This window comes from Somniosus microcephalus, chromosome 9, assembly GCF_052327205.1.
Source record: "Somniosus microcephalus isolate GS21.2 chromosome 9, FLI_Smic_1.0, whole genome shotgun sequence".
Taxonomy (NCBI): Eukaryota; Metazoa; Chordata; class Chondrichthyes; order Squaliformes; family Somniosidae; genus Somniosus; species Somniosus microcephalus.
The window spans coordinates 129,387,872-129,459,724 of NC_140995.1; the positions used below are offsets into that span (position 1 = coordinate 129,387,872).

At 44.3% G+C, this 71,853-nt stretch overlaps 2 protein-coding genes across 11 annotated transcripts; one reads left to right on the forward strand and one right to left on the reverse strand.

The window, feature by feature from the left end:
* The first annotated feature begins 6,732 nt into the window (after positions 1–6,732).
* echdc1 (enoyl CoA hydratase domain containing 1) lies at positions 6,733–32,664 on the forward strand. Of its 3 annotated transcripts, none has more exons than XM_085997181.1 (6): positions 6,733–6,776; positions 15,918–16,152; positions 20,536–20,678; positions 21,223–21,275; positions 22,701–22,781; positions 31,774–32,664. In XM_085997181.1, the coding sequence occupies exons 2-6, from the start codon at positions 15,930–15,932 to the stop codon at positions 32,177–32,179; spliced, it is 906 nt and encodes a 301-aa protein (XP_085853307.1). In that variant the 5' UTR covers positions 6,733–6,776; positions 15,918–15,929; the 3' UTR covers positions 32,180–32,664. The 3 variants fall into 3 exon arrangements, with proteins under 3 accessions (XP_085853307.1, XP_085853306.1, XP_085853305.1); XM_085997180.1 differs by lacking the exon at positions 6,733–6,776 and adding an exon at positions 8,863–8,963; XM_085997179.1 differs by lacking the exon at positions 6,733–6,776 and adding an exon at positions 13,332–13,502.
* An 8,442-nt stretch (positions 32,665–41,106) lies between these two features.
* rnf146 (ring finger protein 146) lies at positions 41,107–61,933 on the reverse strand. Of its 8 annotated transcripts, XM_085997184.1 has the most exons (5): positions 61,739–61,852; positions 48,101–48,185; positions 46,883–47,015; positions 46,085–46,188; positions 41,107–43,104 (listed from the first exon to the last, which is right to left on the reverse strand). In XM_085997184.1, exon 5 carries the CDS (start codon positions 43,101–43,103, stop codon positions 42,003–42,005), a length of 1,101 nt encoding a protein of 366 aa, XP_085853310.1. In that variant the 5' UTR covers position 43,104; positions 46,085–46,188; positions 46,883–47,015; positions 48,101–48,185; positions 61,739–61,852; the 3' UTR covers positions 41,107–42,002. The 8 variants fall into 8 exon arrangements, with proteins under 8 accessions (XP_085853310.1, XP_085853311.1, XP_085853312.1 ...); XM_085997185.1 differs by lacking the exon at positions 48,101–48,185; XM_085997186.1 differs by lacking the exon at positions 46,883–47,015.
* Positions 61,934–71,853: the final 9,920 nt, after the last annotated feature.

Below are 71,853 nucleotides of genomic sequence, written 5' to 3' on the forward strand. Positions count from 1 at the left end.
AACACTGGTTGTCCTATTTCGAAACTCCGAGTGGTCTTGTTATTTATATGCTGGAACTGTTTGTTTTCAACTTCCCTCCGCACATTTGGTTTTAACAAGTCCAACCTGGACCGCAACCTCCTGTTATAGAACATCATGGCAGGACTTTGGTTTGTCACTGCATGAGTGGCGTTTCGATATGCCAGTAGGAATTTGTCCACCTTGTGTTGTAGTGGGATCTGATCTCCGCTCATGGCCTTTATTGCTTTTTTGAACGTTTGTACAAATCTCTCGGCCAACCCGTTTGTAGCCGGATGATATGGGGCAGAGGTATGATGTTTCACCCCATCCTTCTTCATGAATTTCTGGAATTCTTCTGACACGAACTGCGGTCCGTTGTCTGAACATATTTGTTCTGGCAATCCATTTCTTGCAAATATCGTTCTTAGCACCGCGATCGTCTTTTCCGAGGTAGTGGTAGCCATCTTAATCACTTCTGGCCATTTAGAATGTGCGTCCACCGCAATTAAAAACATGGAGTCCATGAATGGACCAGCAAAGTCAATATGTACACGTTGCCATGGGGTTGAAGGCCATTCCCATGGATGCAGCGGTGCAATCGGAGGTGCATTTTGCACTTTTTGGCACCCTGAGCAGTTTTTCGTCAGATCCTCTATCTGTTGGTCGATACCCGGCCACCACACATAAGCCCTAGCAAGGCTTTTCATCTTGACTCCCCCCGCAGATGACCTTCATGCAGTTCCTTTAGAACTCTCTCTCTTAACTTAGGAGGAATAATCACCCTTGTTCCATACATCAATGTTCCTTGACAGACAGACAGCTGGTCTCGTCTTGCTGAGAATGCCGGTAACAGTGGATCACCATGTGCTGGCCATCCCTTCACTGTCACTTCGTAGACCTGGGACAGTGTCGGGTCGTTCCTGGTTTCTCTTTCAATACTTGCATTGGTGACTGGTAAACATTCGATGATGGTCGAGTGAAATAACTCAACAGGGTCAACCGTCGGTGCCTCCTCCTCTGTAGGTAGTGGCAGGCGCGACAGCCCATCAGCATTACCATGCTGCTTTGTACCTTTGAATTCAATCTGATATTGATGTGCCCCTAGGAAAAGGGACCATCTCTGGAGTCTCTGTGCTGTCATCACCGAAACACCCTTCTTAGGGTTAAAAATGGATACCAACGGCTGGTGGTCTGTCAGAAGCGTAAACTTTTGGCCCTGCAGGTAATGATTAAACTTCTTTACTCCCCACACAAGGCTGAGAGCCTCCCTATCTATCTGAGCATAGTTGCGCTCAGCGGAGGTCAATGGTCTGGATGCGAACGCGACTGGCCTCTCCAGGCCATTTGGCAACTTGTGTGATAGTACTGCCCCAATACCATATGGAGAAGCATAACAAGCCAAACGAATAGGCAGCGTTGGGTTGAAGTGAGCCAACACTTCCTCTGAGGTGATCAATGCCTTGCTTTTGCGAAAGGCCCTCTTACAGTCCTCGCTCCACTTCCATGGTACTCCCTTCTGCAAAAGAGCGTTCAGCGGGTGCAGCACCGTGGATAAATTTGGCAGAAACTTATGGTAATAGTTAATCAACCCTAGGAACGACCTCAACTGGGATACATTATCCGGAGCGGGAGCCTTCACAACAGCTTCGATCTTGTCAGGAGACTTATGAAGCCCCTCCTGGCCAATGACATGACCACAGTACGAGATCCGCTTCTGAAAGAACTCACATTTCTGGCGATTAACTCGAAGTCCATATTCTTTCAATCTGGTGAGCACCAGTTCCAAATTTGCAAGGTGTTCCTCGTCATCATCTCCTGTAATCAAAATATCGTCCAGGTAACATTGTGTGCCTGGAATTCCCTGTAATACCTGCTCCATGGCCCTCTGCCAAATTGCTGGAGCCGATGCCACTCCAAAAACCAGTCTATTATACCGGTACAAGCCTCTATGCGTGTTGATCGTGAGATACTGGCGTGACTCTTCCTCAACTTCCATCTGTAAGTACGCCTGCGCCAGGTCTATCTTGGTGAAGTGTTTCCCGCCAGACAACGAAGCGAAGACATCCTCAATCCGCGGAAGCGGATACTGCACCGTGTGAAGCACCGGATTAACAGTGATCTTGAAATCTCCACAGATGCGAACCTTCCCCGGTTCCCCTGGCTTGTTGCTCGATGAACGCTTCATGACGGGAAGAATGGGCGTGGCCCACTCACTCCAGTCTACCTTAGACAGTACTCCTGAACGTTCTAGCCCTTCCAGCTCAGCTTCCACAGCAGGCCGTATCGCATAAGGTACCGGTCTGGCTTTGAAAAATTTCGGGTTTGCATGTTCTTCAACCTTGATGTTTGCCGTAATTCCTCTCAGTGTTCCCAGTCCCTGTTGGAACACCTCTTTAGCATCGTCCAATATTCTGGACAATCGTTTAGGTTTGACATCTTTTTTACCGGAATCTACCGTTAGTGCTTTTAAGGAATTCCAGTCCATATTTATTTTCCTAATCCACTCCCGTCCCAGTAGTGGTGGACCTCCCTCAGGTAGCACATATAAGTCCATTCCTCGGCTTTCTTTGCCCTTGTGGACCACCTTTACCTCTATCTTCCCGATGGGGTATACTCTTTGTCCCGTGTATGTTTTCAATACAATCTCCGTATCCCGTAGGGGAATATGTGGGAATAACCTTTTGTAATCTTGCTTATTCATGACCGTCAATGCCGATCCAGTGTCCAATTCCATCTTCACTTGGACTCCTGTTATCTGAAGTGTGACCCAAATTGTTCGGAGGTCTGCTTCCTTACCAACATTGTGTACTCTTAGACTACCCAGTTCATTACTGCTGGAGTCTGAATCTGACTTCTGTTTGTTCGAACTGTTCTCTGTCACCTTGTGTACCTTTCTGTACTTTTCCTGCGGTGACTTTTTGTTGCTGGTCTTCTTTCCTGATCGGCATACTTTAGCTATGTGACCAAGCCTGCCACATTTTCTGCATTCCTGATTTTTGAACCAGCACTGATTCTGATCGTGTGTTGTCTTTCCACAACGATAACATTTTACTGTACCCAAGACCATTTGATTGGTGCTGAGTTCCGGTGACTGTAGCTGCATTTCCGCCGTGCCTCTCGCTGTGGCTTCGTGCGATGCTGCAATAGTGACAGCTTTATCAAGCGTAAGATCATTCTCCTCAAGCAGTCGCTTTTGTGTTCCTTCTTTTAACAATCCACACACAAATTTATCTCTCAGCGCATCTGCTAGTCCTGTTCCAAACTGACAGTGCTTTGATAGCTTACGCAGTTCAATTAAAAATTCAGCGTTGCTTTCGTCTTTCAGCTGCGTTCTTCTGTAAAATTTAAATCATTCCGCTATCATCAGTGGCGTGGGGTTTAAATGATTTTTCAAGACAGTAACAATATTCGCGAAAGTCTGATCCGCCGGTTTATTTGGTGATAGAAGGTGCTTCAATAGCCCGTATGTTTTCGCACCCATTGAGCTTAATAAGGTTAGTGCTTTCTCATCATCTGGTACCTTATTTGCTTTACAATAAACTTCCATGCGTTCTACATACGTGGTCCAATCTTCGATATCGCTATCAAAGGTATTAATGTTCCCATGTTTAGGCATCCTTGCAAGTTTAAAATTTTTTTCTTTTTCTCAAAATGGCGGCTTCCCGCGCTTGTCTTCTTCCCCCGCCTACTAAAATGGCGGCTTCCCACGCTTGGCAGTCTTTCCCGTGCTCGTCTTCTTCCCCCGCCGACTACAATGGCGGATTCCCGCGTTTGCCTTCTTCCCCCGCTGGCTGCAATGGCGATTGCCGTGCTGCTGCCGTTCTCGCCTCCTCAGCGGTTCTCAATTCCCCGATGCTGCTTTGCCTCGCAGCCCCGCTTGCAGTCCGGTCCTTTACACCGGCTGCGTTTGAGTTCTCCGCAGCTCTCGTGCCTTAAGCTGCCCCAGTCGCTGCGCCTCTCGGCCTCGATTGCAGCCCGGCCCTTTTTACCGGCCGTGGTCGAGTTCTCCGCCCTTTTTCCTCCGTTTTCCCTCCCCCACTCCACAGTCAACGCGGCCGACTTTCTGCTCGTGTCGCTGATCGGCTTACCCACCACCGTGGTAGAAGGGATGATCACTGCCTGTCGCTGATGGAGGGCTTCGTGGTCAGAATTTTTCTTTTTAACCCGGGTTCTCGATGCCTCCCGTGCGATGGTGCTCAGCAGGATGATGAGGGCGGATGCCTCTTCTCGACGCCCGTTCTGAGGACGAAGCTGCCTTGGATGTAAAACTGCCGCAGGCTAAGATCGGACTCGTCGCCACTGTTAAGTCTGTGTGTCCCAGTTAAGCTTATTATAAATCACTGGACACAGACCACAAGAATAACTTTAACAGGTCTTTACTATTCGGAGGTTAGGGCCAGCATATCCCTACACAACACTTATATACCGGTGTGGTCACCACCGGTATTACAGTATACAGCAGCCAAGAGAAAGTAGTACATCTCTTAAGGTAGTTCTCTTAAGGTGGAACAGGTTACATACACCACACAAGTAAATCGCTGTTTCACCTGGAAGGGGTGTTTGGGGCCCTGGACAGTGGGAAGGGGGGAGGTATAAGGGCAGGTGTTGCATCTCCTGCGCTTGCACGGGAAGGTGCCGGGCGAAGGGGAAGGGGTGCTGGGCGTGATAGAGGAGTGGACTAGGGTGTCTCGGAGGGAGCGGTCCCTACGGAATGCTGAAAGGGAAGGGGAGGGGAAGATGCATTTGGTGGTGGGAACACTTTGGAGGTGGCGGAAATGGCGGAGGATGATCCGTTGAATGTGAAGGCTGGTGGGGTGAAAGGTGAGGACAAGGGGAACACTATCGTGGTTCCGGGAGGGAGGGGCAGGGGTGAGAGCAGAAGTACGGGAAATAGAACGGACACGGTCGAGGGCTGTGTCAACCACAGTAGAGGGGAATCCACGGTTGCAGAAAAAGGAAGACATGTCGGAAGCACTGGTGTGGAAGGTGGCATCGTCGGAGCAGATGCGGCGGAGACGGAGAAACTGGGAGAATGGAATAGAGTCCTTACAGGAGGCGGGGTGGGAGGAAGTGTAGTCCAGGTAGCTGTGGGAGTCAGTGGGCTTGTAGTGAATGTTGGTCAATAACCTATCCCCAGAGATGGAGACGGAGAAGTCGAGGAAGGGGAGGGAAGAGTCGGAGATGGACCATGTGAAGGTGAGGGAAGGGTGGAAATTGGAGGCAAAGTGAATGAAATTGTCTAGTTCAGGGGGAGAGCAGGAAACGGCACCGATACAGTCATCAATGTACCGGAAGAAGAGGTGAGGGAGGTGTTAAGTCTGTGGGTTGTATTGCAAATAATACACAGACTCCAAGATTAACAAATAAAACAGGTCTTTACTATTCAGAGGTTCGGGCGAATCTGCCCTAGTTAACGTATCACAACCCTTATATACTGGTGTGGTCACTATCGGTATTACAGTATACATGAGCCAACAAATAGTGCCACACCTAAAATAGTGCTCTTAAAGGCGAACGGTTACATTCAATAGTTCCCTTAAAGGTAAACGGGTACATACACTACAGGAGGGGACCCGAGTAGGACTGGAACAAAGAGTGTTCAACATATCCCACGAAAAGGCAGACATAGCTAGGGCCCATGCGGGTACCCATAGCAGCACCTTTGATTTGGAGGAAATGAGTGGAGTCAAAGGAGAAGTTGTTCAATGTGGGAACAAGTTCAGCCAGGCGGAGGAGGGTGGTGGTGGATGGGGACTGGTCGGGCCTCTGTTCAAGGAAGAAGCGGAGTGCCTTCAGGCCATCCTGGTGGGGGATGGAGGTGTAGAGAGATTGTACGTCCATAGTGAAAAGGAGGCGGTTGGGGCCAGGAAACTGGAAACTGTTAAAATGGCGGAGGGCATCTGAAGAGTCGCGGATGTAGGTGGGAAGAGACTGGACAAGGGGAGAAAAGATAGAGTCGAGATAGGAAGAGATAAGTTTGGTGGGACAAGAACAGGCTGAAACGATGGGTCTACCAGGGCAGTCCTGTTTGTGGATCTTGGGAAGGAGGTAGAAGCGGGCTGTGCGGGGTTGGGGAACTATGAGGTTGGTGGCCACGGGGGGAAGATCGCCAGAGGAGATGAGGTCAGTGACAGTCTTGGAAATGGTAGTTTGATGTTCGGTAGTGGGGTCATGGTCCAGGTGGAGGTGTCGGAGAGTTGGCGTACAGCTTCCGCTAGGTAGAGGTCGGTGCGCCAAACAACAACAGCACCACCCTTGCCAGCAGGTTTAATGACAATGTCAGGGTTGGATCTAAGAGAATGGAGTGCTGCAAGTTCAGAGGGAGGTAGGTTGGAGTGAGTGAGGGGAGCAGAGAAATTGAGACGGCCGATGTCACGGCGGCAGTTAGCGATGAAAAGATCTAGAGAGGGTAAGAGGCCAGGGGGAGGGGTCCAGGTAGAACAGGAATTCTGAAAGCGGGAGAAAGGGTCAGCTGTGCGGGGGGAAGACTCCTGGCCAGAGAAGTGGGCACGGAGACAAAGGTGGTGGAAAAAGAGCTCAACATCGTGCTGAGCTCGAAATTCATTGAGGTGGGGGCGTAAGGGGATGAAGCTCAGGCCTTTGCTGAGGACTGATCGTTCAGGGTCAGAGAGGGGAAGGTCAGAGGGGATAGTGAAGATGCGGCAGGGGGTGAGATTGGGAGAAGGGGGGTCAGAGGAAAGTGAAGGAGAAGAAGGTTCCGGAGGGGCGTTGGTGTTCAAGAGTTGCTGAAGCTTGCGATCCTTGACATCGGAAAGGTATCCAGCTTTCCCTGACTGCAGCTGAGGATCCCTTTATCAGATGTTCGGATAAAGGAGAATTTCGGATTTCGGAAGGGGGGTCGTGCGCACGACTTACGCTGACGCTCAGCGTAAGTCAGTCGGGGTCGGCGGGGGTCGGGGCCGGCGGGGTCCGCGGGGGGGGTCGGCGGTTGTCGGGGCTGGCGGGGTCGGCGGTTGTCGGGGCTGGCGGGGTCCGCGGGGGGGATCGGCGGTTGTCGGGGCCGGCGGTTGGCGGGGGGGTCGGCGGTTGTCGGGGCCGGCGGGGTCGGCGGTTGTCGGGGCTGGCGGGGGGGTCGGCGGTTGTCGGGGCCGGCGGGGTCGGCGGTTGTCGGGGCCGGCGGGGGGGTCGGCGGTTGTCGGGGCTGGCGGGGTCGGCGGTTGTCGGGGTCCGCGGGGGGGTCGGCGGTTGTCGGGGTCCGCGGGGGGGTCGGCGGTTGTCGGGGCCGGCGGGGTCCGCGGGGGGGTCGGCGGTTGTCGGGGCTGGCGGGGTCGGCGGTTGTCGGGGCCGGCGGGGGGGTCGGCGGGGGGTCGTGCGCACGACTTACCCTTTATCCGAACTTCCGAAACCGGAACCCTCTAAAAACCGAAGGTTTTTTCGTTCGTACGCACGACTTACGCTGAACGAAAAAACCGTCGGTTTTTAGAGGGTTTCGGTTTTCGGAAGTCCGGATAAAGGGTAGTCTACCTGTACTGAATTTTTCCAGATTTCAAGTAAATGAAAACTAGAATCATCTCCGATTAGGTGATATTTTTTATGATTCTTTATGTTCTGAAGCTATTGCTTTTTCTATGTGGATTACTCCCTCTAGTGTTCATGTTAACTTTCCCAGATGACACTGCTTCACAACAATAACGCAACAAGCTAAATTTACAAAGGGACATAAACATGCGGTAAAAAGCCAGATTACTTCAAACTTACTCTTTATCGCTCTCTGTCCCCAGTGTTTCTCACCTCTCAAAGATATGTACAGCAACCACAGGTATCGATTACAGCAATAACTTCACCTCACAGGAGATGTCTCGAAGTGTTTTAAATTGCGGAGGAAGAAAAGTGGCTGTTAAGCAGTAGGGAAAATAAGAAAACGTAGAGAATTGGAGTGATGGCCAAAGAGAGGATTTTGAGGTCTTTGAAAGCAGGGAGGCAAACGACAAGGCAGAGGATTCTAGGGAGAAGACAGAAACTTAGTGGCAGAATAAGCAGCTTCCAATGGTGAATGGAGGGACTGGGGAAGAAGAAGACTGAAGGTAGAACAAAATGAAGCCATGGAGAGATAGGAAAGCAAAGACATGAAAGAGATATGAAATTGACTGGAAAGGGTACATGGAACTTAGAGGTGATGTGAGCGTGAGATTGTGGGTAAAAATATGGGTTCAACAGCGCATTTGTCTCTCCTATCTTGGTATTCCTTTCCAACTATCTTTTTCTCAATTTACACTCGAGGCTCTATTTCCTATTCTCCTGCTCGACCTGAAAGAGTCATGATCAAATGGAATGATCTTACCGGTAAGGTAACAGAAGCAAAAACACAGGAATCATTTAATAAATAGTTGGATGTTGTGATGGGGATTTACATAGAAATAAATAAGCCTCGATTTTAACTTGGGGCATGAGCGTAGTGTGGGGGGAAGCAGGGCAAGCGTCAAGCTACATGGCTGTACCATGCGAGGCCTGGGCCATTTTAACTCCTGGGCCTCATTTTCATGTTCTAGGTCAGACTCCCACCTGAACCTGGTGGGAATCACTAGGTGGCCAGCGGACGGGAGTGGGATTTCGGATGACAGGAGGCCACCGGGGGGACTTGAGGGAATGGTCCATGGCAGAATTTTAAGGGGTTAAGGAATGGGCCCCGGAGGAGCTCTCTTGTTCCTCCTAGTCAACAAGGAACCATAATTACTGTTTTAAAACTTACCTTCATGGGCCCATTCTAGTCCCACTCCTGCTTACCACCAGGTTTCTTTGGTGGGTCTGCACTCAGAGCGACTCATGCGACCTGGGATTAAAATCATGTTGGGGTTCTAATTGTGTAATAGGGCCCCAACATTTGCATATTTATGAGACCCTAACCTGCCTGCCTCCATGCGAGTAAATAGTCCTAATCACATTTACCCACCCTATTCTCATATCCCTTCATCCCCTTTTCAATCTGTAGATTTGTTCTAAATGTATCCTTTTTTCATCTGAATCTTTCTTGTGATCTTGCGAAGTGATAGTGTGATGCATTTTGTTCACTAGTTTTATTGATAATGTTGTATGGCATGGTTATCAATGGCACAGTCAGTAGCAAATTTATTGAACTTATTCCCAGTCGAAGTAAATGCGCTTTAAATGAAGAAATACCATTATTGACAGCATTTGTCGTGACTGAATTTGTAATATCCCAGCAATTTGATACAGTCCAAATAGGTAATTTGTGTGGATAAATTGAACCATCTGTGTAGTGTTTCCTCCTTATCTGCCCTCTGACTACTGCGAACTACAACAACTTGCATTTATATAGCGCCTTTATTGTAGTAAAATGTGCCAAGGCATTTCACAGGAATGTAATCAGACAGAAAATTGATCCCGAGCCAAAGAAGGAGACATTAGGACAGGTGACCAAAAGCTTGGTTAAAGAGGTAGGTTTTAAGGAATGTCTTAATGGAGGAGAGATGGTGAGGTTTAGGAAGGGAAGTCCGGAGCTTAGGGCCTAGATGGCTGAAGGCACAGCCTCCAAAGGTGGGGCGAAAGAAGTAGGGGATATGCATGAGGCCATAATTGGAAGAACACAGAGATCTTGGAGGCTTGTATGGCTGGAGAAGGTTACAGAGATAGACAGGGGCGAGGCTATGGAGGGATTTGAACACAATGATGAGAATTTTTATATGTAGGCGTTGGTGGTCCAAAAGCCAATGTAGGGCGGCAATCACTGGGTTGATGGGCCAACGGGACTTGATTCGAATTAGGATACGGGCAGCAGAGTTTTGGAGTAGCTGAAGTGGAAGATGGGAGGCCAGCCAGGAGAACATTGGAATAGTTGAGTCTGGAGGTAACAAAAGCCTGGATAATGGTTTCAGCAGCAGATAAGCTGAGGTGGGGAAGAGACGGGTGATATTATGGAAGTGGAAGTAGGCAGTCTTTGTGATAGAGAGGATATGGGGCCGGATGCTCAGCTCAGAATGAAATAGGACACCAAGGTTGCGAACAGTCTGGTTCAGCCTGACACAGTGGCCAGGGAGGGGGATAGAATTGATGGCTTGGGAATGGAGTTTGTGGTGGAGGCTGAAGGCAATGGCTTCAGTCTTCCCAATGTGTAATTGAAGGAAATTTAGGTTCATCCAGATATTTACAAGCAGTCTGACAACACAGATGAAGTGGAGGGGTCGAGAGAAGTGGTGGTGAGGTAGAACTGGATGTTGTCTGTGTACATGTGGAGCCTGACGTTGTGTTTTCGGATAATGTCACTGAGGAGCAGAATGCAGATGAGAAATAGGAGGGGGCTAAGGATAGGTCACTGGGGGACTCCAGAGGTAACGGTGCACGGGTGAGAAGAGAAGCCATTGCAGGAGATTCTCTGGCTATGACTGAATAGGTAAAAGTGGAACCAGCGAGGGCAGTCCAACTCAGCTGGACAACGGAGGAGACTTTACCCTATAACTCCAACTCAGCTTTGGAGTAACAGGCATCATGGCTTTTAATATTGCACCCAATTGGAAAAGGCATCATTTATCATTAGTGGTGCCTAGTAAGCCTTTAATTGAACTGATGAGCAGTAGATGATAAACTAATGTCAGAACATTAGTATTAATAATTTCTGTTTTCACAGGGTAAGAAATAGTACCAAAGTTGCCAGCAATCACTGGTTTCCCTTCTAACACCAAACTTAATTGGCTTTAGCAGTGGAAATTGGACCCATGTAGGACAGAACAGGCTGCAGGAACATCTTAGGCAAGGATTGCTGTAGTTCTTTAATAAGCTGTGAAAGCAATTTATGGCACTGCATGAATTAATCCTTGAACACCCACTCTTGGCTTTTAGCTCTTGTGGCAGTGAAGCTACACTTTCTGGGTGTGAATGTCACATTGTTGTGTGGGTATACTGCTGAAATGAGTCAGACTTCAGTACTTGTGTCTGTCTTTCATCGTTCTTGTATCCTGTGAGTTTTTGATACTTCATGAGAGATCTAAGTTGCATTTGAGTTTAAAGTTGAGGGCACCTTAACACACACACTCTTACTTTTAGATAACTGAGCTTATTCTATTATTTTGATATTATTTCCAGTTTCCCCAAACTAGTGAAAATAAAATGACATTACAGACATGTGAAAATAGTAACTATTTCAGTTATGTTCCAGTAACTTTAGAGAACAACTTCTGGCAAATGGCAGTTCAGCGTTTAAGTTGTATCATCCATGGGAACTGCAAATGTAAGCTTGCAAGAAGAAAATAATTTTTGTGCCTTTGAAAACAAAGTTCCTAATTAAATACAATGGCCCAGAAATTCGGGTCTCCACGGGTGAGTACGCACAGGGTACTCACCCGTAAGCCCAATGGAAGTGCCGGTTTCGTGCATGCACTGCGCATGCGCGGGAAACCGGCACTTCCATTCCCCTGAAAGAAGGGGTTCAGAGGTGGAACGCGTGCGCAGGAGAGGCAGCGCGTGCGCATTGAACTTACTTTTTTTTGCAGGTTTTCCCGGGAGGGTAAGTCTCCAGGAGTTACACTTTTAAAAAGCAGGCACAAGGTCTGCTTTTTACAAGGTATGTGGTGAATTAATTAAAATTAAAACATTTTTTCCACAGGTTTATTATTTTTAAATACTTTAAAGAAAGGTAAGTTTATTTTTAGCCCCATTAGAAAATGTAATTAATTTTTTCAAAAATTTAAATTATTATTTAAAATAGTTATTTCATGTAATTTATAGTTTATTTAAAAAATGTGACTTTAAAAAAAAATTATTTGACGATTTAGTGATGTTTGGGGGCTTATAGTATTTATAGGTTTGACAGGTCTTGAAGCATTCCCTGCTACCATTGGCTCTCCATGGCCCATGTGATCCCAGGGGACGCATCGAACTAACTGCGCCCCGGGATACGCAAGCAATGCGCGCCGGCAGTTGGAGGAGGCCCAGGATTGGAATCCCACGCAGGCCCACAGCTCAACGGCCGGCGCGGTAGGTAAGTGCAGGTCGGGGGCTTGCACCCGCGGGAAGCCCCCGACCCGAATTTCTGGGCCAATATTGCAGAGTATTACTGGGTTAATTTCTATCCCAATATAATGCTCATGTGTCTTTAATGACTTGTAATACTAACTATTATTTTACATTTCTGGCACAATAGTCTGTGTTGTTCAACCCATAATATACACTCATCATAAAGTATTTTCACACAGCAGGGTAGTTTTTTTCCTTGAAAAAGTTTCTATCCACTGTAGATTTAAGGCATTGCATGTGTTCCCTGAGGTAGCTTGAAAAGGAGTTGTGTACATAAATGTTTAGGGCTGTGGTCACCTTTACAGCCACTGGCAATAAGGTATTTGTTAATTCTACATGTCGTTTTTTTAAACAGGACTCATGACCAGTACTTGACTAAAAATCAGAGACGTACAGCATGACTGTCATATAATCTGTTTAACAGTAATTTTTTTAATTGAAAGCAAAATACTGCAGATACTGGAAATCTGAAATAGAAACAGAAAATGATGGAAACACTCAGCAGGTGTGGAGAGAAACGGTTAATGTTTCAGTTCAATGACTTTTCATCAGAACTGGAAGAAGTTAGAGATTTAACTGTTTTTAAGCAAGTACAGAACCAGGGGGAAAACAGTGTGTGTGTGGGGGGCAGGGGGGGGGGGGGGAATCAAGAGGAAGGGGGACAGAACAAAAGGGAAGGCCTGTGATAGGGTGAAGAGCAGGAGTGATTAAATGACAAAAGGGATGATGGTGCAAGGCAAAAAGGCCAGGGTGGTGGTGGGACAATAAAGAAACCAAAGCTGGGTCGAGAGGAGGTGTAACTGGTTGCAGCAGAACCATTACCAGCACCTGCTGTCCAAGAAAGTGGGAGTGGTGGTTATGATCTGAAATTATTAAAATTAGTGTTGAGGCCGGAAAGCTGTAAAGTGCCGAATCAAAAGATGAAATAAAAACAGAAAATGCTGGAAATACTCAGCAGGCCAGGCAGCATCTGTGGAGAGAGAAACAGAGTTAACGTTTCAGGTCAATGTCCTTTCCTCAGAACCCGAAAGGTAATTGAACTGAAACATTAACTGTTTCTCTCTCCACAGATGGCCTGCTGAGTATTTCCAGCATTTTCTGTTTTTATTTCAGATTTCCAGCATCCGCAGTATTTTGCTTTTGAATCAAAAGATGAGATGCTCTTCCTCGATAACTAAATGTTTTTACAATCATATTGCCTTCCTGCAGTGTTCAGTGGCTGTCCAAATCGCTGCCACTTTCTCGACTGTTATTGACAATGGCAGAGGGAAGCGGGACGGAGCTGCTATTGTGGCGTCACAATGCTGCACTGTCCCCGGGCTTCCAGAGCGCGGAACCTTAGCGCACGGAACGTTCCATTACTCCGCTTGCTGCTGCCGGGTTGCATGGGAGCGCGGAGCGGAGGTTAAATATTAAAATTAGCAAAACAAAGCGAGATTTTATTATTAAATGACGGAGAGATTTCAGTAAAGTCTTATTGGGTTTGTGTAAAGTCTGGCAGCTACAGGAAGAAGGTGATGTTTATATTTAGTTACATTTGAACAACCTAGTTTAAATCTATCCTTATGCTCTGCCATTACAATTAAGCACCGGGTCCGAGTGCCTGTGGTAAAGCGGGCCGGTCGCTGATGTGCGACTTTGAATCTATTATGACCATATACCGTAACGGTGCGCACTGCACTTTCAAGGATTGTTTTTTATTTTATGGGCGCAGAAACCTTCCCATACTGACTAGAGGTTCATGACCTATTTGGATTTAATGTTGGATTCACACTCCAATCTCGGAACAGCCTGTTTACATTGTTTGGCTGGATCTCCAATTCTTCATGCCAAGAAAGAGTTCTGCAACTGTGCAACTATATAGCTCCTCTCCCAGCAGTTACATCTTGAATGTTTGCAGAATGCAAGTGGCAGTGTCTGTATTCTCTTAAGCATTATATTCAATTAGGTTTATAAAAATACCTCGGAGTTTTTTTAAAACTTGGTTTGACAACAACAACTTGTATTTATATAGCGTTTTCAACGTAGTAAAACGTCCCACGGTGCTGCACTATTAAGACCATAAATTTGACACCGATCCACATAAGGATAAATTAGGGTAGAAGACCAAAAGCTCGGTCAAAGAGGTAGGTTTTAAGGAGCGTCTTAAAGGAGGAAAGAGAGGTAGCGAAGCGGACAGGTTTAGGCAGGGAATTCCAGAGCTTAGGACCTAAGGCAACAGAAGGCACGGCCACCAATGGTTGAGCGATTTATGATCAGGGCTGCTCAAGAGGGCAGAATTAGAGGAGCGCAGATATCTCGGGGGGGGCAGGTTGTGGGGCTGAAGAAGATTACAGAGATAGGAAGGGGCGAGGCCATGGAGGGATTTGAAAACAAGGATGAGAATTTTTAAATCGAGGCGCTGCTTAACCGGGAGCCAATGTAGGTCAGCGAGCAAAGGGGTGATGGCGAACGGGACTTGGTGCGAGTTAGGACACGGGCAGCCGAGTTTTGGATCACCTCAAGTTTACGTCGGGTGGAATGTGGGAGACCAGCCAGGAGTGCGTTGGAATAGTCAAGTCTAGAGTTAACAGGCATGGATGTGGTATTGACACCACAATACAGACCTGTTCCTGAACTGAACTGGTGTGAATCTGACCCATTGTGGCATTCTCCTAGTGCTTATCTCTGGAGTCTGGTCGAGTTACAGTAGCATTGCTTTAGTGCTAAAGTTGTAGTATAAGTGCAGCCTAACATAAACAGATTTAGATCTGCACTTCTTTAAATGCAAGTAGAAAATTGTCAAATTACACCAAAATCTTTTGTATTTGTATTTATTTCATACAAGAAGATATGTTTGTACTATGTTTGTACTATGTTTTAGTGTTTTATATTGGGTTGAGGGAATTGCAGCCAAGTCCAACAGTGTCCTTGCCCAACATGTACACTTTTTCAGAAGGAGTCCTCAATAGCAGCCAAGAATACGAATTATCTCCTGGGGGCGTCCAGGCAAATTGCTATGTCTGTTCTCTGCAACAAAAACTCAGTACACATTAAACCATAGTATGTACTCTTGAAATACCTCTTCTGTATATCTAACACAAAAACTAGCCTTACTTAAAAGAGAAACTGGAGGGAAATAGTGTGCTTTCATTGCAAAGCTCGATGTTGTTGCTTAACAAGGTCACCCTTGTAATTTATGAAGTTGTTGCATGTCTTTGCCCAGCATTTTACAAGAAAATTTTGAGCCCTGATTAATGAAGTCTTTATACACAAAATTTTCCAGACTGTTTCAAGTGGCTTCCCTTGTTTCCTTCTCCAAATTACAGAAGCTTCCCTCTGATCCCACTTTTGACAGAATCAGGCCCAGTGTCTGTTCAGTGATCACTAGAGTCAGTCGCAGGTGCAAATACCTCTTTGGAGGCATGGGTTGCCCAACAGTTTTATTTTTTTATTCCCCTTGATGGCAGGCGTGACATCGTGTAGGCAATCCTGGGTGTGAAGCTGGGTTGTATCCAGTCTGCAGTGCAGCATGTTGGAGCTGCATTGTTTTTGTAACACCATGACACGATAGTCCCAAAATGTTAACAGATATTGGCACCCTTCAACTTAGATTTTATATGTGTTCAGTTTGAAAAGCATTGTAAACCATTTTGAGAGTTAAGCTGCAAAAACTTTCCTTAAGTGCCTATTGTTCTTGAATATTTGGTATAATTGGGATGGTTAAAAATATGCATGACCCATCTACTGCTGTACTTCTTGCAGAACTACTGTACTCCATGCAGAACTAATGTTGGATAGTAAAACTATTCAATCCAACTGATTTGTATAAAAGGAGTTTCTAGGTTAAATAGGTGGCCTGTTGGAGCAGCAAGTTGTAGTAGAGAGAGGAGGAAAAAGAGGATGATTTTTTAAAAAGTTGATGTACATTTTCTTTAACTTATTTTCAGTGTTGAGTGGAAATGGCAATGCTCTGCATCCATAAGTGTCTGCTTTGTGGCCTAAGGAGTCAAATACTGCAACAGCGAAGTCTGTCCGTATACACGTCTGTTTACAGAATGAATGAAGATGATATAAAGGGAAAACTTCAGCAGCTCCCTGGTGGATCCATTGATTTGCAGAAAGATCAAAATGGGATTGCTACCCTGATTATAAACTACCCTGAGCGAATGAATGCATTTTCAGGTATGATATGGTTATCTCCTAATGAAGAACACAGGCTAAAGAAGCTCTCCAGTGCGTCTGTTTTTAAAAAAAAACACTTCTTGTCGCTTATTTTTCAGGGGGTGGGGGGTGAAACACAGTTTAAATAGAACATGTAAAGCCACAGTCCAGTAGTTCACTGAGGTAGATGCTAATAGGTGGTTGGGTGAATTAAAGGCTTCCATGTTAGTTTTGGACTCAGCATTGATGCATATGCAAGCCCAAATCACATCAGACCCGTACACATCTAGAATTCTCTCCATGGTTCCATAATTAGCTTTTTTTCCCCTTATTTCATTCATTACAAAATAGCTTAAGCTTTTGGGAAAGCTTGCATAATCGAGAAGGTTATGAGATATCACTGGCATGAGAGTATTGTCAAAAGTTCAAAGTAATGTATATTTTAGTATTAAACAAGGTATTGGTGCATCTATCTAATCTTTTATGTAAGCGGTTTTACTTCACCCTTTTACTCCACTTTATCAGTTGATCAAGTATTGGGCTAGGTAAACCTGCTAACCTTCAAGAAAAATCAAACCAATTAGAGGTTTAATAGCTGTTCGATTTGGTAGCTTAAATAACAGAAAGACATTTAACTGTACAGTTTTAGCTAACTGGTAATAGTGAACAATGCAGACAAGCGAAACTATCCAGAAGGGACAAATTTCACTAAGACATACAAAACACTTAACTGACCTTTTTAATTATGCTTTCATTGGCTTATAGTTATATACTGCACAGTTTGTGTTGATTAAAAGCCAAAACTGCTTTGCATCAATACAAATTGTGTAGTATAATCTGGTGTGATATCCACATTTAGGTAATCTAAGTTTTTATATGCATGATTGAAGGCCATTGCCATAACAGGACAGTCAACTCCCTGCTAACATTAAAATGTAATAAGCAATTTGATGCAGGCAAGTGGAGCTTTGAGTATCTCTGTAAACATGCATGTACAGAGCTCCATTTTCCTTCGTTGGAGAGCGCTGTGAGCTGGGCGCAAAACTGGCATCATAATGGCACGATTTAGTTAAGTTGCACCAGTGCACCCAGATGCTGAACCAACTCTTCCCCGCCTCCCCCCACCACCACCACAAAGCAGTCCTAAAATGACCAAACCATTCCTGTCACACACACCCATTACCTGCCATTCATTCCAACTGACAAGGCCACTTGCCAGGCAACAGGCAAAAATGGACCAGACGGGAAAGTGGTACAAAGAAATCATTTTATGTGACCCATAAATTGAACAGAAACTTAACCATCTAACATTTTAAAGCACACCCATGTGCATACCCTTGTACATCTGCAATTGTCATCTTTCTCTTTCTACAACTCCTACGTTGTACAACCCCTGTGGCAGAGTTAGAGGCAGGCTGCTCACTTCTCTGCTTTGACTATTTAGACACTTTTGGTGGACGTCCTCTGAGTTTTGGAGCCTGTGATTGCCCCGCCAAAGACTGCTCCTCCTGCGACTGTGCAGGGGCAGACTCGGCCATCGGGATCCGAGGAAGCATGTGGGGCTCTGACTGAAGGGGGCAACAGGGGAGAAGTGGGAGCACTTTGAGAAGAGTCCCCACTTCCATCATCCCTCTCATGGCCCACCTGCACTTCCCTGCTAGCAAGGAGCTGGAGAGCACTTTGCTGCATATCAATGGGGCGATGAAGGGCCAACTCTAGGTTTCTGTCCATCCTGGATATGGCTGCAATCAGAGTCTGCAAGCTGCTTTTCAGAGCAAGCATGCATTCATTCGACTGGCGCATTTGAGTCTCCATGCAGATGGCCACCCTTTCCATGGAGGAAGACATCATAGCCTTGGCCTGCGACATCATGCTGCTCATGCTGGAGATGGACTCCTCCATTCTCCCTACAGTCGAGCACATCGCGGCTGGAAAAGCTTCCAGAGCCTCCCACATTTGTTGTTGCTCCTCAAGAATCATCCATTTTGTCGACGGCCCCCGAGGTTCAGCATCTTTGTCCAGCTGAGCTCTGCTTGGAGCATCCTGCGCACTCCAATGAGGACTCTCCACTGCTGTCCCTGTCTCCACCGTCTGCTCTTGCTCATGTGATCTATGAAACACCACGTGACAAAACTTCTTTCTCTTTTACTGGACCCACTGACGTGCGTATCTGTGCTGGTGCTGGGTGTGCATGGGTTGTGGGACGGTGCACCCTCAGAGACTGGAGCTTCCTCTGAGGAGTTGTCTTCCTCCTCTGGCTGGACAGTGTGGGGGGTGGGGAAGGGCACTTGATGGGTCTGTGAGAGTAAACACATGAATTAGAACTGTTCTGAGAAGAATATTTTTAGTTACCATTATGCACATTAGTTACCATTATTTCACTGGCTACTGACATCAAGTCAACATGAGTGACTGTTGTATGCCATGTGGCTGTATGATAGTTAATTCTGTCACCAGGTAGCTGGGAGGTCCCCCTCTCTCCATCTCCCACCGCCAGCAGCTCTGCAATGCGGCTCAGCTCCAGGACCACCTCCTCTGCTGAAGTCAGCGGTGTTTTGATTGGAGGGCCACCACCGGTTCGCTGCATCTCCCGGGTGTTCCAGGCTCTCTTCTCCTGCAAGGAGGGAAGCAAGAGACCTTTGAGTGAGAGTGATGGAATGAGTGGAAGGGATAGAAACATAGAAGATAGGAGCAGGAGTAGGCCATTTGGCCCCTCGAGCCTGTTCCGCCATTTAATGAGATCATGGCTGATCATCCAAATTCAGTACCCTGTCCCTGCTTTCTCCCCATATCCCTTGATCCCTTTAGCCTTAAGAAATATATCTAACTCCTTCTTGAATATATTTAATGAATTGGCCTCAACTGCCTTGTGTGGTAGAGAATTCCACAGGTTCACCACTCTCTGGGTGAAGAAATTCCTCCTCATCTCAGTCCTAAATGGCTTACCCCTTATCCTTAGACTGTGACCCCTGGTTCTGGACTCCCCTGCCATCGGGAACATCATTCCTGCATCTAGTCTGTTCAGTCCTGTTAGAATTTTATAAGTTTCAATGAGATCCCCTCTCATTCTTCTAAACTCTAGCGAATATAAGCCTAATCGACCCAATCTCTCCTCATACGGATGAATGGGCAACATCTGCTGAGAGTGTCTATGAGGGAGAGGCGTAACATTGCATTAAGAGGGTGAGTGTCAGTGGTGGATGGTCAGATGGGGATGTGAGTAAACGCATAGACAGTGAGGGATGGGTGTACCTGCAAGGTAGGTTGGTGTAATGAGTGATGTGCAGGAGTAGGATTGGGAAGGCAGAGTGAGGGGGTTGGGGTGACACGCACATCAGGATGTAGGACAATGTGGCATTGTACTCACCTTCCCTGACCTCATGAGGTCGTTAAAGTGTTTCCTACACTAGATCCATGTCCTACCAACAACACTCCTGCTTTTTCATCAGCTGCTGGCTTCTTCCTCCCATCAGCAGGGTAGAGGACGTCCCTGTGGGCCCTGACTCGGAGTAATATCTCCAAGGAAGCATCACTAAATCTGGGTGCTGCTTTCTGCCTTTGACTTTGCACAATTGAGGATTGATGTTATCAAAGTGTTACAGTGCAAACAGTTCCCCTCTCTGGCTTCCACCTCCACCAGCCTTCAAGTGACATCTGTCCATTGCTCCTTTAAGTAGCTCAGCTGAAGTCGAGTCATCCGTGACATCATTGGACCCGCTCCAGCTAATTGTTCGGGAAACCCAAAAGTTTGATTCAATTGCAGTGGCTTTGTTAAAAAGCCACTACAAAACGTGCCTCTCTGACTTCCGGGTTCCCGTCGTGATCCATGGCCCCCCCTGCTGCCATCCACATGCAAAGGTAAAAATTCAGTTCTATATTATTAATGCAAAATTAAATTTTTCATTGGTGATTAGAAACTTTTTAATTATTCAGTTTTGGTAATTGTGCCAGGCAGAGAGCATGAATTTTATTTAGAGTTGTTGACTAGTCTTTTCCATCTTCCCCTGGAAAACAGTGTTTTTTACTTTATTTTCTATGGTTCGTGTCTTGCACTGCAGTTAGTATTTACTCCACAGTGCACTCTTATGATTTGATAAATTTTAGTTAATTATAAAAGCACATGGAGCAACTGGTGCTGACTGGAAAACAGAAATACAAGAGAAAGTTCCAGATATAAGTTATGATCCTGTACAGTATGTACTTGTTTACAATATTATCTTGGGATTGCCTGAGTCTGTTTTACCACTTTCTATAAGGGCAATTAATAAGCAGTGAGGGAATTGACAGAAAAGTCTGAATGTATTAATTACTCTAACCCTGTCCAGTAACCCTCAGTACGTAGTAACATTTTTGACATAATTGTATTTTTTCTTTTTAAAAACGTTATTTTGTTTTCTTTATAAGGAACAATGATGTTAGATTTTCGTGATAGGGTGGAGGAGCTGGAGCATTGGACTAATGGGAAAGGTCTTATTCTGCGAGGTGCAGACAGCACATTCTGTTCTGGCTCTGATCTAAGAGCAGTTAAAGCAATATCAAACCCTGAGGTAAGTAAGCATGCACTCAATGATTCGTTATTATTTCACTCCTCGATGGGAGGTGAAGGAAGCCATTGCTAAAGCTGTTCTGGCTATCTATAAATCTCTCTCATACTCCACACTATTGAGAATTTCATACTTTTTGGGTATATTTTCAATCTCTTCTTTTTCCAAAATATGCTACTTCACATTTATTTACATTAAACTGTACTTGCTACATGTCTGCCTACTTCCTTAACCCATTTTAAAGGACGATCGTAATCTTTAGAGCTCAGTATGACACCGTGTAGTGTAATTACCCTCTGAACCAAGTGACATTATGCTGCTAGCAGCACACGAATATAAAAGTACAATGTAATATTGATGGTGTTATATTTTGTTCTAAATTTTATGTACTTTAAAAAAAAAAAAAAATTCCATGACATTTTAGTGAAATTATATGAAGCAGAATATAATAGAATTTTTAGCAAAGTAATTAAATGAGCAAAAACCCTACTGTTCAAAGGCAGGAAAATAACAATCCGAAATGAGAGCTTCTGCATTTCTCTTCTAGGATGGATTGAGGATGTGCATGTTTATGCAGAACACCCTGACGAGGCTTCTGAGGTACTAATATATGATTAAAAAGTAAAACAATGCTGCTATTGATAGAAATCTGAAACAAAAAGAGAAAAAGCTGGTAACACAGCAGATCAGTCAGCATCTCTGAGTGAACAAATACATGAATATTTCAGGCATACAGCTCTTCATCAGGACTGAATAGTTCTGACTAAGGACTGTAGACTCCTGAAACATTAAATTATCTGTTCTCCTCAGACTGACCTGTTTTCAGCATTTTCTATTTTTATTATTAATATCTGATGTTCTTCAACAATTATAGGTCTCAGTACAGCATAGAATCAAATGTGAAGTCATTCTGATTTTTAGGGATTGTGACGGATTAGTCAGTTTATGGATTTACTTTTCCAATTGCAACTCTGGATCTTCCACTGGCACTTTTCTAAATTGGAAAAAGTCAGACAGCTCAGTTTGATGATATTGAAAGTATATAGTTTAAAACTTAGACATTTGAATGAAGAACGTGACTGAGTCCCCCTTGCTTATCTCCACTTTCATGTGAGATAAAGAAAGTAAGTACAGTTAAACTAGTCTCCTTGGGGTTGATTTGGAATTTTGAGTTTTCTTTTCCACAGAGATAATTTATTTAAATATATACTGTAATATACATTGGAGCTCAAAAAGCTTTTTAAAAGAATGAGCCAGTCTTCGTAGCCCTCCTTCAGCTTAGCTATAGTGTAAATAAGTATTAAATAAAGTTGGTACAGAGCTAAATTGTATCACTAGGTGTTGCTGTTTCACGCTAAATATGTTCTGTAGCAAGCTACTGCTAAGTCAACTTAAGCCATCTAGTGACAATTAAAGGCTATTGCACAAGCTTTTTGGAAGTCTTTAAATTAAAAAAAAATGTCTTTGTTTTTTATTTTCTAATGCCTAATTTCCTGGTGGTTTGGGTATTAATTTTCTGCCATTAGTTACGGTCAAAAACTCAACTGCCAAATTCTTTAGTTTGCAAATCCACTCCCTCCTCTTCCAAACTTAAATGCTTGTCTCCCCAACAGTCTTTGTACTATACAGTCACTGTTTTTGCTGGCTGTCAGAATGCAGTAAGTTTTAAAAAATATTTTTCAGGGCACTTGGAGATTTGGTTTATAGTCTGGAATATATATTTTTTGAAGAATAGTTTAATAAGTTATTGTACTGTGGATAAGAGGGCAGCGACGATGATCTTAAAATGTAGCAAGTTTGTGTAATTGCGTTTTTTAACAAAAGTTTAATTTAATTGGGAGTTAACTTTAAGTTGATCTTTTGTAGGTTGCACTGCATTGCTATCCTGTACTCCTAAAAATGCAGAAATAAAAGCAAAATGATTGTACTATGAAAAGTGATTGTATAATGTTGATCTGCGTTCAAATGATTTTGGACAGTAAATGCATCAGAAGTCTATTAACCTTTCTGACATTCCTAGTGCAGACTACCTCTGATCAGCGTAGCTTTAGTGCAAGGGAAGGCACTGGGAGGAGGAGCAGAAGTTACTACAGCCTGTGATTTCAGGTAAGCAGCAAAGTTTGGTACTAAATAATGCCATAGACAAGGGAAAGCAAAAAAAACAACTGTGATTGATTTTTTTTAAAAACTCAGACAATATGGAGCACCAATAGATTTAGATATCACAATACTACACTAATTTCTTTAACTTATAAATATAAGAACACTTCAGTCTAGTTTCTAGAGCTAATTTATTTTTTATTTAGTCTGTTCCGTAAAAACAAATTTCAAAGTGCTTTTTTTTCTACTTGCTAAAATCCTTTTCGACTCTATTCTCTTGAACCAGAGTGTAGGATAAACAGTAATACCTTTCTATTTAATTACAAGAAAAACCTGTTTTTTGAAATTTCTTAATTAGAATATCCCTGCTGGTTTATATTGCAACTAGTAATAAGCAGTGTGACATTGTCATTTGCTGATGTCTATAGTCCAGATTAGCAATCGTTGTCAGAAAAATGAGAAATACTAACTTTGAGACCTGTTTTTACGGTGTAGATGAAACAGTGGAAAAAGTGCTAGAAACTAGACATTTAAGGAGTGATTTTTATTTGTGTTTGGTACTGGGACCTAATAGAAGATACTGGGTTCACCTTTGAATATTTGAAACCCAAATACCAAAGAAAATCTCTGTAAAGAGTGTTGCTATCCCTTTTTTCATATGGCACAAATCTTCTATTGAGATCTTTTTGATACATGTTGTATAGTTAACTGAACTGCTGAAAAATCAGTTAGGTGATTTCATGATCGTGGTGGTTGCTGTCATACCAATAATCCTCCTTGCATTCCTACAATGTAAATGTGGGCTAATGGATAGTGGAAAGGGGTTGATGTGCAGCAATGTGGTTGAGAGGTTTAAATGCAAATAAGCAAAAGGGTGATGCTTGAGCAGTTTTATGTGTTCTCAGAATTGCAAGACTGCTCATACCTTAATACTGGTAGACCACAACAGCAACTTGTGTAGCATCTTTAATATAGAAAAATGTTTCAAGGTGGTTCACAGAAGGGTAGTCAGACAAAAATTGACACCGAGCCATAGCAGGAGATATTAGGAGGGCTGACTAAAAACTTGGTCAAAAAGGTAGGTTTTAACGAGGGTTTTAAAGGTGGAGGGAAATTTCAAAGCTTGGTGTCTATATGACTCAAGGCACAGACACCAATGGTGGTGCGAAGGGAGTGGGTGATGCACAAGAGGCCAGAGCTGGAGACACGCAGAGTTCTCTGAGGGTTGTAGTAGGGCTGGAGGAGGTTACACAGATTGGGAGGGGCGATACCATGAAGTGTCAGTTTCCACATGTACGCTGACGACACCCAGCTCTACCTCATCACTACTTCTCTCGACCCCTCCACTGTCTCTAAATTGCCAGACTTCTTGTCCGACATCCGGTAATGGATGAGCAGAAATTTCCTCCAACTAAATATTGGGAAGACCGAAGCCATTGTCTTCAGTACCCCGCCACAAACTCCGTTCCCTAGCCACCAACTCCATCCCCCTCCCTAGCATCTGTCTGAGGCTGAGCCAGACTTTTCGCAACCTTGGTGTCATATTTGACCCTGAAATGTGCAACATATCCGCGCCATAACTAAGACCGCCTATTTCCACCTCCGTAACATCACCCGACTCCGCCCCGCCTCATCTGCTACTGAGCCCCTCATCTATGCCTTTGTTACCTCTAGATTTGACTATTCCAACGCACTCCTGGCTGGCCTCCCACGTTCTACCTTACGTAAACTTGAGATCATCCAAAACTCGGCTGCCTGTGTCTTAACTCGCACCAAGTCCCGTTCACCCATCACCCCTGTGCTCGCTGACCTACATTATTCCTGGTTAAGCAATGCCTCGATTTTAAAATTCTCATCCTTGTTTTGGATGATGTCTCTGATGGGCAACATGTGGATAAGGAATGAGGTGTGGGGGTGGATTCATGGATAGATCCTTGGGGGATTCCAGAGGTAGTGGGGCAGGAAGAAAAGTCATTGCTGGAGATGCTCTGGCTACGATTTGATTAGAAAGCATTGAACCAATCGAGGGCAGTCCCACTCAGCTGGAGAACAGAGGAGAGATGTTGGAGAAGGCTGGTGCGGTTGACCATGTCAAAGGCTGCAGAATGGTTGTGAGGGATAGAGTACCAAGGTCACAGTCACAGATGATTTAATTTGTGACTTTGATTAGAGCCATTTCAGCGTGTGGCAGGGGCAGAAAATAGATTGGAGAGATTCAAGCAATAAGTTTATGGAAAGATGGGCATGGATTTGGGAGGCAACAACACGTTCAAGGACTTGAGAGGAGAGGGATGTTGGAGATGGGGTGATAGTTTGCAAGGGCAGATGGGTTGAGTGTGGAATTTTTGAGGAGGGGTGTGAGGGTCAAGTTAATGAGTGCTGATTGTAAGCAAGTGCAAACTTCTTGATCATCGCCACTGAGCCATTATAAGGGAGGGGAGGAAAACACTTCGAATCCTTTTCCCACATCACTTTCGTTTCACAGCAGTTCTCTCAGCATTAATAGAATGGAAAGAAATGTTCACAAGGCTGAACATCTTATAATGAAGTGGGAGGAAGAATATGAGGGAGAAATTAGCAGAATACAGCCTGAGCATATTTTGAGCTTGACCAAAATATAATGTGGGGAACACAGGAAGAGGAGTAGGCCATTCATTCCTTCGAGCCTATTCCACCATTCAGTTAGATCGTGGCTAATCTGTACATCAACTCTATTTACCTGCCCTTGATACCCTTGCCTAATAAAAATATGTTGATCTCAGTCTTGAAAATTTCAGTTGCATCAGCAGCCACAGCTTTTTGGGGGAGAGAATTCCAGATTTCCACTACCCTTTGTGTAGAAAAAGTGCTTCCTGATTTCACCCCTGAATGGCCTAGGTCGAATTTTAAGATTGTGCCCCCTTGTTCTGGCTTCCCCACCAGAGGAAATAGGTTCTCTTCCTCACCCCTGCTGAATCTTTTTATCATTTAAAACACTGCAATTAGATCATCCTTCAACCTTCTAAACTCAAGGAAATACAAGCCAAGTTTATGCACCCTGTCCTCCTAATTTAACCCTTTAAACCCTTGTATGTTGCACAAAAATACAAGTTTAGCTTTTGAACTTCATTGAATATTTTAAAACCAATTGATGGGTTTCATTTTGAAATGAGCTTCTGACCACATATCCGCGACATAACCAAGACCACCTCCGTAACATCGCCCGTCTCCGCCCTTGCCTCCGCTCATCCGCTGCTGAAACCCTCATCCATGCCTTTGTTACCTCTAGACTGACTATTCCAACGCACTCCTGGCTGGCCTCCCACGTTCTACCTTACATAAACTTGAAATCATCCAAAACTTGGCTGCCCATGTCCTAACCCACACCAAGTCCCGTTCACCCATCACCCCTGTGCTCGCTGACCTACATTGGCTCCCGCAACCCCCCCCACCCACCCCCCCCGGCTGAGATAATCTGCGCTCCTCTAATTCTGCCCTCTTGAGCATCCTTGTTTATAATTGCTCAACCATTGCTGGCCGTGCCTTCTATTGTCTAGGCCCTAATCTCTGGAATTCCTTCCCTAAACCTCTCTGCCTCGCTACCTCGCTTTCCTCCTTTATGACGCTCCTTAAAACCTACCTCTTTGACCAAGCTTTTGGTCACTTGCCCTAATTTCTCCTTATGTGGCTCGGTGTCAAATTTTTTGTCTTATGATACTCCTGTGAAGTGCCTTGGAACGTTTTACTACATTAAGGGTGCTATATAAATGCATGTTGTTGTTTATTTAAAATAATGCTCCATCCTATGTTTAATGCGTAAGGAATCACTTGTGGATTAATATCCAGTTACAAATGTACAGTAAATGCCATGTAATTTGGGAGATTGGGTGCTTTAAACGAGGTAGTCAGATTAAGCCTGGACAAATTGACTTTAAGCTTGCCATCTCTTTATAATGGCTATTGAAAGCTATAAGGGAAATGGATTTGGGCAATCTTGGCCCAGTTTCCAGTGAACCGTATAATGGTAATCTCACTCAGGGTGGATATAAAGCCAGTAAGGTATACATTTTACCCACATGCAGCGGTTTGGGTTTTAGAAACATGTATGGCCCTCTACACCCTCAGTATTTTAAAAATTCTCTCTTTTGCAAACATTACTGTTATATACAAGTGAACACCAATTTAGACAGAACACATGGTAATAGGTTGTTCGAGGTTTCCGTTAACTTCAGGATGTCCACCCGTTCCATAGATGCCATTGTTTTTGGAGCACTGGTGGAACAAATTGCTTTCAGCTCATTTTAAATCTTGTTTGCAATGTAACATCCTTTATAGCTTGCTTTCTCTATAGGCAGCATTACTGTAGTTATTGTTCAAGGTTAAAAGCGTTAGAAATAGATGAAAGTCTTGAAGGTTAGGGTTCCACATTCTTTTTACTAGTTGACAGATTTTCAGTGTAACAATAACTGTCTTCATGAAAGTGGAACTATCATGTTTCAAGTGTCAAGAAGCTGGTGGAAGCTCCAGGCAACAAGCTGAATGAAAGTGGATTTCCCTCTCTCTTCTCTGGCTAAGAACAGTACCATAGCAGGGTCATCTGCCTGATGACAGACTCATTAGCAGATTACTTTGTTAATTTAATAAAGCACAATGTGTTTGTTAAATCTCAGAAAAATTTCAACTAATGAATAGTGAACTAGTTACTCTATCTTTTGGATGCTTCTCTGTTCAGTTATTAAATTTACCAGAATTTTTTTATAGTTTTAAAGAAATTGAGGTAAAGATAGGGGAGAATTGGGTGGAAATTCAGCTTTACAACAAAAAAAAATGCTCAGTAAAACCATTTGTGTAATTAGTTATTTTAAACACCTTTTTTTCTAGTTTATGTAGGTTGTACAGATAGTTTTGTATTTTTTGATGGAGAGGAGAAAATGCTACAGACCTGACCAGGTGAAAAGTTGCCTTGGTTTGTAAGTTGAACTGTGTAACAACGGTCAGTGAAAAGGCTCGTCAGTAGGATGAAAAGTTGTTCATGCAAAACAGTGAGTAGTTCATATGTAGCAAGTTGAATTTAGCAGTGATGAGTTTGCTCCTGTTTATACCAGTGATTAAGTTAATTCAATTAATGAATAGCAAAATTGATTTTTCATTAGCTGCAGTTGCAGCATACTTAGTTCAGATCTAAGTATTGAATCTTGATGCCAGAACTTATAATAAAATTATAATATGTGCATGGGACTCAATTAAGATTTTTTAATAAGCAAACAGCAATAATGATATAATTGTTAATCTTGTTATATGGCTTAACAGCATTATGCTGGTACAGGAACACAGGAAGCATCTTTCCAAATTCAGGATATAATTAAAGGTTGAGTCTGTAGATCGTCCGGTGGGTGCAGTGTGGGAAGACTGGGTGGATTTCTATTGCTATTTCTTTTGAATCGTATTTCAAATGTGTATTTTTTAAAACCATCTTACTAAACGCTGAGATATATGTACAGTATCCATCTTGCTGATCAAGAACACTGAGCAATTTTGCATCAAGCACACTGTTTCTAATTAATGCTGGACATGTTAACTACAGATGACTTGCTTCCATAGAAACGATTTAACTAAGTTTATATATTTTTATCTAATGATTGCTGTGATTAGGTAAACAGCATTATACATGTGAATGTATATCTTTTATGGGCAGCTTCAGGACTGTCCAAAAGCAATTTGTAACTTGAAAATATGTTGCAGCTCAACTTGGTGACCTCATTTAAGTTGAGGGCAATTCAGAAAGCTGGAAATATGAAGGCACGAGCTGCATGTGGGTTTTTGACCAGAGTAGGAATATACTAAATTCATGTCATTTTTTTTACAACCCTTAATAATTCAATAATTGGTGCAAATAATTTTGAGTGAAATCTGTTCTAACTATATCATAAATATAGTCAGTCAGTCTGTCTGTCTCGCTCATTCTCTCTCTGTTGGGAGGGTTTTTTTATTATATGATCCTGTTTAGATAATGTTGCTGTCTGTGAATTTTATGAAGAATTTGAATTGTCCTAAAATTAACTCTTTCACACCATCTTAAGTCATTGCAAATGCTTGTGTCACTTGATGCAGCTTAAAAAAAAATCATTAGCAGTTTTTTCCAATTTCTCACGAACAACAGCTGCCACCTTTAGTCTTTCTGCACCTACTGGCATGCTTGACCATACCTCCACTGAAAAGATGCTTTGAAGAAGCTGTTTCCTGTTCTTTTCCAAACACTTAATTTTCCCCTTAACAGTTCTTAACTCTATACAGCTTAAATCTGTCCACAGCTTCTATATATTTCTCGGATATCAGACTGGATACAAGAAAAACCTTATCATTCATACTCTCCCTCCTACATGCTCTAACCTCTCCCTTTATTATTGCTATGTTAAAATTGAGATTCATTGCAAAGTTTCCCATTCTAACTCGTTCTTTTAAGTACCTCAAAACTACGGAACCCTTACTTTGTCCAGTTTTCCCTTCCTCTTAGTCTTTAAGGTTTTTGAAACTCTGGCTCCCAGGTTTGATGTTACTGCCCTGATTTACCTTGTTTAATTTTACTTTTTTCAACCTTGACGGGCCTTAGTAATTCACCTTGGTTTCTCCAGGGGAAAAATACAACATTTTCAATAGCACTGTCTGGCCTAGAAATTCAGTTAAGGCCCGCCAGCAGGCTAACGCCCAAAAGTTAGCGCTGCGCGCGGAGCCAGGTGCGCCCGTCAGATATTCGGCTTTTGCGCCCCAAGTCGGAACCGGGCGCTATTCCAGGGTGTGCCCGCCCCCGCTTGGGGCGCTGAAACTGAATTTCTGCGCTGTAGGCCCCGCAGCGCCACCCGCTGCGGAGCGGCAGGCTGCGGTACTGCAGGCCTCCTCCTTCTCTTAAGGGGGAGGTGCCTGCAACAGCGAGATCGCCGCTGGATTGTGCTGGCAAATGAGCCCGGCACCACGGAGAAGTGCCGGGCTCGCGGAAAGCAGCCGGCAATGCCAAGAGGGCGGGGGGGGGTGGAGGAGGCCGGGGAAGGAGGTGCGGGCAGGCGGCCGCCGAAAAAGCGGCCGGCCACACCTCCACCTTAAAGCGCCCCAGTAGGGCCCCGTTTTTCAATCGCTGTTTGCGGCCGCTGCAGAAGAGGCGGCCGCAACTAAATATGGGGTTTGGGCCGGAAGCGGGGTGGAACCGGGGCACTGCGCACACCGATGACGTCATCGGTGTCGGCGCAGCGCTACCGCCTACCGCCGCGCTGAATATCAGCGCACCCTCTTACACTGGCCCAGAAACCCTATTTGGGCGGTAACTGGGCGCAAAGCCCACTGAATTTCTAGCCCAAGGTTTCATGTATGTTTTCATAATCACCAAACACTGTACAGCAGTATCATATTCTTGTTCATTAAATAGGAAAATGACACCACAAAAAACATAGTTTGGATTAATAAATGCTGTGAAGAAAATTCCCTATAATCTACTGCAAATGAGTTTCTGAAAATCTAAAGTAATTACATCACAGAGAAGTACTGTACCCTTCTGTGAATGTTGTTCAGAAACTTTGAAACTTCCAAACTTCCACACATGGAGGTGAATCCATAGCATTAAAAAGCTGATTTGATACAAATTCCCTGTCTCAGCCATGATTGGTGTTGGGGTAGGATATTAGAGCAGTGGTTTTCAAACTGTTCTGTATGGGGTTACTGCACAATCCCTGGCCTAATCTCCAAAAGACAGTGTCAGCTACTCAAATGAAAACCCTATCATTACTGATGTTTTTTTTTAAACAAATAATGTGCTAGTAAAACAAATATAGAATTGTCAAGACACCATGCGCATGGCATGTGGGATGGCTATCCCCAGGTGGAAAGTCATCTGATCATTCCATTGGCCCCAGTTTCAAAATCTTTGGATTAGAGACAACTTCCCCCTGCATCTAACTAGCTATACAGGAAACTTTGTGCTATCCGGAGGTGAGCTATCCGGAGGTGAGCTATCCGGCAATCTGGAGCCACTGGCAAAAATCAGCAGCTGTTTTTTATTCTTTTTGTTTGTTTTTTTTTTGCTTTGTTTGAACAGTCAAGCTGTGCAAGGTCTGTAGCTATAGCAACAGCTTCAGCTACAGAGCTTTAGGGCCACACCCGAGTGTTTAGAAGCTGTTGCTAAGCAACAGTGTTTGTTGTCAAATACGGAGATAAGAATCTCCGTATCTCTCAACATTAACTCTGGAGAGTACGGCACGTTTTAGGCAACGGCAGCAGCTCGGTCCCGTGGGTGCCGGATAGCACAAAGTTTCCTGTACTTGACTTTGTGCTTAATGCGGAGTACAAAAAACTGGGTGAGGAGGAATTGCCATTCTGCAGTTTTGTCATGCCTGCCTTGATCAGAAAAAGTCCCCCCAAAACAAAATCTTAAGTAAGTGCGAGCAGTTCTGGGTTCTGCAGAAGCAATGCACCACAATATATGCAGGATCAGAATTAGCTCTACTGTAAAACAATAGCACGAGGTTTTGAAAATTTGCACCTCATACAAAATGGAAAAGTGTTAAGTGACATCAGTTACTGGCATGTTGTAGAATGGCCAGAATGCCATATACTGTACTTAATTCACAATCACCATTGATACTCAGCAGAAAGGCACACATCAGGTACATCTTCATGGGGCTGAAAATCAGTAACAAAACAAATTCTTACTGTGCTTGTATATTGTTTTTATACGCTATGTATTATCGGAATAACGCTACTGCTATGTGAATAGCTTTTATTGTAATGTTTGTTTCAGCATCGCGGTGTGTGAGCTGAGAACTTTAAAAAAATGGTTTGCCCAGGGAGCTTTCTACTTCCCTTGAACCTGCTGACAGTGTGAAGATGGTTCTGAACTTTAATATTGAATTAATGTTTTTTTTCCTTCCTCCTTTCCTGTTTTTATTCTCCTGTAACAAATCAGTTGTGTGTATACCAATACTGTACTATTAGCTCATATATTGACTCCTGTTTGCTTATTTTTCTTTAACAGGCTCATGACTTCAGGAAGTGAGATTCGCTTTGTTCACAAACACATGGGATTGGTACCAGGATGGGGTGGAGCTACCAGGCTGATTAAATTGATTGGATATAGGAATGCTCTTAAACTGTTGAGCAGTGCGCAGCGTGTGGATCCTCCAACAGGGCTGAAGATTGGTCTGGTTGATGAAATTCTAGCATCCTCTGATGAAGAGAGTTGCCTCGAAGAGGCACAAAATTGGCTGAATCAGTACATTACAGGGTCTTCACAAGTTATTAGAGCCATTAAGAATGTTGTGGTTTCAGGAAGAGAACTGTCACAAGAGGAGTCATTAAAGAATGAAAAGAGCATATTTGGTACTCTGTGGGGCTCACCTGCTAATCTGAAAGCTTTGGCTCAAGGAATCAAACATAAATAGTGCGGATGAGTTAAGCTGTTGCTAACCTAATACGCAGTGGTCTAGTTTAGCCTTTACCATTGTTTGAAGTTCAATCTGATGAGTAAAAAGAGTTGGATTGCAGTGTAGTGGTGGCACTTTTGCATTATCAAGTGCTGAATGATATAGAAATTAAAATGTTATATTTCCCCCCCCTGCAATGAATGGCATTTTAATTTTAAACATATTTTCTACTTTCTTCTATGGTACAAATGACAGTCACAATATATGTCTTACCATGTCTGCAGTTCAAAAATAATGAATTGGTTGTAAAATGCTCTAGGTATTCCTCAAGATGTATAAGGCACTGTATTATTGCAAGTTATTTCTTTGATCCCTCAATCTAAAGTGTACAATAAGCATAGAACCTTTGGATAATGTATTCCTTGTGGGCCTAATTAATCAATCTGCCTCATTGTGTTAACGTCGTCCAGTATTTCCATTGCAATAAACCAGTATTGGTGACATTTGAAGTCTGCTGTTATTTACTGTAACTTGCACTTGGCACTGGAAGACAACCAATCTATAGAAATGAAAAAAGGACAGTACATAACCTACACTGCATTCAACTACAGTACATACATTTTGGAAAAAGACTTGAATATGCAGGTGAAGTGCAAAGAACTTTTTGCTTGTATATTTGAGATTGGCATCATACTTTACACTTGGTGCAGTAGCAAGTCCAGGGAGTGCCAGGCTCCCTTAGGTGGCCATTTTTTTACATTTTTGGCTTGTAGATTGACAGTAAAATTGTAACTTTAGAAGAATAAGAGGTGATCTCATTGAAATGTATAAAATTCTTTGAATACTTGACAGGGTAGATGCAGAGAGGCTGTTTTCCCTGGCTGGAAAGTCTAGAACTAGGAGTCATAATCTCAAAATAAGGGGGGGGGAGGGGGGGGGGGGGGTCAGCCATTTAGGATTGAGATGAGAAATTTCTTCACTTGGAGGGCTGTGAATCTTTGGAATTCTCTACCCCCCACTCAGTTGTTGAGTATATTGAAGACTAATAGATTTTTGGGTACTAAGGTTATCAAGTGATCTGGGGATAGGGCAGGAAAGTGAAGTTGAGGTCAAAGATCAGCCATGATCTTATTGACCTGTTTGGACACCATTTACACCTTTGATTGCTGTGATTATCTCTCTGCCGAGGTGTGATAAATGGCAGTTAGATAGATTACCTGTAAACATCTGACATTCTATGACTATATAAGCTGTGTTTTTATGCATCTCCACTTCACCGGACGAAGGAGCAGTGCTTCGAAAGCTTGTGATTTCAAATAAAGCTGTTGGACTATAACCTGGTGTTGTGTGATTTCTTACATGATCTTATTGAATGGCAGAGCAGGCTCCTATTTCTTGCATTATGTTTGCCATGTTTCCCTTTAGTAATTATTTTAAACCATTTGATTTTGAATGCTTTGTTTTATCTGTTTTTTATCAAATACATTAAAGGTCTCCATGTTATAAAAAAGATAGAGGCACAGGGGAAAGGTATCCTTTTTTGCATTATCAGGAAAGATTGAACAGGCTGAGGCTCTTTTCTCTAGGAAAGAGATGAGGGGGTGACCCGATAGAGGTCTTTTAAAATTATGGAAGGTTTTAATAGGATAGGTGGAGAGAAAATGTTTCCACTGTGGGGGAGACCACAACTAGGGGCCATAAATATAAGATGGTCACTAATAAATGCAATTGGGAATTCAGGAGAAACTTCTTCGAGAGAGGGGTTGGAGTGTGGAACTTGCTACCACAAGGAATAGTTTAGGTGAATAGCATTGATGCTTTTAAGGGGAAAAGCTAGATAAACACACAAGGGAGAAAGGAATAGAAGGTAAGGCTTACAGGGCGAGGTGGGAGGAGGCTCATGTGGAGCATAAACACCGGCAAGGAGCAGTTGGGCTGAATGGCCTGTTTGTGTGCAGTAAATACTATGTAATTTTGGAGCTGGAACCACACTAAAAATGGCCTCTCAATTGCAAAAAAAAAGCCATAGCCCCTAGGTTGTTGTGCAAACACAGGCCATTATAAATCTCAAGAAGGTGATGGTAACCTTTTGCTATGGATTTGAGTGATAAAGTGGGGTAGGAAGTCTGACTTTTGGAACTGGCCCGAAGGAGTGGAGTGATCATTAATGGGGTATAATAGAAGGGAGCGGAGGAGGAAGATTAGTTAAGTACATCGGAGTAGCCATGGTCACCTGGAGCTTGTTTGATTGCTTTAGGAAGTCCCCAGTTTAACAAAGTGATTTTTTTTTTGATTCCCCTCCACTTGTTTTTACTTCCTCTGCAGTTACTAGCGATTGGTGAGGGCCGTGCATGAGTTGGACTGTCAAAAGAATAGTGTGAACATTGATGGGTCTTGTTTTATTTGCCCTCTTCACATTTGTATCAGCCCACGATCTACATTAAAGCTATCGGAAGGGATGAAGGGAGAGGGCATCAAACCTGTCATGGAGCCATGAATTGATGGCTTCCACTTTAAAAAAAAACACTAGAATACTGGAAGTAAAAGAATTCCTAATTTTGGGTATTTTTAAGTTTTCCCTCCACCATTGGTATATGGTGGCTGCAGTGTGTGCTGGCTATAGGATGCAGAGTAGCAACTCACCAAGGCTGATTGAGGTGTACATGAGGAACATAGATAGAAAGGAACTTTTCCCCTTAGTAGAGGGGTCAATAACCAGGGGGCATAGTTTCAAGGGGCAGGAGGTTTAGAGGGGATTTGAGGAAAAACTTTTTCACCCAGAGGGTGGTTGGAATCGAACTCACTGCCTGAAAGGGTGGTAGAGGCAGGAACCCTCACCACATTCAAGAAGCATTTAGACGAGCACTTGAAACGCCATAGCATACAAGGCTACGGACCAAGTGCTGAAAAATGGCATTAGAATAGACAGGGCTTGATGACCGGCACGGACACGATGGGCCTCTTTCTGGGCTGTATAACTATGACTTCTTCGGCAGCACCTCCCAAACCTATGACTTCCATCACCTAGAAGGCAAAGGACAATAGTGGCATCAAAGCACCATCACAGACTAGCAGTTCAAGAAGAAAGGGCTCCACCACTTGAGAGCAATTAGGGATGGACAATAAATGCTGCCCTTGCCAGCAATGCCCACATTCCAACAATGAAAAAAATGACAGTACTGTATTAAAACATCAAGTTCCATATTGAGGAAACTGATTTTCAAATTCTAAATACAACATTAAAAGTGAGATTGATATATAGTGGCCATCATTTTGAAATGGTGGAGAGAGGAAAAATACATTATTTTTACTATGGTGTTCGAGAGTCGTAGCACAATATGCAAATACTTTAAATTCAGCTAAATTTTGAAAAAATAAAAAGTTTCCGCTTTGGGTGCAATCGGTGATTCCTGCATTGTGCCCAAAATTGCGCCAGTTTTGAAAACATACCCGTGAGTGTTTGGGTGCCCAAAAGATCCAGCTAAAATTTTGAGCCTCCTTGAAGGCCTGCAAACAAGCGCAATTAGCGGAAACTCCCAATGGTGATTAATTTACTTGGGCGTGGCCTGCTTCTAGCGCAATGTTTTTAAAACCAGCGCAGAAGATCGAGGAAACTCAACTCGCACTTAAAATTCCACGATCTTTTGCGCTGGTATGCTATCGGCCGAATTGCGTCAAAAAAAGCAGGGCAATTAAGAGGAAACTCCAGGCCCGTATCTTTAAAGATAAATGGGTTTAAAGGGCCTATGAATTATTACAACAAATTTCAGTAAAAGAAAGTCTGTATTTATATAGCGCCTTTCACGACCACCTGATGTCTCAAAGCACTTTACAGCCAATGAAGTACTTTTGAAGTGTAGTCACTGTTGTAATGTAGGAAATGCGGCAGCCAAATTACACACAGCAAGCTCCCACATAGAGCAATGTCATAGTGACCAGATAATTTGTTTTTGTTATGTTGGTTGAGGGATAAATATTGGCCAGGACACCGGGGATAACTCCCCTACTCTTCTTCAAAATAGTGCCATGGGATCTTTTACGTCCACCCGAGGGGGCAGACGGGGCCTCGGTTTAACGTCTCATCCAAAAGACGGCACCTCCGACAGTGCAGCACTCCCTCAGCACTGTACTGGAGTGTCAGCCTAGCTTTATGTGCTCAAGTCCCTGGAGTGGGACTTGAACCCACAACCTTCTGACTCAGAGGCGAGTGTACTACCAACTGAGCCACAGCAGACACATGTAGCATGATTAATATTTTAAAAAAGCTTACTTATATTCAAGACTTTGGAAATTATCCTAGCATAATTCGGGAACGGTAGTGTAGTAATGTTACTGGGCTAGTAATCCCGAGGCCTGGACTAATGATCCAGGGACGCGAGTTCAAATCCCACCACGGCAGCTGGGGAATTTAAATTCAGTTAATTAAATAAATCTGGAATAAAAAGCAAATATCAGTAATGGTGACCATGAAAAAAACCATCTGGCTCACTGCGAGAACGATATCTGCTGTCCTTACCTGGTCTAGACCCACAGCAGTGCGGTTGACTCTTAGCTGCCCTCTGAAATGGCCGAGCAAGCCATTCAGTTGTAAAAAACCACTACGAAACACAGTAATAATAATAAAACTGGACAGACCACCTGGCATCAACCTCGACACCGGCTACGGACACGACAACGGCATACCCAGCCCAGTCGACCCTGCAAAGTCCTCCTCACCAACGTCTGGGGGACTTGTGCCAAAATTGGGAGAGCTGTCCCACGACTAGTCAAGCAGCAGCCATACTCACAGAATCATACCTTTCGGCCAATGTCCCAAACGCCTCCATTATGTCCTGTCCCACTGGCAGGATAGACCCACCAGGGGTGACAGCACAGTGGTATATAGTCGAGAAGGAATGGCCCTGGGAGTCCTCAACATTGACTCTGGACCCCGTGAAGTCTCATGGATTCAGGTCAAGCATGGGCAAGGAAACCTCCTGCTGATTACCACCTACTGCCCTCCCTCAGCTGGTGAATCAGTACCCCTCCATGTTGAACACCACTTGGAAAAAGCACTGACAGTGGCAAGGGCACAGAATGTACTCTGGGTGGGGGACTTCAATGTCCATCACCAAGAGTGGCTCGGTAGCACCACTACTGACAGAATCCTGAAGGACATAGCTGCCGGTCTGGGCCTGCGACAGGTGGTGAGAGAACCAACACGAGGGGAAAAACCTACTTAACCTCATCCTCACCAATCTCCCTGTTGCAGATGCGTTTGTCCATGACAGCATTGGTAGCAGTGACCACCACAGTCATTGTGGAGACGAAGTCCCATCTTCACACAGAGGACACCCTCCATCGTGTTGTGTAGCACTACCACCATGCTAAATGGGATAGATCCAGAACAGATCTAGCAGCTCAAAACTGGGCATCCATGAGGCGCTGTGGGCCATCAGCAGCAGCAGAATTGTATTCCACCACAATCTGTAACCTCTTGGCCCGGCATATCCCTCACTCTACCATTACCATCAAGCCAGGGGACCAACCCTGGTTCAATAAGGAGTGTAGAAGAGCATGTCAGGAGCAGCACCACGAGTACCTAAAAATGAGGCGCCAACCTGGGGAAGCTGCAACACAGGACTACATGCATACTAAAGAGCAGAAGCAGCATGCTATAGATAGGGCTGAGTGATCCCACAATCAACGGATCAGATCAAAGCTCTGCAGTCCTGCCACATCCAGTCGTGAATGGTGGTGGACCATTAAACAACTAACGGGAGGAGGAGGCTCCATGAATATCCCCATCCTCAATGATGGTGGAGCCCAGCACGAGAGTGCAAAAGACAAGACTGAAGTGTTTGCAACCATCTTCAGCCAGAAGTGCCGAGTGGATGATCCATAATCGGCCTCCTCCATCACAGAAGCCAGTCTTCAACCAATTTGATTCACTCCACATGATATCAAGAAACAGCTGAGTGCACTGGATACAGCAAAGGCTATGGGCCCCGATAATATCCCGGCTGTCATGCTGAAGACTTGTGCTCCAGAACTAGCCGTGCCTCTAGCCAAGCTGTTCCAGTACAGCTACAACACTGGCATCTACCCAACAATGTGGAAAACTGCCCAGGTATGTCCTGTCCACAAAAAGCAGGACAAATCCAATCCGGCCAATTACCGCCCCATCAGTCTACTCTCAATCATCAGCAAAGTGATAGCATTGTCAACGACACCTTCCATCAAGTGGCACTTACTCACCAATAACCTGCTCACGGATGCCCAGTTTGGGTTCTGCCAGGAACACGCGGCTCCCGACCTCATTAGCGCCTTGGTCCAAACATGGACAGAGGAGCTGAATTCCAGAGGCGAGATGAGAGTGACTGCCCTTGACATCAAGGCAGCATTTGACCGAGTGTGCCATCAAGGAGCCCGAGTAAAACTGAAGTCAATGGGAATCAGAAGGGGGGGGGGTGGGAAGTCTCCACTGGCTGAAGTCATACCTAGCACAAAGGAAGATGGTTGTGGTTGGTGTACAATCACAGCCTCAGGACATCGCTGCAGGAGTTCCTCAGGGCAGTGTCCCAGGCCCAACCATCTTCAGCTGCTTCATCAATGACCTTCCCTCCATCATAAGGTCAAAAATGGGGATGTTCACTGATGGTTGCAGTGTTCAGTGCCATTCGCAACTCCTCAGATAATGAAGCAGTCCATGCCCGCATGCAACAAGACCTGGACGACATTCAGGCTTGGGCTGATAAGTGGCAGGTAACATTCACGCCACACAAGGACTATCTCCAACAAGCAAGAGTCTAACCACCACCCCTTGACATTCAATGGCATTACCATCACCGAATCCCCCCACCATCAACATCCTTTGGGGGGGGGGGGGGGGGGTAGAGGGAGGGTCACCATTGACCAGAAACTTAACTGGGCCAGTCACATAAATACTGTGGCAACAAGAGCAGGTCGGAGGCTGGGTATTCTGCGGCGACTGTCTTGCCTCCTGACTCCCCAAAGCCTTCCCACCATCTACAAGGTACAAGGAGTGTGATGGAATACTCTCCACTTACCTGGATGAGTGCAGCTCCAACAACATTCAAGAAGTTTGACACCATCCAGGACAAAGCAGCCCACTTGATTGGCACCCCATCCACCACCTTCAACATTCACTCCCTCCACCACCGGTGCACCGTGGCTGCAGTGTGTGCCATCTGCAAATGCACTGCAGCAACTCGCCAAGGCTTCTTCGGCAACACCTCCCAATCCCGCAATCTCTACCACCTAGAAGGACAAGGGCAGCAGGCGCTTGGGAACACCACCACCTCCACGTTTCCCTCCAAGTAACACACCATCCTGATTTGGAAGTATATCGCCGTTTCTTCATCGTCGCTGGGTCAAAATCCTGCAACTCCCTCCTAACAGCACTGTGGGAGTACCTTCCCTGCACGGACTGCAGCTGTTCACCACCACCTTCTCAAGGGCAATTAGGGATGGGCAATAAATGCTGGCCTTGCCAGCGATGCCCAGATCCCATGAACGAATAAAAAAATTCTCAGTGCAATTTGAAAATGATCAGCAGGACTTTGACACATAACTCTACTTGATTCATCCAAAAGTGAAAAATAAAGGACCAATGGTCAGCAGAAAATTAACTGGTACTGCCAGTATTAACAATTGATTAAAAAAAAAATCTTCATTCCAATCGATGCGGATTTCTGCTTTCCTGTCAAACCGTCAACACGATATCGGATTTAAAGTCTGCATGTATTGATTCTGCATTGAAATTGGTGCGGAGACAATTTTCATAGTTGTAGTGCTCAGTTTCTTTAAATTACACAGTGGTGCTCAGAAGGGTTTTCTGCCAATTTCTATTATAGTCTACAATGGAGAGTACAAAGTTAGAGCCCACATCACTTCTGGTTTGCTTAGAGTGGGATGGAATGAGCAAACTGCAATTCCAATATGCAGGCAGGAGCTTTTCTCTCAAGATGTGGAGAAAGATTAGGAAACACTTAATTTGTTGCCTTAATTTTCTTTTTTCTCCTGAAGATACTAACTTATGCTGAGGTTTGGCCAAAAGTGTCACTCCCCTCCTATGACTGGACAATGATTCTATAAGTTTTCAAACTGTAGTCCCTAAAGTTATCAGCATTGTGTCAATCAATAGGTTTTTGAATTTTTCTGTAACCACATTATTTCTGTTGTATAAACAAAAGTGTTCTGCAATTAGCCTTTTAAAATCATGAAAGGATACTTTTTTTTTTAAAAAGGGGGTGGGGGGGTGGGGCACATGGGGAAGAGCCATCAGAGCTTGAAAATACTAATCTATTGAATCATGGGGAGCGTCACAAAAAAAAAATTTTTTCACCGCGTGCATTTCCCAATGGGGATGATATTGCAATCAGGAATCGGAACTCTGATTAATTTTGCCCTTTCCCCTTCCAAACCCAAGAGAGCTAACACCAACTGAAGGTCCTTTCAGTCATCCTGCCCGAGACGGAGTAACTCAGAACAGAGCAGGGCTCAAACCTTCCTGCGCTGTATGGCTTCATGCCAGACTGAGCAGCACATTTACCAGTTTAGCCATCGGGAAGCTCCAGTAAGAAGTGGTTTAGACGCATAAAGATCATGTTGGCAAGTTTCAGAATGTTCCTACTTTAAAGAGCCTGTTATTTCTTTGCGAGTACTACTGATTGACAAAAAGTAAATATGGGATCATGCAACTTTATTACTTAGATGTCGAATCAAGAGCCTAATCCATTCCTCAAATATACAAAGTTGCATATTTATCTTGGACTGCAGTATGGGGAAAATATCACTTAAAAAAAAAAACCTTGTTTAGGCTAAACAAAGATTTAAGTTTAGTATACAAATCTAACAAAAACAGTGACTGTATAATCAGTTAAAAACTTCATAACAAAAACGTGTTGGGAGTCTACAAGTGGTTACAAATTACAAAACAAATCTGGAGCAAAGATCAGTTTTATCGAGAGAGAAAAGCTGACGTCAAACCAAATTACAGCACAGTCTGTTAAACATAGGTCATACGTTATTCACAGTTGCTAAACTCACTGTCAGAAGCTGCTTTTTGTATTAAATTAGTTTGCAATGCAGAAAACCAGTGTGAAGACAATAGTTAAAAAAACTTTAAGCTTTATTTTGACTGTTACTATAGTCAGAATAATGTAAATTAGAACTCAACTAATTGTTTCTACTAGTCTAACACTTCACTGAATGTCAACCATGTAGGCAATGTTACTTGTACAGCTATTACCAGCCTCAATTACAATGATATCGACAGGGCATTGCAGTAATGTACTTTCTCACTAAATTAATTAAAAAAATTAGGAGGAAAAAAAGAAAACAATGATTGTTAGTTTGGCTATACAAAGAAAAAGGCCTATTCAAACTCCTTTGTCTGACAGAATCAGTTAACTCTACATGAAAATATTTTTTTTTAAATTCACAAGAGGCATCTTGCATATTACCAAGGAGAATGAGAGGCCTCCAGCACGATTGGTGCTTGCAAGGAGTTCAGAATTCACATTTTACAACACATGCACAAGGGGTGGGGGTGGGGGGAAAGAGTCATTTTGAAATTTAACACTAAAATACTTTAAAGCACTGAAAATAAATTTAATGTTACCACAATAAATATCGTGCAAGTCCTACATTAAAGAAACCTACGAATCGCAGAAAAGACAGAAAAAGAGGCAGTCATGCCAAAATGATGTTAAGTATTTAAAAGTTAGTTCTAGTTTTAATTGAGTGCAATTCTGGCTGAGAAATTCCACATTCCTCAGTTGCCCTTAATCTCTCAAGTGTTAAATGTTGTTCTTTTTAGAAGTGATGACCATAAGACCTAGACCTCTGTTACAGTGCATTGTCCATCAGGTTGCTGCTCCCTGGCTCTGATGCTGCTGCTAGGCCCTCCTTCTGGAGATGGTTCACCTCCTGGTATCTCATTCTCCCTCTCACTGTTCGGAGAAACAAGCCTTTGCCTGCTGTGGATGGTGGTTGCAGACTCCTGAAGCTGATTGGTGCTCTCATCCTCAGTATCAGAGCTTGTGGCAGACTCGGTGTCATCATAAGACATCCTGGCTGCAGTCGGTGCAGCTGAAACTCTACTGAGAGAGGCTACATCTTGCTCTTCTCCCTCTCCTCTATGACTCCTGGTTATGCTTTGCCCACTTATCTGCAACTGAGCAAGGGAGTTCACAAGCAACACATTTGCATCTGGTGAAGGAGTTAGTGGACTGACTGGCTGGTCAATTAGGGAAGTTGCTGGTCTAACTGTGGGCCTCATTATGGAAACAGAGGGCTGTACTGATGCCGATGCAGAGCCAGCACCAGCTGCGCTATCTGCTCCATCTGCCGAGTTCTCTCTTTCTGAAGTCAATCCATTGGAGTCGCAGTCTAACCGAAGACCTGCCACTCCCTTCTTGGGAATATCTGCTATGTCCCGTTTCATCTTTCTGCGGCGACCATGCTCGTTACGTCTGAACTGAATCATGTTCTCCAAGTCTGCCACGTACAAATATCCAGCTATGAGCATTTCAATCGATTTTTTCCCCTTCAAATGAGCATCTTCTAGCTCTGTACTTGTGCGCTCATCGTACTGCCACCAGCCATTTGTGCCTTCATAGTACCAAGCATACTCCCCATTTCCTCGGCTTGCTGCTTTGAGCTCTTCGGGGGACAGCAAAGCTGGCTTGTCTAGGAACTCTTCAGGGATTTCCTGTCGACAAAGTGCACACCGTCTGCTTTGCCAGGATGCTCCTTTCACACACAGGAAACAGAAGATATGTTTGCATGGCAATTTAACAGGATGAACACAAGTCTGAAGGCAGATAGCACATTCTGGTACAGTCAGAGTAGGTGCTGTGTTTGAGCAAGACTCATTTAACTTCCTTCCTCCTGGAATCATGTTTGATGCATGATCGACATCCCCACAGCCAGCCATCCTAAGAAGCAGAACACAGATTGTGTATCAGCAACCCAACATTAAACAATTCAAATCAACAGGTTCTAAAATGACATTAATATTTATATATTCCTAAATTTGCATTACTGCTTTTAATTCAATTATCTATTTATTATAGGATTATGAATTATATTTACAATGCCATGGTTTGCCAAGATGGCACAGTGAACTTGAAGGATTAAGTCAAGACAATTGTATAATGTAGTACCTCAAGGTATAACTGAATTTTTGACATTGAAGATTCAGAATTAGCAGCTTATTTTTCCCTGTGAAGTACAGGAAAATTTCCTAACTTGTATTCCATGTTTATGTTCAATGTCTACAATGCAATCTGTAGCATACAAGGCTAGAAAGGACTGCTGATGATATTAATGGCTGAATGCGCAATACATTCATGTGATAACCAGCGGTTCGCTACTTTAATGGAATTGTTATTTTAAACGGTGCAATGTCTCTGTTACAATTCTAGGCAGAGGAATGTCATATGAACACTTTGTTAAGCATCTGTCTGCTAATATTTCCAACAGTAATTTCAAGCCCATTGTATTTGGGGCACTTTTCATACCAAGTGAACAAGAGATTTGGACCTTGTTTCTATCTCGTACCTCTTGAGTATGAGTTAGAAGACATTTGCTTTTGTGGTATACTGGTTCCACATATATCTTTAAGACCTCACATTACTTCCAAAAGGTTTCTCACTTCCACTACAGTTCATAAAGATGCAAGTACAAATTGTTCTGTACATTATGCTCTAACAGGATACATAAACGGAAAAAATATCTAAAAAAGGTACTTAACAACTCTTCTTGGGCACGTTAGTGTCTGTGAGGATTCCACTCCATGATTTTTAAAACGAGGAATCACTATTTTAGGACTATGAAAATCACAATTTCAGTGGGTAACAAAGAAGTCTGCATGGACTGCAACTTGTTTCAAGCTTCAGTTATTTGGGGGGGGGGGGGGGGGCACAGAGTTTCAAATACAGTGCTGCACCTTTTTAATCTCAACATTAAAGCACAGGGATTAGACCCAATGCTTTATTTTCAAAAATATACTTTACCAAGGAAAATAACAAAAAGTTGTTTTACAAATGATGTGCCAGCCATTAATGAGTGCATTCCTAAATCTTAGCAAGTATCTTGCTTTTTTCCCCACACAGAGTGTTTTACTAAAATGAAAAAAAAATATAAGTCCACAGTGGCTCTTTTCTTAGGAAAAAAAAAAGTAGTTTCCCGACTGTGTTCCCTGTAAGCATGCTGTACATGATTTTCTAACCGCTATCTTAAATGGTCAGAAATCCATGCATATTGCACGTCAGAATTTCCTACGTGCTCTTGGCGGGCAAGGGTTCCTGCCAGGAGTGGGACAATGGGTCATAGGATATTTAATTAACAGCACTGCTTGAAGCTTCCATTAAATATATACAAAAATCTCAAAAAAAGGAAAATGTCCAAAATAAATGCAACAGAGTCCCTCATTTTACCTTGCATTTGCAACATACACGTTGGGACCGATTTTGCCAGCTCTGTGGAGGCGAGATTTCCGGGAAAATGGCAGAATGTGGGGGCAGGTACTGAACCCACTCCCAACCCACCTCCGTGCCATCTTCCCATGAGGCGGGTACTTAACCTCCGAGGTGGGAAGGGGATTGGTGCCAATTAACTGCCTGTTAACAGGTAGTTAACAGGCAGTTTTTTGGATAATCCCTATTTTGAGCCCTAAAGTGTGGGCTTCCCGACAGCTCCAAACCTCGCCAGGGTCAGCGAGGTGAGCCGTGGGTTTGTGGGGGTCGGAGGGGTCGAGATGTCCGGTGTGCAGGTGAGTGATGGGTGCATGTGTGCAGAGGTAAGGCGAGTCTTAAGTGTTTTAAATGCTTTACTTACCTTTGCTTCTTCCTTCAGGCTTCATTCCTTCAGGTCTCAGGGGTCCCTCATCTCACCGACAGAGAAAGCAGAATGGCCGCTGCATTCTTAAATGCAGCAACCTTCTGCTTTCTGTTCAGGAAGGCTTTCTAATTGAGTCTTGGGTAAAGAATCAACTTAGAAGACAGATTGTCAGTGTTTGACAGCTTCACAGAGCTGTCAAATGATGACAATTCATCTGTCAAAAGCTCTTGACAGATAAAACTTCACTTGCTGACGTCACCAGTAACCGGCTTTCCCTTAATTGGCCTGCTAAGCCCGCTGGTCAATCAAGGGAAAATAGCGTGGGTTGGCCGGACGTCAATGGAGGCGGGACTAAAACCCGACAAGCAGCAATCCCGCCTCCATCATGACCCCGTTGGCAAAATCACCCCCCATAATCCTAAAATGACACCTGGAGATACCAGCATACAAATTTTGAGCCAGTTCTTCAGAAATTGTTCTCTCTGCTATTCTAGTGGAGGTTTTGACTAGTTTTAAATAAATGGGTTAACACCACCACTAAATTTTATAGATGAATACATTAAGCATTCTTTGGTTGGGATCCCCAGCATAGTTTCTGGGGTTAAAATTTATTTTACTGCTGAATAAGATATTTTTCAAATAAAAATCTAAAAAAAAATTCTAATGTTTCTTGGGGGATACAACTTAAATCTCTCTCCCATAACTTTTGCATTCAGGGCAATTTTGTGTCAACTTTAAATGAAGACCATTACCACACCAAAGTGATTGGGAAGATTATGGATAAATTAATACATTTTACATATACAAAGAAGGACCAAGGGCCAAGAGATTACCTACAAAATAGTGAATGTGGAAATTCAAGAGCGAGTTGAGTTTTTTTTGGCAAAAGAAGCAATTGAGAGTTGAGAGAGGCAGAGTGTAGTATAATTTTTGGTGGAGTGCAATAGTATATTTTTCAATCCTGTAGATTCCTACGTCCAAACAAGGATAGCAAGTATATCACCCTGAATACCGTTATTTGTAATACCAAATCTCAATAGAAATTCTAGTTCAAAAATATTTAAGTGTACTAACAGAGCTGTGGATCCAGTTACTGATTCTTGCTGCTAGTTCCTGCAGTAATCAGTGGTGGCAAAGATGTTGCCAAGCTTCACCAACTTCCGGTTTCCACAGAACTTCTAAATTTGAAAAAAAAGACAAGTTAAATTAAGAAAACAAGATGTTCCAACATTTAGGGAATTTTTCTGCAGACATCGTCACAAAAAATATTTGGATCGGTACTATTTTATTATTAGATGTCTGGAACAGCTAGCTGCAGGAGAATTGACTACATAGTCAACTCAAAAATTAAGTGCAAAAGAACATAATGGTAAAGGCCAAACCTACCAGAAAAAGAGACAATTTGGCCACTGTGTTGTGTGTATTTAAAAGTTCTATTTCTACCCACACCAAGTCCCAATCGCTCATCATCCCTGTCCTCACCAACCTACATTGGCTTCCAAGGTCTGAAAATCTCACCAAACCCGACGAACAGGCAGTCTTACCAGTCATAGCGAGCAAGATCAGAGATTGAGAGAAACAATACCCTAATGCCTCAAGTTCTCATGCTTGTGTTGAAATCCCTCATAGCCTAACCCCTCCCTATCTCTAACTTCCTCCAACCCAACAAACATCTCTTCTCCACTAGGCCCCACGCCCCACCCCCCCAATCTCTTCATTCCAGTTTCCAGCCTCTTGTGTATCCACCTTTGCCCCATCATTGGTAGCAGCTATGCCTTCAGCTGCTTAGGTCCCATTCTCTGGAATTCCCTCCCTAAACCTCTCTGCTTCTCTAGTTCCCTTTCCTCCTTTAACAACCTCTTTAAAACCTACCTCTCCGGCTAAGTTTTTGGCCATCCCTTCTAATATCTTCTTTGGCTCAGCATCCAGTTTTTCCTCATGCCTCTGTGGAGCATCTTAGGGTGTTTTGCTATGTTAAAGGCACTATATAAATGCAAGGTGTTGTCTGAAATAGGTAAATAAGCAGTAAAACTGAAATGTAATATGGCAAGCTCATCTGGAGGTGACCGAGTACTTTCAGGTCACTGTAACCATTTAAAAAAAAAACAAGATTTAATTTAATCATTATTCGACAAGTAACTCTAATCCTAACCCGATACATCATTATGCGAGGCACATCAGTATCTCAATACTTTAGGCCCATGTTACAAGATACAATTCTCCCTTGATATAATGCTACTTTAGGGGACAATGTGAAAGCACGCGTTGTACATGAATCCCATTAAAAACACATCACTAGTGCTCCCACTATACATAAAATCAGCTGTGTTAAATCGAATGCTGATCAATAGCAGGCACTCAACTGAACAACAGCCCTCGGTGCAAAATCTTTGGTTTAGTGACTGCAAAAATACTTTTGGTGACCAATTTAATGCTGAAAAACAAGCAAAAGTTTTTTGTACAAATTTTACTGTAAAAGAGCATATTGCAAGATCACAGAATAAATATGGGTCAGGAAGGCCATTTGACCAACTTTACCTCATCCATCCAAGAAGGCCCTACATTCTCCCCCCAGTGCAGCTTCCAAATGTTCCATAAATAATTCCAAAGTCCTATTTTGAAAATCTACCTGGAAACCCATTCAATGGGCTGATCACTCGGTGAAGAACTTTCTAACACCCGTCCTAAATTTACTAGGTTTGAATCCGCGTCTCCTCGTTCTGCTCTTGCAATTTAGTTTGAAGCAATTTTACAGACCTAGCTTCACTGTTTGCTAATCTTATATACTTCTAGATGATCATTTTCCAGTTGGCTCCTTGCAAAGCTGAAAAGCCAAAGTTTCTCCAGCCTTTCCTCATAACTCAGTCCTCTAATGCTGGGGATCAGCCTTGTGGCTCCTCTCTGAACTATCTCCAGCATCTGTAGCTCTTTGTGTCTCAGTGACCAGAACTGGGCAGAGTACTCAAGGTGTGGTCTGCCCAGGGCACTGTACAGTTTGAACATGACTTCCTCTGACTTGTAAGCTACTGTTTTGCCAATATAGTTCAGCATTCTATTTGCATACGTTGTATAAAGAACAGCTGTACTCACTGTTAGAAATAGTGCCACTTCTCAATAATCTTTATTCATGCTCTCCACACGTTAGCTTCCATAGACTTCTTATAAACCAGAATATCTGAGATAGCAGGCCACAGATAGTTAATCCTTTTATCACTGAAGTAACAGCAATAGCATGGGACAATATACGATAACATTGTTAAGCATTCAAAAATAAAAGACAGCTTAGCACGGATTTGTTAAAGGCAAGCCATGTTTGAGTTTTTAGAAGAAATGACCAATTGGATATGGGGAATGTGGTAGATATAGTGCATCTGGATTTTCAGAGGATGTTTCTCAAGAGGTTGGGTAAAAATTTAGACATATGGTAAAAGATAGAAATGTTTCCGTGTGGATAGAAAGTTGGTTGATAGACAGAAAAGAAAATTAGGGTAAATGGATGTGGCTCAGACTGGTGAAAGATTGAAAGTGGTGCGTCCCAGGAGTCAGTGCTGGGTCTACTTTTGTTCTCTGTATTTATAGAGGATTTGAACTTGGGCATGGGGAACACACTCTCAAAATTTGCCAAGGAGAAGGTTTGAAAAACAGTGAGGAGCACTGAAAAAGACTTCAGGAAAACAAACAGGTCAGCAGTATGGGCAGATAGGTGGCAGCTGCAATTTAATGTGGATAAATGTGATGCAATATATTTTAGGAGAAAAAACAAGGCACAAAGTATACGTTTAATGGAAAGACAGTGAAGGATGTGGATGACCAAGGAGTTCAAGTACTAAATTCCCGGAAACTACAAATGTAGATAAAGGCATAAAAGAGGCCAATCACATTTTGGATTTTATAAATAGGAGCACAGATTAAAGAAGCAATGATGAATTTATACAAATATTGGTTAGGCCACAGTTATAGTACAGTGTGCAGTTATAGGAAGGAAATTAAAGTCATAAAAAAGTGTAGATTCAGCACTAGGGGTGGGAAACTGTGGTTATGAGCAGAGGCTTGAGATACTGGGACTTTTTCCACTAGCACGGAGAGACTACGAGGAAATTTAATAGAGGCTTTGATAGGGTGAATAGGGAAAGACTATTTCCTCTGGGTGGGGAATTGGTGACAAGGGGCCATCAGGTTAAAATTATCACCAAGAGTGTGATTGCTGGAGCGTAAAATAATTTGCCACAGGGAGTGGTTGAGGCAGAGACCATTGCATCTTTTTGGGGAACATTGCAAATAAATTTTAGAAACAAAGAAAGATACAGAGCTATAAGGAGAGCGCAGAGCTGTGGGATTAGTTCTGGATTACTTTAGCGGGGAGTAGTCACAGACATAATGGGCTGAATGGCCTGTTGTGTATTGTAAGCTGCTGTGGTCCTATGGTCCCTGGGGTTGGATTTTTCACTGAAATTGCACTACAACTGTTCCTCAACCTGGTGTTCTAATGCCAAGGATCAACTCAATTTTGATCAGTGCACCTTCATTATATTTTTATGGCAGGCTCCAGATGCTATTAGCATCTTCTATAGGAAGCCCACCTTGGGTTTGGGGGGAGCGGGGGGGGGGGGGGGAGGAGGAATCCAAAGCTGCTGCAGTAGCTGAAAGCATTAAGGCAGCCATTTTGTGTCCAACAATGTGACTCAATGCAATGTCTGAGGCTTGCACTTCTACAGGGTACGGAGTCCGCAAATTTAAAGACTCATCAGCTGAGGTGGAAACAACACTCTGCACCTGCTTTAACCAGGAGATGTTAACTCTGACAACACATGCCCAAGCTAGCTGTTGAAAAAACTAATTTTTGATGATTCAACAACTTGCATTTATATAGCGCCTTTAACATTGGAAAAAAAGTCCCAAGGTGTTTCACAGGAGTGTAATCAGACAAAAAGTGACAAGAGCTAATGGAAGAACTATCAGGACAGGTGACTAAATGCAAGAGGAGGAGAGAGGTGGACAGCCAGTGAGGTTTATGGAGGGAATTAGGAGCTTCAGCCCCAGATAGCTGAAGGCACGGTTGCCAATGGTGGAGCAAATGGAGTAAGGGCTGCACAATTTCAGAGTTGGAGGAATGCAGAGCTCTTGGAGGGTTGTAGGGCTAGAGGAGGTTAGAGATAGGGAGGGGGGCGAGGCCATGGAGAGATCGGAACACGAGGATAAGAATTTTAAATGGAGGTGTTAGTGGACCGGGAGCCAATGTAGTTCAGCGAGCAAAGGGGTGATGGGTGAGCGGGACTTGCTGCTTAGGGTACGGGCAGCAGAGATTTGGATGAGCTCAAGTTCTTGAGGTGAAGATGATGAGAGGATGGCCAGGAGAGTATTGGAATAGTCGAGTCTGGAGGTAACAAAAGCACAGATGAGGGTTTCAGCTGAGGCAGGGGCGGAGACGGGCGATGTTAAGGAGGTGGAATTAGGTAGTCTTTATGATGCAGAAGATATGGGGTAGGAGCTCAGCTCAGGGTCAAATAGGTCGCCGAGATTGTGAACAGTCTGGTTCAGGCAGACATTGTGGCCAGGAAGTGGGATAGAAGCGGTGGTGAGGGAAGAGAGTTTGTGGCTTCGGTCTTCCCAATGTTTAATTGGAGGAAATTGTGGCTCACCAGGACTGGATGTTGGATAAGCAGCATGACAGCACACAGGCAGTGGAGGGCTCGAGAGAGAGAGAGGGAGGTGGTGGTGAGGGAGAGCTGGGTGCAATCAGCATACATGTGGAACCTGATGACTTGTCTTTTGAGCGCAAGGTGATTTGAGATGGAGATTGAAAGTCACTTGGTGCAGAGGCTGAGGGAGGAAAGGAGTGAGGATATCTTGGTGAGAAATTTGGGGTGTAGCACCTCTTTCTGGCTTTATATATTAACATATATCACAAGCCTGAGTAGCTCTGAACTTGATCAGGGACGGTTTACAAATTTGTAAAGAAAAGGCAAGGAACCTCCAAGCACTTCAAAATCAAACTTAGACAATTTGTACATTCCCTCCACCATTAACTCAACAGAAATCTCTCCCGGAAAGCAGTCACAGAAGCCACTTCTAAACTGAACAAACCTAAGCAAAACTACAAAACTCTAATTTTTTATAATGGCCCAGAAATTCGGGTCTCCATGGGTGAGCACGCACGGGGTGCTCACCCGTAGGCCCAATGGAAGTGCTGGTTTCGTGCATGCACTGCGCATGCGTGGGAAACCGGAACTTCCGTTCCCTTGAAAGAAGGGGTTGAGAGGTGGAACACGTGCGCCAGAGAGGCAGCGCGTGCGCATCAAACTTACGTTTTTTCCCCCAGGTTTTTCCGGGAGGGTAAGACTCCAGGAGTTACACATATAAAAAGCAGGCGCAAGGCCTGCTTTTAAAAAGGTAAGTGGTGAATTAATTAAAATTAAAACATTTTTTCCACAGGTTTATTATTTTTAAATACTTTAAAGAAAGGTAAGTTTATTTTTAGCCCCGTTAGAAAATGTAACTAATTTTTTCAAAAATTTAAATTATTGTTTAAAATAGTTATTTTATATAATTTAGTTATTTTAAAAATGTGATGGTTTTTTAAAAATGTATTTGAAGTTTTAGTGATGTTTTGGGGCTTATAGTATTTATGGTTTTGACCGCTCTTCCTGTCAATTTTATGAATGGGCATTTCCCTGCTACCATTGGCTCTCCATGGCCCACGTGATCCCAGGGGACGCATCGAGCTAACTGCGCCCCTGGGATACGCAAGCACTGCACACCGGCAGTTGGAGCAGGCCCAGGATCGGAATCCCACGCGAGCCCACAGCCCAACGGCCGGCGCGCTAGATAAGTGCAGGTATAAAACGCAGGACAAATCCTCAGGTCTACCATATAAATGACTTGTAACATAGACCTGCAGATTTGATTCATATTGTGGTTCACAAGGCATTGAATGCAGTGTATAACAATTAAAAGGAAAGAGCTATGCTGTTCATATGCATATGGGAGCAGATTTAGTGTCATCACTGATATAATAAAACTCACTACGCACATGGGTTGAGCATAAAGCAAGGCTTTAATCAACTTGTTTCAGAACATGGGAGTCTAGTTGTATCCACTAGCTCCTTGTCTTTACAAAATGTCCCTGCCCTGGCAAGCTGGGGCCAACGCCCGAGTATTTATACTCCTTGGACGGCGCCACCAGCTGGCCGTCCAGTGTTATTTCATAGGTAGTTTCTCGATGATGAGATTTATGACAATCACCTTACGCAAAATAAGCATGGAGAGTCCCTGACATGGTGTACTTCAGAAACAATGGCCCTAACATTTCAACACATTTTACCATGAGCAAACAAGCCACAGAACACAAATCTCGCTCCTGCCAATTCAGAAAAACCGTATTACCAAAGAGAATTTTCATCAACAAATGTAAATCCATTCGATACAATGTTGCAGCCAACCAAAATCTTATTTTTAACCTAGTTACAAAGTCTCCTTCTGCTCCGATATCCTGACCAATGCAATCCTCTAAAGAACTGCCTCGCAGGGCTTAGTAAAGAAAAAGAAAATCAATTATTTTGCTTTGATCGTTTTGACACAGCGTGACAACTACAGCCTTTGGAAGAATGGAAAGATATAGGGTGAGAAAAATCAACAGTGTTTATTGGCAGTTTGGGTTTTCCATCATTTGTGTACACAACTCCCTATAGAGAGCATTCCTGATCTTGGACATCCTGCATCGAGTAACCACTGAGTGAATCAGGCAGCTTCTCATTCGGGAGGAAGTAATTAACAATCTATATCTCGAATATATTAACCGTCTTGCATCTAGTGCACACTGTTTCCTGTGTTACAACTGTGTCATGTCTGGGTAATACATAGAAATACTTTTAAACTGAGAACTGCTTTCCATGTGTAGCTTTAACAACAAGAACAACTTGCATTTATATAGCGCCTTTAACGTAGTGAAACGTCCCAAGGCACGTACCTATATTGTAAACCTCCTAACACTAAGGGGCAATGCTGCTCCATCAAACTCCGTCTCCCAGCTCCATCCACTTCCAGATACGCTGTCAGCAACAATAAGCTGTTTTTTTAAATTCTTTAATCTTTCAAAAATTCATTCAACTTTTAATTTTGATCTTTTAAAAATGAAGAAAACTTTCAATTTTTTTCTTTCGTATTTTGGAGCCCTGATTTATTCAATAATTTCAGAGCTAGCTTGCTCACGCTCCCTCTGGGCACTCCTCTGCTCCAACTCAAGCCTATTGCTACCTTCACCCATTGTTCCCTACACCCGTCACCAGAAAATACAGACCTGAACAGCTCATACCCAACAATACCTCCTATCCAGCATAAAAAGTATAAAGAACCAGAAGGACATTTGGATAATCATAATTTAATAGGACAAAGTCAGCATGGTTTTATGAAGGGGAAGTCATGTTTGACAAATTTGCTGGAGTTCTTTGAGGAAGTAACATATAGGGTGGATAAAGGGGAACCAGTGGACGTAGTGTATTTAGACTTCCAAAAGGCATTTGACAAGGTGCCACACAAAAGATTATTGCTTAAGATAAAAAATCACGGGATTGGGGGTAATATTCTGGCATGGATAGAGGATTGGCTATCTAACAGAAAGCAGAGAGTTGGGATAAATGGTTCATTCTCGGACTGGCAATCAGTAACTAGTGGTATTCCACAGGGGTCAGTGCTGGGTCCCCAACTCTTTACAATCTATATTAACGATTTGGAGGAGGGGACCGAGTGTAACATATCAAAGTTTGCAGATGATACTAAGATGGGAGGGAAAGTAGTGAGTGAGGAGGACATAAAAAACCTGCAAGGGGACATAGATAGGCTAAGTAAGTGGGCAGAGATTTGGCAGATGGAATACAATACTGGAAAGTGTGAGGTTATGCACTTTGGCAGGAAAAATCGTAGAGCAAGTTATTATCTTAATGGCAAGAAACTGGAAAGTACTGAAGTACAAAGGGATCTGGGGGTCCTGGTGCACAAAACTCAAAAGGTTAGTATACAGGTGCAGCAAGTGATTAAGAAGGCCAATGGAATGTTGGCTTTCATTGCTAGGGGGATAGAATATAAAAATAGGGAGGTATTGCTTCAGTTGTACAAGGTATTGGTGAGACCACACCTGGAATACTGCATACAGTTTTGGTGTCCATACTTAAGAAAAGACATACTTGCTCTCGAGTCAGTACAAAGAAGGTTCACTCGGTTAATCCCGGGGATGAGGGGATGGACATATGAGGAGAGGTTGAGTAGATTGGGACTCTACTCATTGGAGTTCAGAAGAATGAGAGGCGATCTTATTGAAACATATAAGATTGTGAAGGGGTTGGATCGGGTGGATGCGGGGAGGATGTTCCCAATGATGGGTGAAACTAGAACTAGGGGGCATAGTCTTAGAATAAGGGGCTGCTCTTTCAAAACTGAGATGAGGAGGAACTACTTCACTCAGAGGGTGGTAGGTCCATGGAATATGCTGCCCCAAAAAGCTGTAGAAGCTACATCATTACATAAATTTAAAACAGAAATAGACAGTTTCCTAGAAGTAAAGGGAATAAAGGGTTACGGGGAACGGGCAGGAATTTGGACATGAGTCTAGGTTCGGATCGGTCATGGCCCTGCGGGTAGCGGAGCGGGCCCAGGGGCCGTGTAGCCTGATCCTGCTCCTATTTCGTGTGTCTAATTCTGTTAGATTCAGGAGATGGTTCAGTGATAGTAGATTGGCGGTTAGGATCAGATCAGCCATGATCTTATTGAATGGCGGAGCAGGCTCGAGGGGCCGATTGGCCTACTCCTGCTCCTATTTCTTATGTTCTTATGTAAGGAGACAGAGACAAAGCAAAAAAAAAAGACTTAAGCACAAGAGAAGAGCAAGAGGGATAAAAGTTGAAAAAAAAAGCAAGATAAAAGACACAAACAGCAAAAGGAAAAAGACAGGGACTAATAAGGAAGACACTGGGCCGGAATTTGCGGTAGGTAATAACGGCGAACTAACAACGTTCACTGTTATTACCCCTTTGAAACTGACTGCAACTTCAGGATTTAGCGCATGTGCATCTAAACGCGGAAATCCTGAAGTTGCAGTCAGTCATTCACTGCTCCGACACTTGCTGCTCTGTGGACCCCCACCCCCACATAGCCAGCAATCAGTGAAATTGACAAAAACTTGGGTTTTTCTGCAAGAATATCGCTGCTAATTACTTTAAATGTTAGGCCTTGTTGGATTAGGTGCAACTGGGGTTTTAACAGCGCACTGACTGCTAAACAAATGCTATGGCCCTAAAAAGCAAATTTTAATTTTGTAGAGTGTCAATCAATGATCCAATGATAAAAAATTACAATTTTTAAGAAACTTAAAAAAAAATTATATTTTTTAAAAGTTTGTTCAAATTTATTTCAAGTTTACCGTATCCCCATGTGAGAGTCCCAATCTTTGTTTTGCTCTGTAACATTTTTAAAAAGTGAGGATAAAAGCAGCTTTTCATTTTTTGTTTCCGTGTGAGAATTCTGCATTGTGATGGCTGCTTAGACAGCTTGTTGACGTCACAGGGTCAACTAGAGATTCCCTGCTATATTGCACTGAAATCACTTGCAGTCGAATGTTGTCGAATTACAGTATGCAGACGACACTTGCGTCTGCGCTCACTCGGAGGTTGAACTCCAAACCATCGTCAACACTTTCACCGAAGCGTACGAGAGCATGGGCCTTACACTAAACATCCGTAAGACAAAGGTCCTCTACCAACCTGCCCCCACCACACTACTGCCCCCCGATGATCAAAATCCACGACAAGGCCTTGGACAAGCTGGACCACTTTCCATATCTTGGGAGCCTACTGTCAACAAGGGCAGATGTCGATGACGAAGTCCAACACTGCCTTCAGTGTGCCAGTGCAGCCTGCGGTCGCCTGAGGAAGAGAGTGTTTGAAGACCAGGACCTCATACCCGGTACCAAGCTCATGGTCTACAGAGCAGTAGTGATACCTACCCTCTTGTATGCCTCAGAGACATGGACCATGTACAGCAGGCACCTGAAAGCACTGGAGAGGTACCACCAACGCTGCCTCCGCAAGATCCTGCAAATCCATTGGCAGGATAGGCACACCAACGTCGGTGTTCTTGCTCAGGGCAACATCCCCAGCATCGAAGCTTTGACCATGCTCGATCAGCTCCGATGGACGTGTCCGCATGCCCAATGCGAGACTCCCAAAACAAGCGCTCTACTCGAAGCTCTGACACGGCAAGAGAGCCCCAGGTGGGCAGAGGAAATGCTTCAAGGGCACCCTCAAAGCCTGCTTGAAAAAGTGCAACATCCCCACCGACACCTGGGAATCCCTGGCTCAAGACCACACAAAGTAGAGGAGAAGCATCCGGGAAGCCTCCAAACATAGAAAAATAGGAGCAGGAGTAGGCCATTCGGCCCTTCGAGCCTGCTCCACCATGCAATATGATCATGGCTGATCCTTTATCTCAGTACCATATTCCCGCTCTCTCCCCAAACCCCTTGATGCCTTTTGTGTCTAGAAATCTATCTCCTTCTTAAATATATTCCGTGACTTGGCCTCCACAGCCTTCTGTGGTAGAGAATTCCACAGGTTCACTACCCTCAGTGAAGAAATTTCTCATCTCAGTCCTAAATGTCCTACCCCTTATCCTGAGACTGTGACCCCTCGTTCTAGACCCCCCCCCTCCCCCAAAGCCAGGGGAAACATCCTCCCTGCATCCAGTCTGTCTAGCCCTGTCAGAATTTTATACGTTTCATTCTTCTAAACTCTAGTGAATACAGGCCTAGTCGACCCAATCTCTCCTCATACAACAGTCCTGTCATCCCAGGAATCAGTCTGGTGAACCTTCGCTGAACTCTTTCTATGGCAAGTATATCCTTTCTTAGGTAAGGAGACCAAAACTGCACACAGTACTCCAGGTGTGGTCTCACCAAGGCCCTGTATGTAAGTAAGACATCCTTGTTCCTGTACTTGCAATGAAGGCCAACATACCATTTGCCTTCCTAACTGCTTGCTGCACCTGCATGTTTGCTTTCAGTGACTGGTGTACAAGGACACCCAAGTCCCTCTGTACATCAACATTTTCCAATCTATCACCATTTAAATAATACTGTCTCTGTTTTTCCTACTGAAGTGGATAACTTCACATTTATCCACATTATACTGCATCTGCCATGTATTTGCCCACTCACTCAACTTGTCTATATCACCTTGAAGCCTCTTTGCATCCTCCTCACAACTCTCAATCCCACCTAGTTTCGTGTTGTCAGCAAACTTGAAAATATTACATTTGGTTCCCTCATCCAAATCATTGACATATTGTGAATAGCTGGGGCCCAAGCACTGATCCCTGCGGTACCCCACCAGTCACTGCCTGCCACCCCAAAAAAGACCTATTTATTCCTACTCTCTGTTTCCTGTCTGATAACCTATTTTCAATCCATGCCAGTATATTACCCCCAATCCCATGTGCTTTAATTTTGTACACTAACCTCTTAGGTGGGACTTTATCAAAGGCCTTCTGAAAATCCAAATACACCACATCCACTGGTTCTCCCTTATCTATACTACCAGTTACATCCTCAAAAAACTCCAGTAGGTTTGTCAAACACGATTTCCCTTTCATAAATCCATGTTGACATTGACTTTGTCTAATCCTGTTGATATTTTCCAAGTGTCCTGTTATCACATCCTTTATAATAGACTCTAGCATTTTCCCTACTACTGATGTTAGGCTAACCGGTCTGTAGTTCCCTGTTTTCTCTCTCCCTCCTTTTTTAAATAGTGGGGTTACATTTGCCACCCTCCAATCTGCAGGAACTGTTCCATAATCTATAGAATTTTGGAAGATGACAACCAATGCATCCACGATTTCCATGGCTACCTCTTTTAGTACTCTGGGATGCGGATTTTCAGGCCCTGTGGATTTATTGGCTTTCAGTCCCATTAATTTCTCCAGCACTATTTTTGTTTTACTAATACTAATTTCCTTTAATTCCTCCTTCTCACTAGACCCTTGGCTCCCAAGCATTTCTGGGAAGTTATTTGTGTCCTCTTCTGTGAAGACAGAGCCAAAGTATTTGTTTAATTGCTCTGCCATTTCCTTGTTCCCCATTATAAATTCTCCCATTTGACTGTAAGGGACCTACATTTGTCTTCACTAATCTTTTTCTTTTTACATACTTGTAGAAGCTTTTACAGTCTGCTTTTATATTCCTTGCAAGTTTACTCTCATACTCTATTTTCCCCCTCCTAATCAATCTCTTGGTCCTTTTTTGCTGAACTCTAAAATGCTCCCAATCCTCAGGCTTGCTACTTTTTCCTTAAATGTTAGCCATTGCCTATCCACCCTCATGCCTTTTAATGAAGCTCCCCAATCTATCATAGCCAACTCACTCCTCATACCTTCGTAGTTTCCTTTGATAAGATTTAGGACCCTAGTTTCAGATTGGACTTCTTCACTTTCCATCTTAATGAAGAATTCTATCATGTTATGGTCACTCTTCCCTAAAAGGACCCTGCACAACAAGATTATTTATTAACCCCTTCTCATTGCACAATACCCAATTTAGGATAGCCTGTTCCCTAGTTGGCTCTTCAACGTACTGGTCTAAAAATCATCTTGTACACATTCCAGGAATTCATCCTCCACAGTATTATTGCTAATTTGGTTTGGCCAGTCTATATGTAGATTAAAGTCACCCATGATTACTGTAGTATTCTTGTTACATGCATCTCTAATTTCCTGTTTGATGCCATCCCTTACATTACCATTACTGTTTGGAGGCCTATAGACAACTCCCACCAATGCTTTCTGCCCCTTGGTGCTTCTTAGCTCCACCCAGACTGATTCTACATCTTGATTTTCTGAGCCAATATCCTTTCTCACTATTGCTCTGATTTCATCCTTTACTAACAATGCCACCCGCCTCCTTTTCCTTTTTGCCTGTCCTTCCTAAACATAGAATATCCTTGGATAGTTAGCTCCCAGCCTTGGTCACCCTGCAGTCATGTCTCCGTAATTGCAATTATATCGTATCCGTTTACATCTATTTGCACTGTTAATTTGTCTACCTTATTACAAATGCTTCGTGCATTCAGATAGTGCCTTTAGATTTGTCTTAACATTTTTAGACATCTTAACTTTTTTGTACTATTTGTCTTATTACCATTTTCTCTTACACGGACCCTCCTTTGTTTGTACGCTCTGTCTCTTCCTGACACAATCTGGTTAACCTTACCCCAATCCCTTTCCTGCACTGCTTCCTTGTGTTTTCTCCTTAGCATTCTAGATTTCTCTCCACCGGGATCCTACCTAAACCTTATTTAGTTTAAAGCCCTATCTACCTCCCTAGTTACACCTCCTAGTTAACCCCCTAGAACACCTCAAGTCTCTTCGCCGGGAGCAAGCGCAAGCAGCGCAACCCACCCCACCCGCCTGCCCCTTCAATCACCGTCTGCCCCACCTGTGACAGAGACTGTAGGTCCCGTATTGGACTCATCAGTCACCTGAGAACTCATTTTTATTGTGGAAGCACGTCATCCTCGGGACTGCCTAAGAAGAAGCAGCAGCAGCAGCACTGAAATCACTTGCGGTCGAAAAAGGCAAACTTCTCGCCACAGAGATCTTTGTGGGAAGCTTTCTTCGAGGCCAGCGGCGAACGCCTTTGCTTTGCCATTGGCTATAAATTCTGGGCCATAGTGTCCTCCAACTTACTGTGTGCAAGCCCCTGGGAGATCCACTCAGGAAAATGTGCAAATTTTAGACTTTAGTTCCAATATCAAAAATTAAACACAACCTATCACAAGGAAATTGTCCTGGCTTGGATGAGGAACACAAACATATATATGCACATTTCATTTTATCCCCCAGAAAAACAGAACAAACAAACAAAACACTGTCCTAATTAACTTTAATAACAAATCTCAAATTCAGACCTTCTGGTCCTGTCCTCTGGTTTTCCGGCTGATTGTGGGGTGGATGGGGCCAGATATATGTTTGGGGATGTGCTCACCATGTTCCTGCTTACCCCTTTCCCATTTTCCAGGGGCAGGCCTGGTAGCCTCAAGTGCAACTGCTCATGCGTGGGCAGGTGTGAGCAAATCACAGCAGGAGGGAAACATGGCTTTCACTACTGTTTCCCACCATTTCTCTTGATTGAACGTTGGAAAAAAAGGCTGCCTGTTAGGCCACAACATTCAAAGGTCCACAGAGGGACAAAGAAAACGTTTCCCGTAGCAAGGAGAATTTTTTTTTTTTTTTTTTTTTTTTAAAAAGCCTTTTTAAAATCGGTTCCCAGCACTCTCACACAGCAAGGAGCTCAGTACCAGCATGCAAATGACCTAGGGGCCAGAAGTTAAGCAGCGTTAGGGGCATCTTGGGGGTGGGAGGGATGGGAAAGAGAGGGGGCTCTGTCCTCACCCCTATGGCAAATGCCCAATCAGAAAGCCTAGGCCTCTAAATTTTGGCTCTGAAGTTCCTTAACTAGGAGTGATATGAGCAGGTGGAAACAGAGGTAGACTGTAGGAGTTTACATTTCAGTATTTTATTTGAGAGAAGAAGCTATATTTAGTTCCACAAAAGGATTACATGAGCAAGCAATAGCAATCAAGTACCCATTAAATTTGAGTTTGATTTAATCTCAAAGCATTTTATGCTTCTCCTTCAGAACCCTGGCTTTAATCTTTAAAGGATTACTACATTTTCAACATAATCATGTTCTAATACTGGTCTTGCCTAGCTGTTTCCCAGTCCTCAATCTAGACCTATGAAGAAAATGAATGGGGGGGAAGCAAGCCGGATATAGATTTCAAATTCACCCCACATCCTTTCTTCAAAGCTACTGCTCAATTGATACTGTTCAGTCAGGTTGTAAAAAAAATTTTAAATAGTTTTTTGTGGTAAGGCCTGTGAATACCATCAAACCCAAACCTAGGTGAAGGCCCAACGTGGGAGTGAAGAGATAAATGAAGTAGGAGTGGTGGGCAGGCAGGCATCGAGCTTGAGTTTTAAAAGCCTGCAGATTCACTGAACCTCAAGCTTTATTCCAAGGAAGGGGGGACAGGCCTGCGAGAAGGAGCAGGGAGGGTTTAAATGGATTCCTATGAAGTTGCTCACAATAATTTTAAAAAATTACACAAGTGAAAGCTGTACAAATCAAAACGGGGCACGTTTAAGCACCTCTTTCCACCACCAGCCCCCGAGAAAAAAATCCGATTTTACTAAACCAACCTGATGAGTACAGGAATACATTCGCAGAACATTTTAAAAAGGGGCCATGGCCTGGCAGTTTATGAAGCCGGAACACATGCTTCAATTTTTTTTTGGTTGAAGATCTGCCAAGAGAATGGTTCCGGCGACGAAAACCAAACGAAGCGGCCAGCCCTGGAGTGTTGTGCCAATCGGATGTTGACAGTGAGAGGGCAGCGAGAGAGGGGCCACACAATGGGGAGAGGGCAGCGAGTCCCACCTGGCTTGTCTCTGTGTCTCTCTCTCTCTCTGTAACCGGGGCCGGCGCGCGCTCCATTTGGAACATTCACCCAGTGTCAACGTGTTCGAATGGAACACAGCCGTCCCCGACACTCGCAGCGCAGCCACAATGAGCACCGAATGCCGTCGTCAGCACAGCGCCAGGCGAGGGGGATTGTTCCTTTATGAGCTAAGCAATGGGCGGGGGAGGGGAGGATTCGGACAGTGTATGAGGGTTCGGCCACTTACCCACACCGCTTCTCGGCGGTGACGAGCCCGGCGCTGCCAAACTACCCACCGAACAACAAACAAAACAAACGACACTGCTCCGTCACCGTCTTTAGCTCAGCCCCGCGGCCGCAGTCGCACCTTCTGCACGTCAGCTCCGCCTAGCGTCCTGACGCCAACACGCCAGTGTCTTTGGCACCAGCCCAGGGAGCTGCTGCTATTGTGCGAGAAACGATGGTACCTCTTGTAAAGATGTGTCCCCGTGAAAGCCATGCAGTGCCATGTGTGGTAGGATTACTGAACGTGGATGACTTCTTAAGCAACATATCCAGTTCGAGGCGTTGTAATCAAGGTGTTTTTTCCCCTCTCTATCAGATTAATGGAAAAATCCCAAGTGTTTAATGAGTTAGCAGATTTCCAATTATCTGGTTTTAGCAAGGATATAAAGTTCCCTGTCACATCACGATAAAGCATCATGTGTTGATTAAAAGGCATTGTTGCCCCATTGGAGAATTGTCTGCAGTAATGCCAACCCCAGCGTCTCATAAATCGAGAGACAAACTCCTAATTAACTCCAATTAAATATTGGGAAGACCGAAGCCATTGTCTTTGGACCCGCCACAAACTCCGTTCCCTAGCCACCAATTCCATCCCTCTCCCTGGCATCTGTTTGAAGCTGAACCAGACTGTTCGCAACCTTGGTGTCATATTTGACCCTGAAATGAGCTTCCGACCACATACCTGCCCCTGCCTCAGCTCATCTGTTGCTGAAATCCTCATCTATGCCTTTGTTACCTCTAGACTTTATCCCAACGCACTCCTGGAGGCCTCCTATGTTCCACCCTCCGTAAACTTGCGGTCATCCAAAACTCAGCTGCCCATGTCTTAACTCGCACCAAGTCCCGTTCACCAATCATCCCTGTGCTCGCTGACCTGCATTAGCTCCCGGTTAAACAACAGCTCGATTTTAAAATTCTCATCCTTGTTTTCAAATCCCTCCATGTCCTCGCCCTTCCCTATCTCTGTAATCTCCTCCAGCTCCACAACCCCCCCAAGATTTCTGCGCTCCTCTAATTCTGCCCTCTTATGCATCCCTGATTATAATCGCTCAACCATTGGTGGCCGTGCCATCAGCTGCCAAGGCCCTAGGATCTGGAATTCCCTCCCTAAACCTCTTCGCCTCTCTACCTCTCTTAAAACACTCCTTAAAACCTACCTCACCTGCCCTAATTTCTCCTTATGTGGCTCGGTGTTAAATTTTTGTCTTATGACACTCCTGCGAAGCGTCTTGGGACGTTTTACTATGTTAAAGGTGCTATATAAATACAAGTTGTTGTTGTTAAAAATCAAGAGATTTGGTATAAAAATCCCGAATTGCTATTTTTTTTCTGACCCGACCCAACCCCTCGCCGACCGTTGCTCCATGACAGGAAGCGCATTCGGCCGTCACTAATTACTGGCATACGAACATAAGAAATAGGAGCAGGAGTAGGCCATACGGCCCCTCGAGCCTGCTCCGCCATTCAATAACATCATAGCCGATCTTTGATCTCAACTCCACTTTGCCGCCCAATTCTCGTATCCATTGATTCCCTTAGAGTCCAAAAATCTATTGCTCTCAGCCTTGAATATACTCAATGACTGAGCATCCACAGCCCTTTGGGGCAGAGAATTCCAAAGATTCACCACCCTCTGAGTGAGGAAATTTCTCTTCATCTCATTCCTAAATGGCCGACCCCTTATCCTGAGACTGTGCCCCCTAGTTCTAGAAATTTATTGAGGCCAAAATCGGCCACTTTGAGAATGGGGACTCCCGACCTCCCCAAAATCAAGATGTTGTCAAGTTTCAGGTCCTGGTGGACAATGTGTTTCTTATGGAAAAAAGCGATAGCACTGGTCACTGTTTTCAAATCTTACAATAGAAAAGAAGTGACTGAATAATAAAGTATAAAAGTAATTATCTGTATATTAACTAGGGTTGCGAAGGGGTGGAAAGTTTCCGGTAGATTTCCGGTAAATTTCCCACAGGAAGTTTAGCTTGGGAATTTTGCCCCAAAAAAGCACATGCTAGCATAATATTGGTTTTTTTTTTGTATTTCTTTCATTTTTTTTCATAGGTCCTCTCTTAACATTACTAACAGAGATGGAATCTTAATTATTAAGGAATTTCTTAATCAATATATGTTTATCTTCTTACTTGGCTTGTTTTAATAATTACAAATTTTGTGTGTGACTGTGAACAAATGTGACCTGATTGGTTGGATGAGTGGATGAGTGATTAGCTCCCTCTATTGGTGATGTAGCGTTGTGCGTGCACAGTGTCATGAATCTTATCATGACTCATGAAGTAACACTGGGCGGCCAGCTGGTGGCGCCGTCCAAGGAGTATAAATACTTGGGCGTGGGCCCAGCTTGCTCAGGATGTTTCTGTAACCAGGAACTAGTGATGTAACTAGAAATCTCATGGTTTTGAAACAGTTGATTAAAGCCTTGTTTTATACTCAAACCAAGTGCTCGGTAGTCTTTTTACATCACACAGATCATGCTTCCATTACATGGAACATCAGGAAAAATTTACTCACCCTTTGCAATCGTGCTGATCGACCGCAGTTCGACACAGAGATGAATGCCCTTTATTTTTCTGCATAGAACAATGCCACGTTTACCGTTGGATGTGTGGAAGCATTTTACCCCAGGCATTAAAGATGGACTGTGTACATGTGCAAACACTGTACAACGCCATATGTAAAGAATGCCACAAAGATGCAGCAGCATTTATCCCAATGCAACAACTTCACTCAAAGCTCACAGCAGTCAGCTCAGAGTTCCTCTGCTTCCATTCAAGAAGATGATGGTTCACATTCAGCATCAGGCTCCTTATCATCAGCAACTCCTGGCCCACTTGGAAGGTTCTTTGATAAAATGGATAATCGTAGCCAGAAGAATGCAGATGAGTGCCTTGCTCGAGCTGTATATGCGACAGGCTCACCCCTCATGCTCACATCCAATGTGTACTGGAAGAGATTTTTCAATGTTATTCGCCCTGCATACTGTCCTCCCACCAGACATGCTTTGTCTACTTATTTTCTGGAAGCTGAGTATAACAGAGTCCAAGGAAAGCTGAAAGAAATGATAGAGATGGCAGACTGCGTTGCAGTTTAAAAAAATTTTTTTTTATTCATTGATGGGGTGTGGGCGTCGCTGGCTTGGCCTGCATTTAGTGCCCATCCCTAATTGCCCTTGAGAAGATGGTGGTGAGCTGCCTTCTTGAACTGCTGCAGTCCATATGGTGTAGGTACACCCACAATGCTGTTAGGAAGGGAGTTCCAGGATTTTGGCCCAGCGACAGTGAAGGAACGGCGATACAGGTCCAAGTCAGGATGGTGTGTGGCTTGGAGGGGAACTTGTAGGTGGTGATGTTCCCATGCGTCTGCTGCCCTTGTCCTTCTAAGTGGTAGAGGTCACGGGTTTGGAAGGTGCTGTTGAAGGAGCTTTGGCGAGTTGCTGCAGTGCATCTTGTAGATGGTACACACAGTGCGCCGGTGGTGGAGGGAGTGAATGTTGAAGGTGGTGGATGGAGTGCCAATCAAGCGGGCTGCTTTATCCTGAATGGTGTCGAGCTTCTTGAGTTGTTGGAGCTGCACTCATCCCGGCAAGTGGAGAGTATTCCATCACACTCCTGACTTGTGCCTTGTAGATGGTGGAAAGACTTTGGGGAGTCAGGAGGTGAGACACTCGCCGCAGAATTCCCAGCCTCTGGCCTGCTCTTGTAGCCACAGTATTTATATGGCTGGTCCAGTTCAGTTTCTGATCAATGGTAACCCCCAGGATGTTGATAGTGGGGGATTCAGCGATGGTAATGCCATTGAATGTCAAGGGGAGATGGTTAGAGTCTCGCTTGTTGGAGATGGTCATTACCTGGCACTTGTGTGGTGTGAATGTTACTTGCCACTTGTCAGCCCAAGTCTGAATGTTGTCCAGGTCTTGCTGCATATGGACACGGACTGCGTCAGTATCTGACGAGTCTCGAATGGTGCTGAACAGTGTGCAATCATCAGCGAACATCCCCACTTCTGACCTTATGATGGAAGGTCATTGATGAAACAGCTGAAGATGGTTGGGCCTAGGACACTGCCCTGAGGAACTCCTGCAGTGATGTCATGTGATTGAGATGAATGACCTCCAACAACCACAGCCAACTTCCTTTGTGCTAGGTATGATTCCAACCAATGGAGAGTTTTCCCCTTGATTCCCATTGACTTCAGTTTTGCTAGGGCTCCTTGATGCCACACTCGATCAAATGCTGCCTTGATGTCAAGGGCAGTCACTCTCACCTCACCTCTTGAGTTCAGCTCTTTTGTCCATGTTTGGACCAAGGCTGTAATGAGGTCAGGAGCTGAGTGGCCCTGGCGGAACCCAAACTGGGCGTCAGTTAGCAGGTTATTGCTGAGTAAGTGCCGCTTGATAGCACTGTCGATGACACCTTCCATCACTTTGCTGATGATTGAGAGTAGACTGATGGGACGGTAATTGGCCGGGTCGGATTTGTCCTGCTTTTTGTAGACGGGACATACTTGGGCAATTTTCCACATTGCCGGGTAGATGCCAGTGTTGTCGCTGTACTGGAACAGCTTGGCTAGGGGCGCAGCTAGTTCTGGAGCACAAGTCTTCAGTACTATTGCCGGAATGTTGTCAGGGCCCATAGCCTTTGTAGTATCCAGTGTCTTCAGCCGTTTCTTGACATCACGTGGAGTGAATTGAATGGGCTGAAGACTGGCATCTGTGATGCTGGGGACCTCAGGAGGAGGCCGAGATGGATCATCCACTCGGCACTTCTGGCTGAAGATAGTTGCAAATGCTTCAGTCTTGTCTTTTGCACTCACGTGCTGGGCTCCACCATCATTGAGGATGGGGATATTTTTGGAGCCTCCTCCTCCTGTTAACTGTTTAATTGTCCACCACCATTCACGACTGGATGTGGCAGGACTGCAGAGCTTTGATTTGATCCAATGGTTGTGAGATCGCTTAGCTCTGTCTATCGAATGTTGCTTCCGTTGTTTGGCATGCAAGTAGTCCTGTGTTGTAGCCTCACCAGGTTGACACCTCATTTTTTGGTATGCCTGGTGCTGTTCCCGGCATGCTCTCCTGCACTCTTCGTTAAACCAGGGTTGATCTCCCGGCTTGATGGTAATGGTAGAGTGAGGGATATGCCGGGCCATGAGGTTACAGATTGTGGTTGAATACAATTCTGCTGCTGCTGATGGCCCACAGCGCCTCATGGATGCCCAGTTTTGAGTTGCCAGATCTGTTCGAAATCTGTCCCATTTAGCACGGTGGCAGTGCCACACAACACGGTGGAGGGTATCCTCAACATGAAGACGGGACTTTGTCTTCACAAGTACTGTGCGGTGGTCACTTCCACCAATGCCGTCATGGACAGATGCATCTGCAACAGGTAGGTTGGTGAGGACGAGATCAAGTAGGTTTCTCCCTCTTGTTGGTTCCCTCACCACCTGTCACACACCCAGTCTGGCAGCTATGTCCTTTAGGACTCGGTCAGCTCGGTCAGTTGGGGTGCTACCGAGCCACTCTTGGTGATGGACATTGAAGTCCCCCACCCAGAGGACATTTTGTGCCCTTGTTACTCTCAGTGCTTCTTCCAATTGGTGTTCAACATGAAGGAGTACTGATTCATCAGCTGAGGAAGGGCAGTAGGTGGTAATTAGCAGGAGGTTTCCTTGCCCATGTTTGACTTGATGCCATGAGACCTCATGGGGTCCTGAGTCAATGTTGAGGACTCCCAGGGCTACTCCCTCCCGACTGTATACCACCTCTGGTGGGTCTGTCCTGCCAGTGGGACAGGACATACCCAGGGATGGTGATGGTGGTGTCTGGGACATTGGTTGTAAGGTATGATTCGGTAATTATGACTAGGTCAGGCTGTTGCTTGACTAGTCTGTGGGACAGCTCTCCCAATTTTGGCACAAGCTCCCAGATGTTGGTAAGGAGGACTTTGCAGGGTCGACAGGGCTGGGTTTGCCGTTGTCGTTTCCGGTGCCGAGGTCGATGCCGGGTGGTCCGTCCGGTTTTATTCTTATTGTTTTTCGTAGTGGTTGTTTACAACTGAGTGGCTTGCTAGGCCATTTCAGAGGGCATTAAGAGTCAACCACATTGCTGTGGGTCTGGAGTCACATGTAGGCCAGACCAGGTAAGGACGGCAGATTTCCTTCCCTAAAGGACATTAGTGAACCAGATGGGTTTTTGCAACAATCGACAATGGTATCATGGTCGCCATTACTAAGACTAACATTTAATTCCAGAATTAAATTGAATTGAATTTAAATTCCACCAGCTGCCGTGGTGGGATTTGAACCCATATCCTCAGAGCATTTGACTGAGTTTCTGGCTTACTAGTCTAGTGACATAACCACTATGCCACCGCCTCAGATGGGTGGTCAAATGTACGAGGGGTGGGCATCATAAACTACATCATCTCCACTCCTCTCCCAGTGTTCTTCAAGAGCACAGACACGAAGGACAACAGACACACAGGCACATACATTGCTGATGAGCTGAAAGCGGTCATCAACTATCTTGGATCACAAAAGGTCTTTGCAGTAGTTACTGACAATGCTGCAAATATGAAGGCTGCTTGGGCTCAAGTGGAGGAGGCCTACCCTCATATTACATCTATTGGGTGCGCAGCTCATGGGCTCAACCTGCTCCTCAAGGACATCATGGGTTTGAGAACCATGGAAACACTGTACAAGAGAGCCAAGCAGGGGAAAACAGGTAGTTGCAGCAACCTACAACTCCAAGCAAACGACAAAGAACAAGAACACCACACTTAAGCTGCCCAGCAACACTAGATGGGGTGGCATTGTCATAATGTACAACAGCCTTCTGGAGGGTAAGGAGTCGCTGCAAGAAATGGCACTATCCCAGTCTGGAGATATGGAAACCACCATCAAGAAAATACTGCTGGATGATGTGTTTTGGGAGAGAGTGGTTAGCAGCCTTAAACTACTCTCACCAGTAGCATCTGCAATTGCTCAGATTGAAGGAGATGACTCTGTCTTGTCAGGTGTTCTCAGGCTTTTTGCTGATTTAAAAGAACAAATCAGCATTGCCCTACCCATATCCCTGCTGCTCAAAGCAGAGGAGAAGGCAATTGTTCAATTCATACAGACGCGTCAAGAATTTTGTGTCAAGCCGATTCATGCTGCAGCATACATGCTGGACCCAAAGCCTGTTGGGAGACCAATACTTTCTGGAGAACAGATCAACAGCGCTTAGTGTGATTTCTACCCTCTCACGCCACCTCAATCTGGACGTGGGCAAAGTTCTGGGAAGTCTGGCAAAGTTCTCAACCAAGCAAGGTCTTTGGAATGGGGATGGGATATGGAAATCATGCAAGCATATCAGTGCACATACCTGGTTGAAGGGACTTTGTGCATCTGAGGCCCTGTCACCCATTGCATCGGTGATACTCCAAATCCCACCTTCATCAGCGGCCTCTGAACGAAACGGGTCACTTTTTGGGAATACGCATACAAAGGTGCGCAACAGGCTGACTAACAAGAGAGTGGAGAAGCTGGTGGCTATCCGGGCGAACCTACAACTTATTGAGCCAGATACAGAAGTGTCCACCACACAGCAAGACAATGACACAGAGGAGGAAATGGACACAACAGAGCCAGAGTCAGAGAATCAGGAGGAGCAATGATGAGTAGAAGACTCATGAGTAGAAGACTGAAAGGGACAAAATAAGGACAAATTACAGGCTAAATAAGCTGACGCTCTTTTTATTTTATTTTAGATGGGTCTTTTTTGTGGGGGTTCAATAAAGTTCAAAATTATAACCTAAATAAAGTTTTGAAAGCCTGTTTGTATTTGTATGGAACAGTATGTCTATTTTGATGACAAAGATAATATAAGGGTCAGAGACAAAAACCATCAGTGTGCAAAAAAACTCAAAATTCCCATAAATCCCCAAAATTCCCATGGAAAGTTTCCTCTTTTAAAAATTCCTGGAATTTTGCAATCCTAATATTAACTAACCACTGCACTATTTTTGTAGAATGCTAACAAATTTATTTTATACAGAACACCTCTGCATTATCTTTTGCATTTCCTGCTTCTATTTCCAACTATTGATAATGTAAGAGCAACTGAACACTTTGTTTAGTACTTGCCGAATACAGCATTCATTTAGAGTCCGCGACTCTTCCAACGCCCTCCGCCACTTTAACAGTTTCCAGTTTCCCGGCCCCAACCACCTCCTTTTCACTATGGATGTACAATCCCTCTACACCTCCATCCCCCACCAGGATGGCTTGAGGGCGCTCCGCTTCTTCCTTGAACAGAGGCCCGACCAGTCCCCATCCACCACCACCCTCCTCCGCCTGGCTGAACTTGTTCTCACATTGAACAACTTCTCCTTTAACTCCACTCATTTCCTGCAAATCAAAGGTGTTGCTATGGGTACCCGCATGGGTCCTAGCTATGCCTGCCTTTTTGTGGAATATGTGGAACACTCTTTGTTCCTGTCCTACTCGTATCCCCTCCCTCACCTCTTTTTCCGGTACATTGATGACTGTATCGGTGCCGTCTTCTGCTCTCGCCCTGAACTAGAAAATTTCATTCACTTTGCTTCCAATTTCCACCCTTCCCTCACCTTCACATGGTCCATCTCCGACTCTTCCCTTCCCTTCCTCGACTTCTCCGTCTCCATCTCTGGGGATAGGTTATTGACTAACATTCACTACAAGCCCACTGACTCCCACAGCTACCTGGACTATACTTCCTCCCGCCCCGCTTCCTGTAAGGACTCTATTCCATTCTCCCAGTTTCTCCGTCTCCGCCGCATCTGCTCCGATGATGCCACCTTCCATATCAGCGCTTCCGACGTCTTCCTTTTTCCTCAACTGAGGATTCCCCTCTACTGTGGTTGACACAGCCCTCGACCGTGTCCGTTCTATCTCCTGTACTTCTGCCCTCACCCCTTCCCAGAACCACGATAGAGTTCCCCTTGTCCTCACCTTTCATCCCATCAGCCTCTACATTCAATGGATCATCCTCCGCCATTTCTGTCACCTCCAGCGTGATCCCACCACCAAATGCATCTTCTCCTCACCTCCCCTTTCAGCATTCCGTAGGGACCGCTCCCTCCACGACACCCTAGTCCACTCCTGTACCACCCCCAGCACCCCTTCCCCTTCGCCCGGCACCTTCCCGTGCAAGCACAGGAGATGCAACATATGCCCTTATACCTCCCCCCTTCCCACTGTCCAGGGCCCCAAACACCCCTTCCAGGTGCAACAGCAATTTACTTGTACTTCTTGCAATTTAGTATACTGTATTCGCTGCTCACGATGTGGTCTCCTCTACATTGTGGAGACCAGACGCAGATTGGGTGACCGCTTTGCGGAACACCTCCGTTCAGTCCGTAAGGGGGACCCTGAGCTCCCAGTGGCCTGTCTCTTTAATTCACCGCCCCATTCCCACTCAGACCTCACCGTCCTCGGCCTCTTGCATTGTTCCATGGAAGCTCAGCGTAAGCTCGAGAACCATTTCCACCTCCCCTTGCCTTGAATATCTCTTAATGTCTCTTAATCTCTCCTGCTTTCTATCCTATCACTGACCTTCCTTTTTGTTCTTTCATCCCCTCCCCCTTTTCCCAGCCCCCAAACTTGCTTTCCATTTCCTGCTTTGTTTCCAGTTCTGACGAAAGGTCATCGACCTGAAACGTTAACTCTGTTTCTCTCTCCACCGATGCTGAGTTTTTCCAGCGTTTCCTGTTGTTATTACAGCATTCATTTAACAGTTCTTCTGTTGGAGTGAAAATCTTTGGATTTGCCTGAAATGATTGACATTTACATTGTATTGCCATTCATCAAAATGAGAATTTTACAGATTTGACTTGGTGTTGACGGCCGAGTCCGGCCTTCTGGAGAGGACGTACTGGTTCAAGTCGCCACTGTTGCAGAACTCCATGACAAACAACAGGGCTCGCCGGCCCGGAGGATCCTTTCAGCTTGCCGCCCTCTGAGGAAGCATTGCGGCCAATCGGAGCAGCCGGTCTGTGACGGGCAGCTGCTTTAACCAATCTGAGCTTCCTGCTATTTGAGCGACAG

Coding starts and splice junctions, on each gene's coding strand:
- echdc1 (XM_085997181.1), top strand. CDS start 15,930: ATGGCAATGCTCTGCATCCATAAGTGTCTGCTTTGTGGCCTAAGGAGT. Junction 16,153..20,535: donor GCGAATGAATGCATTTTCAG/GTATGATATGGT, acceptor TTTCTTTATAAG/GAACAATGATGTTAGATTTT. Junction 20,679..21,222: donor AAGCAATATCAAACCCTGAG/GTAAGTAAGCAT, acceptor TTTCTCTTCTAG/GATGGATTGAGGATGTGCAT.
- rnf146 (XM_085997188.1), bottom strand. CDS start 43,103: ATGGCTGGCTGTGGGGATGTCGATCATGCATCAAACATGATTCCAGGA.